The sequence below is a fragment of the Sitophilus oryzae genome, unplaced genomic scaffold, assembly GCF_002938485.1.
Source record: "Sitophilus oryzae breed Bouriz unplaced genomic scaffold, Soryzae_2.0 scaffold_1744_pilon_pilon, whole genome shotgun sequence".
Lineage (NCBI taxonomy): Eukaryota > Metazoa > Arthropoda > Insecta > Coleoptera > Curculionidae > Sitophilus > Sitophilus oryzae.
The window spans coordinates 148,722-220,810 of NW_022146440.1; the positions used below are offsets into that span (position 1 = coordinate 148,722).

General features: G+C 31.7%; 2 protein-coding genes across 4 annotated transcripts; both read right to left on the reverse strand.

The window, feature by feature from the left end:
* Positions 1 to 5,209: 5,209 nt before the first annotated feature.
* Positions 5,210 to 12,132, reverse strand: LOC115881885 (BTB/POZ domain-containing adapter for CUL3-mediated RhoA degradation protein 3). Of its 2 annotated transcripts, XM_030899606.1 has the most exons (5): positions 10,941 to 12,132; positions 10,682 to 10,887; positions 10,367 to 10,621; positions 10,066 to 10,282; positions 5,210 to 5,896 (listed from the first exon to the last, which is right to left on the reverse strand). In XM_030899606.1, exons 1-5 carry the CDS (start codon positions 11,122 to 11,124, stop codon positions 5,886 to 5,888), a joined length of 873 nt encoding a protein of 290 aa, XP_030755466.1. In that variant the 5' UTR covers positions 11,125 to 12,132; the 3' UTR covers positions 5,210 to 5,885. The 2 variants fall into 2 exon arrangements, with proteins under 2 accessions (XP_030755466.1, XP_030755465.1); XM_030899605.1 differs by lacking the exon at positions 5,210 to 5,896 and having other exon boundaries at positions 9,308 to 10,282.
* Positions 12,133 to 17,092: 4,960 nt separating this feature from the next.
* On the reverse strand, positions 17,093 to 27,078 carry LOC115881887 (fibroblast growth factor receptor substrate 2). Of its 2 annotated transcripts, XM_030899609.1 has the most exons (9): positions 26,873 to 27,078; positions 26,560 to 26,716; positions 26,293 to 26,500; positions 26,019 to 26,199; positions 25,926 to 25,967; positions 25,716 to 25,870; positions 25,486 to 25,655; positions 25,044 to 25,431; positions 17,093 to 17,274 (listed from the first exon to the last, which is right to left on the reverse strand). In XM_030899609.1, exons 2-8 carry the CDS (start codon positions 26,665 to 26,667, stop codon positions 25,048 to 25,050), a joined length of 1,248 nt encoding a protein of 415 aa, XP_030755469.1. In that variant the 5' UTR covers positions 26,668 to 26,716; positions 26,873 to 27,078; the 3' UTR covers positions 17,093 to 17,274; positions 25,044 to 25,047. The 2 variants fall into 2 exon arrangements, with proteins under 2 accessions (XP_030755469.1, XP_030755468.1); XM_030899608.1 differs by lacking the exon at positions 17,093 to 17,274 and having other exon boundaries at positions 24,939 to 25,431.
* Positions 27,079 to 72,089: the final 45,011 nt, after the last annotated feature.

Genomic DNA, 72,089 nt, shown 5'->3' on the forward strand with positions numbered 1-72,089 from the left:
GTCTACATACTAACAATAGTAATAATATACAGCTACAACACAAAGATATCAAACAAGCAGAAAACAACTCTTACTTTGCAATACACCCCACTGTTGAGACCAAATTTGTTAACACACTAAACACACTAATACAGTGATGTAAATACATATAACATTATTTGTTATTAAAAATTAGATATTCTTTTATACTTAAAGCGAAAATTAAAAAAAATGTTTTTTTGCTTAAACTTTGAGAACCACTGGACCTTTTTACAAAATCCATATAATGCAAACCTACAGTATCAATCCCAGTCTTCTTTAGAAAAATTTATCGGTAGTAGTACATTAAAGATGGCTGCTACGACTTACTACAATATTTGGCTTTTAAGATTTAACACTAAGATGATAAAGGCCTGTAATAGTTAATAATTGGAACTTGGTTAACGTTGGTTTGTTATTTAACGTCAAAAGTTATTTATTTTGCACTTAGATCATAATAATATATGATCTAGGATTTTGCATAATTTAAGATCTCTTTTTAAAATCTTAACTGCTTAAAGTACTGAAACGAGATACAAGGTGAAAACAAAAAGAAAAAAAAAGAATGTTTAGTCCAGTAACTACAGTGAAAAACATTTATTGTGAAAAAGGTAATTAGAATAAAGTAATTTAATGACATTGAAAATAAAACTATACTAAAAATAATTGTGTGTGCACTATGTGCGCATATTCGATGTGAAACTTTTTACTAAGAGCTTTAAATTGAGGGATTTGAAGGATTGTTTGAAAAAAGGTAGTCTGAAATGTTGAAGAAGTAATAAATTAAACATTAATAAATAATTTGATTCCCTTTCACAAAATTTGTATTGAAATATTAATATTTTTGATAAACACGCGGACTGCCCACAATTGCATGTATGTCGGGTCAAAACGTATTTCTAAGCCGTTGGTTGTCCTTACCATTTTCGTTTCGCGTGTCGTCTCGCTAGCTCGTGTGTCACGGCTTTGAATTTTTACACCCAGCGCGCTTAAAGAAATTTCACTTCAATAATACATACAGTATCTATTAAACACTTCTAAGATTAAAAACTACGTGACAAATCAAAATGTATACTCCCATTACAACATACTAATCACGTAGAAAGAAGAAAAAAGTAAAGATTTCAGTTAACGTCTCCTTTTTCCTGCCAGGGCTAATCTGGACGGGGCCTACTTTGTTTACGCGGAATCCGAACCGCGGCCCTCGGTCATATCATGGTCAATGGCCTACCGACTTGGCAAGTGTCTAAATCAACTCTTACTCACGAGATATCCGATCTCATCCGGCCTCGAACCGGCGTGAAAGAGCAGTGTGTGTCAATAGATTTTACACTTTTGCCTTTATTGGACAACAGCACGATACAGAGTTTCGAACCGGTCACCCGTCCATCCACTAGTATCGCCTTACGTTGCTTAACTTCGGTGTTCTAATGGGAACCGGTGTTTCGACGTAGCTGGGCAGTTGCCCTTACCGCCACTGGAAAGAATAACGTTTTCTGAGTGTGTTAAAAAAATTCTTAAATAGACATGTCTAGAAAGATTAATTGATAACCAGAATGAGCACTAATCTGATTTAACATTATTACGTATTTCGAGAAATTCACTTAAATCCTTGTGAATTCCGATTCCTCTATAATCACGACAGTCGATATTTTCCATTATTATACAATTACAAGGCCTACATTTTATCACTCAAGGTATATTGTTATTGACTTGCGTTTGAATTTTTATCCAAATAAATATAGCGACTCTACTGTAACCAAACCCAATACTCTAGGGTCAGCTGCCTGACACAGTTGCAGCTGAGCCTAGGACTGTAGGTCTCGATCTAAATGAGAAAAGAACGCGGTTCAAAACTGTGTTGACGTGAAACAGAAGAATTAACGTCATATCGCAGCAGCCACCCCCAAAAGTATATTATAATTACATCACCATCATATGGCCCCTTAGATTAAATATAGCAAAGATACAGCAGACTCGGTTGAAACCTAAGAAGGGGTGGCTGCAATAACCAGGCAGCTTCATTTTAATAAATTTGTGGGATATCGAAAAAAAGCTGCTGCGTTCTTGCTGCAAACCCAGAGGAAGGCAGCTCCAATTAACGTCGCCATTTATGTACTGTTATATTGAGATAATTGATTGTTGCAGGAAACGATAGATAAGTTTTTTAAAGGGTAATTCATTAAAAACCTAATTTTCAAAAAAAAGTGGAGCTGCCTGGCTATTGCAGCTACCCCTTCAATTGTTTCGGAGTAACGCACTAAGATATTGGTCATAGAGTGATCCTATGATTCAATAGTACCAGAATTGCAGCTAGGGATTGCAAATTTACCGACTTTTTTTATCAAATTAAAGCAGCATTTTCATATATTTCTTCTAATTCCTTTTCTTGCTGAAAATATTGCATTTCTGCTTTCAAGGTTCGATCAGTAGCTATAGATGTTATTTATTTTGCAGTTGGTTAAGTTTGGTTGGCTTTTACTCTTTTTCTGTCGATGTTGGAGAAGAACCGGAGTATTAGCTCAGTTCAACTTTGACCTTTTTAGAGACTGAGTTAGATTTAACAGTCATCAATATCCATAGCATTGGTGTTCAAATTTTTCATTTTTCACTTTGAGATCTGTCATTTTTAATTCTTCATTTTTAACTTGTTATTTAAGTCAGTTTTGGAATAGGATGGGACTGATTTTGTCATTGTCTTTGACGGCATCGTTTGGGTAAACGGATTAAGAGTCCCAGTATTTCCAATTATCTTCGGAAAACTATACACTATTGTCTTTATTATAGCGGATTTGGTTCTATTTACATTTCATAATTTTTAGAATCGAATTGTTTACCATTATGGTTATGTAAATATTGAAGGAGATCGACATTCGATGCTTAAAAGTTGTGCTTTGATTTGTAGTAATCGTACATTTTAAAGCAAAATATGTTATAAACTGGTTCGAATTTTTGCAACTAACTATTCCACAGCAACTTTCGTAGGTTGCAATGCTGCGATTAAAAATTATATTTTTTCGGTGAAATCTTTGAATACAAAGACAAGGGAGGAGTATAATGCTATTCGTGTATTCATGCATGGTAGACGGACAAAAGGCCCTAGGGTGGGGATCCTTGACAGTTCTGTTTGACGATTCATTTGACACATTTCAATTTGATTTGACACATTTGAAATTTTGTGGATTTGTCAGTCTTTACTGAGCTTATTTTATTTTATGTTATTTATTATCTATTCTACTACTGATAGTTGTTTAAAAGTAGTAAATATAGAAAGAAATCTCGTGGCAGAACTTAAATTAACAGTGAGACTGCGTGTCTGTTTTTTTATTAACCTAACCTAACCGAAAAAGACTGTAAAATAGTTAGTTCTGTAGCGTGCTATAGGTCTCGGTCAAAAATCGAGGGAAATAATGGAATGACTTTTCGCTAGTAAGTTATTATACCGGGTGCGTCTCAAAAGTCATCCCTATAACCTTTTTATTTTTACAGATAAAAAATCGAGATTTGGTAGATGAATATATGACATAAATTAGAATTGATTGACGTATTCAATTGTTTTCTGTCACTTCCTGTTTCACCGGAAATGAGTACAACTTTTGATTTTTAAATGGTACCATCGGTGTTTTGTTGTTTTATTCGATAGATGACACTCTAAATAGAATGACATATCATATGTCAATTTTTGACATTTTCGAATATGGTTTATTTGAAATTGCAACATGCGATTCATAACGACAGTTTGACTTGAAGTACCAAGTGTGTGGTACCAAATTATTCGTAAGAAAATATTAGACGATCAAACCTATTTTTCCAACGCTCCTTGATTAAAAATTAGTGTTTTACACATCCCACACAAATTTAAAATTCAGTTTTGTTTTAAGCAAAAAATGTCAAAAGTTGACATATGAGATGTCATTGTATTCAGAATGACATTTTCAATAGAATAAACTAAAAAAATACAGAGGGTGCCATTTAAAAATCAAAAGTTGTAGTCATTTCCGGTGAAACAGGAAGTGGCCGAGAAGAATTGAATATCGTCCATCAATCCTAATTTATGTCATATACTACCATACCAAATCTCGTTTTTTTATCTGATAAAATAAAAAAGTTATAGGGGTGAGTCACTTTTGAGACGCGCACCCGGTATAATACACATACGTGTAGTATGACTTGTAGCTTGTAGATATATGGATTTTCTATAAAAGAACCAATTACGGCAAAATCAATTTCTTCACTTCCAACGACAGGTTTCATCCTAATAGATTTTTTTAAAAACCACACTACGAAGTAGGACAAGTAGTTTTTCAAAGGAACGCTTATCATGAAGATTTCTATTTGAATATCTTTGAGCTTAATCCCTTGAGGCCAAGAAGCAATTTTCCTCACAAAATAAAATCACTAGTAATTACATTGTATTTGTAACACTGTCTTTGTTACTATACATGTCCATTTGTTCCACTAGCAGATACAGCTTTATTTTTCTTGATAAAATAATGAATACCTACTTATTAAACTATTGCAGGTAAATTTAAGTAAACTGTTATAAATGTAAATAATAATGTCCATAAACTAATGTAGATTTTGAAAATAGTTACTAACTGTCTCTAAAAATGCCATGGCGATACCAGGCGATACCAGGCATCTTGATAGCCATTTTATTGAAAAATCGCTATTTATTCAAAATCTAAGCTAGACAGGTATAGAAAACCCTAATGTTGTTTGAAAGAGCATTTGAATCTGCTTCGATTTGTTTTAAAAAATACAGGGTGTTTTTGAATTAACAAAGTTTTTATATAAAATAAATCCTTAAAATTGATCAGCCGTTTTTGGCACCCCTGTATAAATTTAAGAAAGCAATAACATTTTAGAGTAAAATTTATTTCCCCACCTTTAAATTCAACATTACTAATATACATACGTGTAGTAATTACATATATATTTTTTATTGCATTTTTGCTTTTATTTAATTTCGTCAAAGACTAGATGTCAAAAAATTTAGATACTAGATACGTCAAACTTAGCTGCTTCAGTAGCGTATCGGATGTTTGTGTTAATAAATAAATGTTATAACTTATCTATTTTTCTTAGAATTGTATATTTTTATAACAATTTTAATAACTAGGTACCAATATTTTATTCACAACGTAAAATAAAACAACAAATTATTGAGTCTACTCTACATCATATTTTTACACGCTTTGAACGGCACTGATAAACTAAGATTTTTGATATATGCTCCTTCCTTAATCTTTTTATTCAAAGGGCGCAATTTAACTCCAACTATTATTTTACAGTATTTCTTGAAAACAGTAAGAAAAATTAAGAAATTATAATACCAATATACAATAAATATTGTAATAAATCTATTGAAATCGTAATAAAAGTTCTAAATAAAAGCTTCAAACATTTTTTGAGTTCTGGAAAATTTGGCTTTTGGCTTTTTTTTTCATGACTACCGAAATAAGTGGTATTTGAAGACGATTTACCGGTAATATTTTACCGCGTTTTTAGAACATTTAATCAAGCAACCGATAAATCGATAAACCCATAATGCGATCCCTAATTGCAGCTATATCTGTAAACAAAGACGTTTTTTGTCGGGCAAAATTATGTTTACTATTTTGGCGGACGGTATCTTTTAGTATATTTAAACTAAGGTAAGTCATATAAGTCGTACTACAGGTGTACGTACCATTCTAATCGGATTAATCAGGTTGCGTAGGGTGGGTGGGGGTAAGAGCGCGAGGAAACCAACGCAACACGCAACACAGCAACGGCAAAAAAGCGACAGGTGGCGCGGCGGGCGGACGGGGTGAGTAATGGTGATGGAGGTGGTGGGCGGTGAGCAGACGGTGAGGGGGCCGGGCTCAGTTCACCGCTGAAACATACAGAGTCGCACAGTGATGCAATACACGATCCACCAAAATTAAGGGGTGCTAACAAGGTTGCAAGATCCCATTGCATGCAAAATGTAAATAACTATGGTTGGGTATGGTAATAAATTGAATGGCTAATCTAATCTTACATGTAATATTAGTCCTAAAGCCTCATTCATAACCTCGAAATTAGTGGAATAAATTAATGGTTTCAATTAGCGTACAGGTTTGTAACTCTGATTTCAATGTAAGAATAGAAAACGTCAAAATTAGTGGTGGTAATTTTCAGATAATAGAGAAAGTTAACAAATTCTTAACTTTTTCTACTAATTTTACTTCAAAATTTACGACTAATGTCATTTTGGCCTTTATCAAAGGCCTTTATAATACGTCAAGAGAAATTGTGGTTATAAATATAATTTTATTGTTTTCTAAACTAATTATTGAGCTTGCTCTATGGATAAAACTGATTACTGCAAACCGTTACTATGTATATAGGATATTGTAATATTTTAATTGTATTTTGAATGATCATAAACTCTTAAGTATAAATATGATCCAATTCCAGTAATTCTTTTAGGATAACAAACATTAAAGAGATTTTTTTAATTTAAAATGCTGTATTTGCACGATTGTGAGCATTTCAAGATTCTGAAAGAAGCTTAGAATATATTTTTCCTAATTTACGGTTACGTTGTTAATACTCTTTGACCTGATACTACAAGAATAGGATATTCTATAAATTTTAAATGTATATTTAACTCTTAAGTATAAAGTATAATTAAAACAACCACTAAAATTTTTTGGACTAATTGTCTGAGAAAGATTAGAACTCATCACCATAATAACAAACACTAAAGAGACCTTTTTAATTTAAAATGTTATATTTGCATAATTATGAGTAATTCAGTAGCACATAAAAATTCTAATGTCATTTTTCATAAGAATTAATTATTTATGAGCACAGACATTTGGTCATGTTTTATTATATTGTATAACTGCTACAATTATACAGTCACACTACATGCAACGTTGTCAACAAGAAAGTAAAAATAAAAAGATAAAGTAAACTAAAAATTAATTTGATTCATAAACATTTAAAACAGAATACATACATAACAAAGAAAAGTCAATGAAGATAACCAGTATAATCAAAAGTATTAAGATCAAGCACGCCTTAGATAACAAAAACAAATAATGTCTATAAGATCAGATTTATTAAATTTTAATTGTCTACATATCGAGGTCCAAAACCAGCTTGAACATAAAACAATTTGCTCAAAGGGTATTTCTATTCAGCAGCTATTAGACAGTAATTTTATTCAATTCAAATATCTGTCTCATTCAAATACGCACCGCCTACATATTATTTTCTAACCTCTTAAATTTACAGATATACATTTATGTATATATATATGGCACTTATATGCACCACATATGTTAATATTAATTAGAAACAATGACTAACTGCTTACAACCAATTCTATTGTTTAAATGAAAATAACTTAGATAAATTATAGCAAGAAAATGTTTACAATATTTAACTGTAATGCAACTATATTATACAAATATCTTATGGGACACCAATATACATATTATAGTTAAACTTTTATTACCCTCAGGTAGAGGTGAAGAGTGTCCTCAAATGGCTATAAAATATCTATCGTCCATATATTTATATAAGAGAATTATATATCACTAACTGCCTGAAAATAATCCAAGTACCTTTTTTTTTCCTATTTAAGAAACCAATGTTTGTTTTCGCCTTTAAAAACTGATAAATATTGTAATCTGTTCAATAAAATATTAAAATATATTTCTTTAATTTAAAAACGAAAGTTCCCATCTGTCAACTATACGTGGGAAAACAAAATGTTGATATTTTAGTAAAAGTTTAAAGCAACCTGTGGGATATATTAACAATGCAAGTAATTTAAAAATAATTTTATAATCTAGGTACGTCTTTTCCCGATAGTATTATTTTTGATTCGTCTCAATAGCTTTATTTTTATTGGAGATACTTTTGAACAAGACAGTAACAATTTACAGCAATTTTACCATTGAAAGCATGCCTTTGCTTTTCCTCGCGAACACACTTCTTAAAAAGTGTTTATGATGTTTGTTACTGTCATTGAAAACTCATATTATTATTGCATAGATAAAGGAAATAAATTTAGATTGGAATGCCCGTCAAAATTTTAGGTCGCGAAATTGTTTTGGGTCGCGACCGTTGTAGGCGATCTGGCGCTACTATAGTGGTTGCTATGAACGACCGCAAACAAAAACAGAAAACATTTTCTCTTGTCCCTAATCAAAGTCAGATTCTTCAAAAATTATAAAATCTTTCAAAATCTAAAGCGCTCATCATTGAAAAAATTCCAAAAAGTGTTTAAAGCATCCATTTTCCAAGTAATTATTGCTACCTTGTGAATCTAACGAGGAATCTAATTTAAGTTTTATTTACTCAAATCCGTGATAATTGTGAAAAAGTGGCATTAAAAACTTAAAAAGCTGTGCTGTGAACTGTGAACTGCAAAAACCATTGTGGACCGTGGCGTAAAGTCGGTTTCCAGTGTTTCATAGGTATTTCATACCATGTCCTTATATAAAATAAAGTTCCTTGTATGCAACACATTGTATTTTATTCATAAAATTAAAAGAAAATAATAATGAATAAACATTATTTGGCGATATAATTCCGTAAAAAGCCGAACCGCTCCGAAATTTTCAAAAGCTTTGAGTCGCGACTGTTGCAAGAATAGCGTCAAATAGTGTTTACATTGTCCTAATGGGCACTTTCCAATCTAAACTTGTTTCATTTATCTATGTATTATTGTTTATTGACGTTTACTTTAAAAGAGATGATTTAAAGTTCTGAAGTATCAATTCAATTAATCATAGTAGAGATCAACTTTTGGACTTAGAACATCTCTAGTAGAGTAACTGCCCAACAGACAATAATAAATGATTTTTGAGAGAGTGACATTACATAAGTTATAAACACTATTTTATAGGTCTGTTGACTAGGATCAAAATCAAAGGTGTGGTTTAATGTAAAAAATACTAAAAATGCTAGTCTTTTGTTCAAAAACGAATATCTCCAACAAAAATTAAGCTATTAAGATGAACCAAAAACAAATTATCGAGAAAAAATGATGATAAAATGATTTTTAAATTCCTTGCTTTGTTAACGTACTTCAACAGTGTTTCAAAATGTTACCAAAATATCAACATTTTGTTTTCCCTCGTATAATTGAGAGATGGCAATTTTCATTTTTAATTTTGAAAGAGGTACTAAAAAGTCTAAAGTAAGTTAGCTACAAATTGCTTAAAAAATCATCAAAATTGGTCTAAGTACAACTTAGTAGAGATGGAATTGCTTATTAGGGTTTCATAAAAAGACTAAGACATGATGTTTTTTAAAAGTTATATAAGTTATCATTTATTTTTAGTTTTAATTCACTCTGGTAATGAATAATGTACATAAGCTGAAATTACATTGAGTGCCTGAGACTTTAACACATAGACATGTAGTTTGACTTTAAATAACATATAAATAAAATGTATGACTTGCAACCTTGTTTAACTATTGGCTCACAACTTAAATTTTAGCACAGATATAAAATTGTTTAATATAAATGTAAGATTGTATGTTAAAAGACATTCATTAGACAGAAATCCTATTAAGACATTGAACACACTATATTATAAATTCAAAAAAATATATAATCCATGCATAACTATTGTCGAGGTATTTTTATCTACATTAATAACTAAAATGTTTTTGTTCCCTTACATAATACTGAAACTTAATTTGAATAAGTTAAAAATTAAAATCTTTAAATTTAAGTTTAGAAAGTAGATAAGTATGTACAAAAGATGTTTATCGAATAATCAACTTTAAATAAAATCAAGTTTTTCTTCAAAATAAACGTAATACATATTTTAATTAGCTGGACAATATTTAACTATAAATACTTAAAAAGACAAATTCTGAAAACCTTGAAATTTAAAAACAAAAAATCTTAAGATAGCCATCACAACTACTTCACAACAGCTTTATAGAATATTTTAAAATATGATAATTAGTCTTTAATAGATCTTGTAAGAGATCTGCTCTTTCTAAATCAGCTAGTGTTACTACTCTTATTGGATCTTAACCGTTCAATACCTGATCGTTCCTCTTCTTCATCACTAGTATATGAAGACATTCCACTGACAGCAGCTCTAGTAGAAGTTGCTTGCATTAATTCCTGATTTGGAGCATTCCTATTCTCATATAATAAAATATTTAAAGTTTCTTCATAAATACGAGCTTCAGGACATTCAACTTTAGTATGTTTTTTATCTGTGGCATAAACAATTGATGTACAACAAACTTCAGACACCTAAATATAATAATTCCGACATTACAATATACCATAAATAATACATAAGAATTAATGAGTTGAAAATATAAAGTTTAAATATACCTTCTTTCCATGCCCATAAAATACCCAACAACAAATCTCACTAGTACTGATAACATCTTTCAAAAACATAACCCTGTTACTATACCATAAGGAAAGTTTATCAAAAAGTTCAATATTTTTGAGCAAATTATCATCAGACGTTGAAGTGTACGAGTATTTGTTATTATGACGATTAATTAACAATTTTATAGCAGGTTTAGTAGAATTTGAACTAATTAGTGTTTCTTCTTCTTTAACTGATGTAATCAAAGGAACCTATCAAACAAATTATATAAATAATAATAAATAATAAAAGTAGTCCCTATAAGTATTTACCACACACAAGGGTTCATGCTCCCCTTTTTCTTTTTTCTGTAATGCTTTATTACAACATTCTGCCAATTCAGCAATGCAATAGTATTTAGCTTCTGCTAATAATTCAGCAATATCACGACTAGATTCAGGCAAAGGCACACTCCCATCGCGCAAAAAGTTGAGGATTGTACCAAAATGCTTTCCACATCTATCGATTAAAATCCATCCTAAAATACAGATAGAATCTTAAATAAACTCTTTAATAATTGATCTAACTTACCATCAGAATCTGAGAGAACTTCCATTCTACCGCTAAACATTGCTCTTAACATTGTGTCATGTTTAGTTAGGGTTCCTATAGTAGTATAATGCAAACAGCCTCCAACATTTAATTTTACGTATTGGGATGGGTTACCCTTTATTGTGGTTTTACCCGACATTGTGTTAATTTCGGTTTCAAACATATAACTTGTTTAATAAAGAATATGTTCTTGAAGTAGGTATTTAAATTTATAATAAAATTATAAACTTTCTGTTGTAAAAGATAACATATGAGTCATTAAAAAGTCAATACTTTCTGAAGTTGTCAAAAGTCGGAATAAATTGGGTTAGAAACAAAATCTTCTAGGCATTACTTTAGTTTAACGGCCCGGGCTGCCAGGGCCATTCGACCATAATATAATAGAATATCCAATACAGTACTTTTATTTTGTGCTTTTGTGTTATTAAAATTATAAACATAAGTTATAAACAACCACGGGTTCACTAGTTAGCGAGGATTGTAGTAAACCATAGTAGACTAAACGAATTATGTGTATTTCTACTTTTTTTTCTACTAACGTTTGTATAAAATATATTTCTAATCCACTTTGACTATGGACTTTGACTTAAATTGATACATAAAAATATATCCAAGTATATCTAATTACTAACTGTTACTAATAAGCCATTCTCAAAATGAAAAGGAAAAAAGTTAAAATATTTTCATATACAGGGTGATTCAAATTTTTTTCATTAGTGTACTTTTTTGAAATGCTGTATCTTTTTTATGTAACTACGTATTATACTCTTGATTATGTATATGGATACCAAAGTTTACACAGAAATTTATATTTATTCTGTAAACTTTGTGACTTTCTCAAAATTAATAAAATAGCAAATTGTTTATGGAAATATTTTATAAAAACGTCCATTTCAAAATATATTATTGAAATTCACTATATTGCATGGCATATATTTCAGTGTGTCACATTTTCACTGTCCTTGGCAGACTTTCCATTATATATGTATGTGTATACATTGCGGGTTCAGAAGTCATTATATATTCAGTGTAAGTCAATCACCAATTCCATTGAGATAAGAGGCTCATTATTTCAACGCAAATTAATAGATAACTTACACTAGCTTACTTCGGGTTTTTCTTATGAAGAAGACAACTATACCGGGTGCGTTTCAAAAGTGGCTCAACCTTATACTTTTTTTATTTCTCCAGACCAAAAAAAACGGAGACTTGGTATGTTAGTCTATGACATAAATTAGGATTGACTGACGTATTCAGTTGTTTTCGGTCACTTGCTGTTTCACCGGAAATAAGTACTTGAATTTTTTTCATTTATACCAATAAGGGTGTCATTTAAAAACCAAAAGTTGTATTCATTTCACGTGATTTCAAGTGACCGAAAACAACTGAATATGTCACTCAATCCAAATTTATGTCACATACTAACATATCAAATCTCGTTGTTTTATCTGAAAAAAAAAGTTATCGAGGTGAGCCACTTTTCAAACGCACCCGGTATGTTTAAATATATCCAGTTAAAAGAATCAATAGTAATTAAAAATATGTTAGCTTTGAATGTGTATAAAATTTAATCTCATAGATATTTATATGCATATACAGAGGTACATAAATTATGACATGATGGTACATGGTACCGGGTACCGTATGATAGAAAAAAACGGCGTCAGCGATGGCTATGAAATGAAGATCGCTGTCGTTTTATATGTAAATTTATATGGGAAATGTCATCGATCGTCGTTTCCCAGCCAAATGGACGCCGTTTTTTTCCATCATACAGTATTTTTAGAATGTAGAATGCTACACACAGATATATGCCACCAAATTTGTTGAAGCATCCTGTATACTAAGGAGTAATTTTAAAATTGTGTGTCCTAACACTTCCTAAAACTTGTATAAACTACCTATACCTATCTAAAAAGCAGGCTGAATATTATAAATACTATAATTAATTTTATCTACGTCAGTGAGTTAAGAAGTTCTTAACTCACGCATTTTGAGTGAGTTAAGAGCTTCTTAACTCATGCATTTTCATTGCCGCATTCCTTGTTTAGATGACTACCAAAGAGAAAAAAATATTTTTAAAACATTTAATTTACACTAAATAGGTACGTACTAAATACAAATAAACTGTTCTATTGATAATAATTATAAAAACATGAAAATTTATTTATTATAATTTATTATTAAACTGACATAAAGTGTCAAATTCAACGAGCCCCCGTAACAATAGTTTCTCGATATATAATTACCTACAATGTATTTTTATTTTTTTATTTTAGTTAAAAATATTTTTAAAATCCATTGTGTGTTTTTATAGTTAGACGTAGATAAAATATTGTACAATACACGCGAGTTAACTCCATTAAGATACTTTTGTGGTTACACAACTCGTGCTACGCACTCGATGTGCAACTTTCACACGCGTATCTTAATGAGGCTGTTAACGCACTTGCATCGTAAATATCTATTATAAATATATAATTAACAAAAAATAGTTCATCAGCATATATAGCTACTGAATATATCAGACTGTTGACTATAATGTTACATATTACCCATATTACCTACATCTATTATTATCTATTCCATGATTCCACATTTATTAAAAATCATATATGGTTACATATATGTATATATAATCTTTAACATATCTTATCAAGTAGCAATTTAGCAAGATTATTGTTACCTTCATTAACTATTTTTTTAAGCATATCGATGGAATTATATCTCTTACTCGGAATTAAGCAAAGACTTGTACGGTTCAGCATAGTGTTTAAGAATATTCTTAATTGCAGAAACTTATCTTCAGAAAAGAAATCCTCGCCAGCAGATATGGGAATGTTCGAAGCATTACGAGAAATGTATGCCGCAACTAAATAATCTCTCACAGAACTATGAAGAAAGGTTAATTTATTTTTATTGCAAATTAATAATCCAACTCTCAAATACTCTTCCTGTGTAATCGGATGATATTTCTCTCTGATGCCTGGAATGCATTCTTTCACTGCAATATAGATGTGACCATTTATCAAACCCTCACTATTCTTTGTAGATTTCATTCCCTTGTATGGTACTTTACTGGAGTAATAAAGTTGAACTTTTAGTTGAATAAACTTCTTAAATATAACTGGTAACGGCATAATTTGATGTAAATTGTTACCGACTATTTGTGAAAGTAAATTAACATGCAACGGATTCCCACTAAATGGAATTCCATCGACGATATCAACAGACTTCAAAAAAGGAATATCATGTAGGTCTTTCACATTATTCTTCATATCCAAAAGCCTATTCCAGTACATGTTCGATTCGCTGCATGTTAGGGGATTCAATCGATAAGCTGAGCTGTGTAATTCCTTTTCTAGATAACCTTGCTGGTGAAGTCTACACGTAATCCAAAGAACATTATTTCTAGATGCTAAAGCACGAAACATTCTTATCGCTTTAATCTGATGACTTGGAATTAATTCGTCAAAGGCGTCAAACAAAAGCACCGTGGTAGGATGACGATGCTGATCTTTTACTGAAATTAGTGATAAATACAAAAGTTTCTCTTCACATCGCCATTCTTTAACATCTAATTTGCTCACATATTCTACAATCCATTCTGCAGCGTCTTCAGGATTCAAAATATTGTTTTTTTCAAAACACCTGTATATTAACATTACAGCATTAGTGTCGTTGCTAAAATTTACATGTATAACCCAGATGTAAGGAATGTGTTTTTTAAGCTCAGTAGCAAAATGTTTGAGAAATACTGTTTTACCACTTCCTGGATAATCTGCAATAATATTTATTTTGTATTGAACGTTCCAGTTGGAACATAAATCGGAGATACTTATCTTTTCCGAATATTGTATGTCGTCAAAGATATCTAGAATATCACTGTTATGTTGACTAATTTTTTCTATAAATAACAATCCAGATTTATGGTGCATCCAATAAATATTTATGTCTTCATAATCATGTATTCTTTTTTCACTATATTTAGGGAATAAAAAAATTCCGGGTTTGCAATTTTTGTTCTTACTTTCCCAACGTGTAATTTGAAGATTAAATCCATCAAAATCTTCTTCAGTTGCTTGAAAAACTACAACTGCATTAGATGACCATACACTATTTGCAAGGGTTTGCTTAGATATAAAAGGTCTTCTTAAGGTTCTCGGAATGAAATATGAATCTTCCGTTGGTAACTTATTACCAAATTCTAGCTCGCCCCCGTTGACTAACTTTTCCAAAATTTTCATATCTAATATTTTTTCGACTGTGCTATCTACAATTTCCTTTAAATATACATGGTGTCCCTGAAATGACAATTCAGTATTGCTAAACAAATCCTGTTTAGTTTGTTCATCCATATCAGCTAGCGAGATGTTATCACTGATACATAAGCAATTTGAAATATGCTTTCTACTTTTTAACATATCGTAAAATGATTCTTTATGACTGCAGATGCTCACAATTTTCTTTCGGTTTCCTGCAACAATAGATATATCTCCAGATATGGGTCCACGACGGTGAATTACTCCTTCATATTCTATTAGTAACAAACCATTATCTTTCTTATACAACCACTTAGCAGCTTTCGATGATATTTCAGTGTGTCCTAACTGCTTAGTAGATAGAAACAAAAAATCTCTTTTCTTTGAAAGAAATTGGACGAATCTTAAAGAAGTCAAGAATGTTGATTCAGTAACGACATAAAGTATTTGCTGTTTCGTATCATCGAGAAATTGTATCCATTCTTCAGGATAGTGTGGTCCAAATCCTACTTGGCACTGCTGCAAACAGCTCAAATTCCATTTAGACATATTAACAACGTCAAGGTTACTAAAGTTATTTTCAAAGTTCTTTATCCAACGGTCAACATTTTTTACCAGTAAATGATCTTGCATTTTTCCTATTTTCTCGAGAAACCAATTCGCAGTACTTGACATAAACATAATAGCTGTCTTTTCCAAATTGATGTAGCGTTTATCAATATTTAAATAGAAATAGAGTTGTGTCGTAATTGTTGCTTGAAAATAATTTATAATTCTAAATTTCTCGAGAAAGTTGAAATATAATGTACGATCCAAAGATGTTGGATAATATTTGAGAAAAATCTCTTTTAGTTCTTGTACCGTTTCTTGTGAAAGTGCCCAGCAGGTAAAATGTCCAGAAATTGGTATATCATCTATCTCTAAGCTCTCCTTAAACCAAGGTTTAAATTGAAATAGTAGTGTTGTATACACATCAAATGACTGAACATTCCTAATCTGATTTACTTTAAAGCAATTAAAATATTTTTGTAAAAATGTTACCATATTGAATTCAATGTATTTATCTTGGTAACAAGAATCACTTTCAATGCATGCCCAATAAAATCGTTGTGTTGTCTTAAGCTGATGGATTATAAACACATCAGACCATTTACAGCTGGGGTCCACATACACATAATTAATATTTGTCTTCTCCTTCAATTGTTGTATTATAATAGCAAAATTAAATAGATGATTTCTAACTTTTAATGGAAAATGCCGTAATGGATTGTCTAGAATTTGATTACTCATATTAATCACAAAAATACATACACCAATCTATTTCACAGCAAACACCGTATCAAACTAAATTATAATGTGGTTATTTATGAACGGTTGATATCTGCATGGTTTATATAAAAATGGATTACAAGGACAAATACAAAAATTCAATTTTTGATAAATATTAGTCACATATGAAGTGAGATTAGATACAGCCTGCTGTTGTGTATTAAAAGAAGATATTTGAATTTTCAGTTAAAAGGAAATAATCAAACCATATACCTTGTGAACTAAAAAAAAACGGCGTAAAGTTGGCTTTAAAGCTGCAATTTTCTATAATATGCATAAAAACTCGCCCACCACGGGCGACCTAACCATTATCAATTAAATATTTAAATTTTTAACTAAGCCAATATTTTAAATTCATTTTATATTATTATATATAAATATTATTTTAAAACTTGAGCAGGAATTTCCATTAAAGTATTGCCAGTAGTAATTATTGAATACTAGCCTATAAAAAACTTAACTTACCATGTATGTTCAGTTGTCACAGATAATGTAAAAGTTTTGTTAAATTAGATTATAAATATAGAATATTACCCAAAATATAGGAAAATTATCTTTATTTAAAAGTTAATACAGTATTTATAATTCTTTTTACACTATTTCTAATCTAAATTTTGGCATGGACTTTTTGCTTTGGTAGAATACTTGTAACACATACTGGCACCATTTTTATTTACCAGGCTCTAATCTCCAATTTTAACAAGCTGTATATTGTTCATTTTCTATAATTATACACAATAACATTATCAATATATTTTTACAAAAAAAATCTATACAACTACATCATATACAGTATAAATATAATAGCATAATCACATACTCTTTTAAAACCCTATACTTATTAATAATATCTTTGGTATTCAAACTATGTATATCTTACAGAATAATTATTATACTTCTTATAATATAAAATCTCACATTTTTTAGATAAACGTTATTGTTAAGTGTTCTGCAACATGAAGTTCTAACTTTGGCTAACCTTATATACTAACAAGTCCCATCAAATTATATTATTTCTGAATATCTTTTTTCAAAAAATTATTTACAATATAATTCGATCTCATACATTTAATAACATGTTATATATTTTAATAACATTTAACATCTTACAAATATAGCTACATACCTTCCAACTATTAAGATCAACGCATAAGCACAAAGAAGAGTATAAGTTCGCCCCATCAGGTCTTTCGAATACTCAGACCAATCAGAGATTCCATTTTTTATTATTAAATCTAATGTACAAAAGGATAAACTATACTCTGTTTTTTTTCTCAGGTAAGATTTCGACAGACGACGACAAAAGAAAAGCAGATGACGTCCCATACCAATCTATTTATTTTACTAATAAAAGTTTCTAATATTTTTTAAGTTAACTATGGATGAGTTTAAATATAAATTCGTCATGTGTCGTCTCTTTTGTTTTTAACCAGTTTTATTGGTTTATTTCAAAAATGACAGATCATATTTCAATTTTATTGGTTTGGCGGAACGATGAACGACAAACGGACACAAAAGCTTTTTTCGTTTTCCTGTTATTACCGATTCTGAACCGTCTTAGAACTGTGATGCGTATGCGCAGAAGGAAATATGAAGACATTATTTAATTTGCGCATGCGCTGCAGAGTTCTAGGACGGTTCAGAATCGGTAATAACAGGAAAACGAAAAAAGCTAAAGTCTTGCCAAATTATAGGTTATAATTTTGTGGCAACTTATGTATGTCAGACTTATGTCAAATATCTGTGTTTTGGAAGATGATGCATTTTGATTCGTATTATTACGTGTGTTTTGTGTCTTTTGAAGTCAAGTGGAGGAAAAATCGAGGGAAAATTAACTGTAGACCCAGAGCAGGTTTATAGTTAATACTCGCTGCTCAGACAGAAAGTCTTATACACCCCAATAAAGTTACCATCAATAAAGATTGTATATCATCTCGTCGTAGATAAGCGCATCTTATATATGCTACAAGGATCGTGCTAAACATATACTACTGGAGACTGGAGTAGCTGTAAAAAATCGACATCACACGATAGGTAAATAATGGAGTTTAGTACTGCAGAAAAATAATGTCAAAAGGTACTGGTTTAAAAAAATTAAGATTAAAGTTAATTAATCAACCTTTTTAAGGTATAAAATTTTAAGTGTTATTATTAATAAAATAGTTTGTTCTATTTATTCCTGTGGAATATTACAAATTTGTATTTGTACATAAATTATATTGATAAATATAATACTAAATAATGCGGGAAGTTTCTTGAAGCTTGATAGTAAGAAGGTCTTTTTTATATTTTTTTGGTATGTGGTGTTTTGTTCTTGTTTGTTTTGTATTAACACATACCGTTTTTTTAAATAAAATAACTCGATTACATCTTTTTAGTTTTATACAAGTTTTATACAGTTTTTTTTCACAATATTTTGAAGTAACCACTTATCAGTCAAATTTTAAATATATTAATTTCCTGCTATGCGTTCCAGTTGCACTAACTTATTTCTTTGTAAAATAAAATAAACTACTATGAAATTAAAATGACAGACACATTTATCACTGTCAAGGATCTTGTCGTTGGACAGACTATAGCAGCAAAAAATCGGCTTTAGACCATAAAAAACTTAAATCGTCCAAGAAAGTGTTTAAAATAAGTATTATTGCAGCAAGGGTTGAACGGTTGAACCGTTAATATATCAAAAAATAACTAAATATTAAATATTTTGCTACTTAAAACTTAATAATAATAATAGCTCCCGTATATAGCGTTTAACGCCTTGGGAGTAGCAAGGTACAGCTTGCCATGCTAGAGCCGTTCGGTATACAAGAAAGGTAATGTGGCTAGCACTACGTTTCAACAGCCTATTATTACCTCAGGATTGTGAATCCCAAATACTCGTTTAAGGCTGAGTCGACCTAGGTAGCCAACCTATTTTTATTTTAATGAAAATAGTGGGCTGATGAAATGCCGGGTGTGGGATTCGAACCCACAACCTTGAGATTGGTAGACGAGAGCCAGTACCTCTACGCCACCGGGCACCATTAAAAAAATAACTAAGATAAAAAAAATTATAAGAAAAAACTAAAAAAAAACGAATTCAGATATGATTTTAAATTCTAATAGTCATCCATACACCAGAAGATTTGGCCCGTGTATTTAGTCCTCAGACTTGGCCTGTCACGTACCAAAACTCTCGTATGTTAGCCTGCCGATTAAATCTTTGGCCGATTAAATACACTCGTTTGGGACAAAATTCGACGTTTTATATCAATTTTTATACCGGGTGCTTCTCAAAAGTGGCTCACCCAACTTTTTTATTTCTTCAGATAAAAAATCGCGATTTGGTACGTTAGTATATATGACTAAGTCAATAATACTAATTCTTAATCAAGGAGCCTTTGTAAAAATAAATTTGATATTCTAATGTTTTTAGTGTGTGTCGGTTAAAAAATGCCCAAATCGTATTTTTCAAATGGAACCAAAACAATGGAACAAAAGTAAATGTGTACATAAAATTGCAACTGCTATCTGTTTCAAATTAAAGGAATCAAATATTTCAGCAATATTTAGTAAAAGTAAAATAATAAATACAGAAGACCGTTGTGGGACCGTCTACATTTTGTTGTTTTACAACATATAACACAACGATATAAAAATATCACTGATCTACTACCGTTAGGGAACACACAAACCGTTTAGACAGTGTCATTCAAATTTACAATAAAATTATCATTTTGTTGGACAATGATCAGAATAGTTGGACAATTTGTAACTTTTAAAGATATAATATAAAACAAACAATATAGTAAACTCAGCTGATACAAATACAGAAATATTTTTATTAATATTGATGTTGCTAGTTTCCCTTCTGCATAGCTAAATCACTATATTGTATTGTTAGAATAATGTTTGAACATGTTGAGCATATTCTTTTTACAAATGCATTTTATTCGTCGTTTCCTGAAAGATCTGAACTACACCTGCTTTCCACTGAGACAACTGTAGCAATTAGGGTCACTGTATTAAAATATTTATATAAACTAAACTTGGGTGGTGCATCGTCGTTGGAAAAATAACAAATCCCATGCAAAATGTGAACTGTCCAAATATTGGTTCCCCTGTTGATTTCACAGCGAAGTCATAAATATAGGTTTATTACAGGTCTACGGAAGCTGAATACACATGTCAAATTTGAACAATTATCTTAAACAAGCCGCTTTTAGCTAATTTAAGAAAAACTGCATCTATTTTTAAATTAAAATTGAACAGGTAACAATGCAAATCAAGTAAATGCAGGGGCGGAGACAGAAATTTATTTTAGGGGGGGGTCCAAATAAAAAAGTAATGTAGAATATGCTTATTAGTGCGCCATTCTTAACCCAAAAGGCTAATATTTAACCCAATTTATAGAGCTGGGGGGGGGGGCGGAATATCCATATTGTTCAATTGCCACTAATAAAAAAAGAACTAAAATAGGGAAGAAGTAGTACCTAACCTCAAAAGTTATGTCAAATCATTGAGCTTGAGGGTGCAGCCACACTATCCTAAAAACGGCTTATCGGCGTAACGGCGTAACGACCTTGAATCGATTTCCAGTAATTCTATTGGCTGAAATTTTTGACAGATGAATTTGACAGATAAAATTTCTGACAGATGAATGTTTCAGCCAATAGAATTACTGGAAATCTATTCAAGGTCATTACGCCGTTACGCCGATACGCCGTTTTTAGGATAGTGTGGCTGCACACTGACTCCATAAGCTTGACAATGGCTTGACATTTGAAAAATAATTTTCACATTATTATGTGTCATCACTTCATCAGCAATGACTAAAGAATACAAGGACACGTTAGACGCCATCATTTTGGAGCCTACGGATGAGTCACCACCTCTTTAACAGCAACGTTTAGGAAAAAATCTAAGGTTTAGGAAATATAATAATATGACATTGACTAAATTATAAATTGACAAGTTAAGGTATGTTGGAATTTACCTGGTTTTGCATTGTCACCTGTTCAGTTTGAATTTAAAAATAGATGCAGTTTTTCTTAAATTTGTTAAAAACGACTTGCCCAAAATTATTAAAATTTGGCATGTGTTTTCAGCATACCCAGACCTTTAAAAAATCTATTTACGACTTTGCTGAAAAATCAATGGGGACCGATGCACCACCCGGTAGATTAATCTTCTAAATCGCAAGTATCATCTAAATAGAAAGCAGTTTATATCTATCAATTGTAAATTATTTTAATAATTACAAGCCAAAAAATATTATTATCTCTTTTCTACAGTTACACGTTTCTTTAAATTAGGCCAATCTATATTTAAAATCTCATTTAAAACATAAATATCTCATATACATCAATTTCTAGCATGTAATTTGAAGAAGTAATAAGAAGATTTTTATATATGTATGTATATAAACCCTTAATATAAAGTATTTATTTGTACAAGTTTTGGCATTGGAAATGATTTCCCTTTATTTAGTTTCTCAGTTTAAAACATTTATCATAGGTCAATATATATACATAAAAATAATACAAGGCAATAAAAAATAGTACACGGTATAAATTCTGAAAAATTGCATATCAACTTTTACATACATATATGCAATACAGTTAGGAATAATATCAAAACATCTTAGTAAAATAATAATGTGTTTTTCTAAAATTTATAGTCGGTAAAATATTTTGGCAACTAATAAAAAATATATAAAAATTAGTCAAGATAATATTTTCCATTATTTCGATGTGTATTGTTGAACATAATTTAGCTTTTCATTAAAAATATGTTTGTTGTTAAATCTAAAATGTCCATAGACGAGCATTGTGTATCATCCATTGCATGTATAACAATTGAAATAAGTGACATGCATGCATGTATGACAAATGAAATAAAGTTAAATACATTATGGTGGGTTCATACTTCGAGTATTAGCCCTAACCTTACCCTTAACATTAACCCTAAGAAATTAACCTTGAGAACTTAAGGAAAGGCCGTTCATACTTCTCCTACTTGTCTTAAGAAAATAATCAATATTCTCGTAAGCGCTTGCGCTCATATAAAACATATGTTTTGAACTAACCTAAATTCACAATTATTTTTAAAATTTCTAATACCAGAAAAACTAATTTTTACATTAATAATTTCTAAACAAAAAAATATATAATATATTTACATTTATAAACCGTCAAATTCAACATGTCAGAAATTATTTCGAGAATTCTTAAAACTCCTAGCTTTGAGCAATATATAATATATTTACATTTATAAACCGTCAAATTCAACATGTCAGAAATTATTTCGAGAATTCTTAAAACTCCTAGCTTTGAGCATGCGCGATTCAGTTTTGAATTAGCATTAGCCCTAAGAATATAAAATATCCCAACCTGTTAGGACTAAGGCTAATGTTAGGGCCGATACAACGAGAGCATGAACGCTAGCGTTCGTTAACGTTGATTCATATTCTCGGGGTTAGGACTAATGTTAGTGTTAGGGCTAAGATCGGAAGCATGAACCCACCATAATGGTGGGTTCATGCATAGGCGTGGTGCATTACAGTTGATTTCAAAAAATTCCGACCACAGCGCAGTATACGGCAGAAATCAGAAATTTTCGCTATGTATTTCACGCCGTCCCGGTTACAGTTCATGTTGATCGCATTAAAATATTGAAATCGTGGCTTTGTCATAATATTAAAGTATTTTCGTTTTTTTGCGAGTGCAGTTATTGAAACTATAAAACACTGACGTACGAGGTTTGTGTGATGTAACGCTGTTTCGGGTAGTAAAAAATAAGTGAAAAAGAATCCGAACTAGGCGTCGCCGTCGTGTTATGTTGGGACAATTTCATTTGTACATAAAATTGCCGAAAAAATGTTAACGCGTAAAGGAGGGCGTAATTAGGCCGTTGTTGGATGCAATAACATTCAATAACTCAACTTTCCCGGATATTCAACTCTCCCGAAACAACACTTTGTAGGTTCATAGTTTCTCACACCGATTTGATTAAAAGCTAAAATGGATTCAAGCAGTTGTTACATAATCAAAAAATTAAATAGACATATACTCTGAGAGGATAAAATAATTTGCAATATTAATGATATACTTTTTTAATCAACTAGTGATTAAATGTTTTATAAACATCTTCTAAAATTATAATTATGTACCTTTATTAGTATATAATTATGTACCTTTATTTATTCCATTTAATTTTTTTTTTAGCTGGAATAATAAATTATAATACAAGTTAAGACCTTGTGAAGATATCAAAATATTTCCTTTTTTATTTTTAGAATTTTCACAAATTTTAGTTCTTCACACTTGTAGAATAATTATATAATAAATTTTTCATATACTGCACCAAGCACCAGCGCGGCGCGGCGGAGAATGCACCAAGCCTATACAAATGAACACATCAGACAATTACATAATGTAGCTGTGCAGTGACCAGCATACATGTGCAATATATCATTGTTGAACGTTATGTTATAATTATATTGTCGTACTCTTTCTCTCACGTGAAAATGGTATAAATTATATATTTTGAATAACCTTATGGTTCACAAATCACTGCACTAGTAACTCTCAATTTACTTTTATGCCATTTTTGTTGTTATCATCGTGTTGAAGGATATCACTCAAAATTGAAACACAACCAAAATGAATAAAGACCAGATATATCTACTCCAAATTATTTAAATCGCAACGCCTTCAATTACTAATTTCGGAACGTACTTAAAATTTTCATATGATAATATAATTGTCTTGAAACAAGCAGTATGAAAAAAGAGGCACATATTCTCTTAAAAGATATTATGCCTCAAATTATAGAAGAGATTTATACAGGGTGGCGCCTCTCATACGACGCGGAGGCTCCAACGGGAACGACAGTTTGTATTGAAATTAAATTTTGTGAGCATATATAGGTTAATTCACAGCAGTTTTTAAAAATATAGAGAGTTCTACAGAGTGTCCACAAAAAAAATTACATATCAAAGTTGTGTTTTTTTTTGTAAGGGAACACCATATATATTAATTGATTTTCGGATTCTGGGAGAAAAATAAAGGTGAGTTTTTATAAGAGAAGTATGACTAAAATGTAAGGTTTCAGTGTTTTTCAAAGGTGCTTTGAAAATGTTTTCATCAGAATACAAAATTTTTCATAGCACAAAAGTTACAGCAATTTGTTAAAATGCACATTTTTGAAAAACACCCCGTAACTCCGAAACGGTAACAGATCATGTTTTTGACAAAAATTAAGCTCTACACAGGTATTAGTTTTCATCTATCTCCTATAGAAAAAGATGTTTCCCTTTAAAAGCGTCCAAGTTGGCCCACCCTGTACATATAAACTCAATTTTTATATTTTTTTATATCAAAATACACAAATACTCATACTCAATTCTCTCAGTCAATATATCTTGTAGTTTTTTTTATGTATATGGCTGTAACTTTATATACTAAAAATCTATACTTAACACATTTTTTTACTTAACACCTACCCAGCTAATCACTCAGAGAGTTTATTGTGGAATTGTGTCGTGTTTTACGACTACCTTCTTCCATTTCTGCTTTAGGATTAATGCTTTGGCTAAGAGCAATAGTTTTAGGAAAATCAATGGTAGCATAACTTTTCTTCTTCATGCTAGGACTTTCTTGTAGTCTGGTAACTTTGGTATCTTGTATTTGGTTTTGAGGGTAATCATTTGAGCATGTACCACTATTATTTTTATTAGAATCCAAGTCTAATTCAGCATAATTTACTTCTCGTACCATAACATATTCAGTATCATTGTATATGGTAGGAGTACAAGGTACACTATTGCTTGTGTACATTTGAACTATATCTCCATGATTTGGTAAAATTACATTTGTAACAGTATTTAGTTGCTGTAAAAATATAACAATGTAAAATATATCTTTCTTCAATATAGAGTATTTTACCTGTCGAAAATTTAAATTTTCTACATCTCGATTGTCTATATTTGCATAAGAATGTATTTCTTCAACAAATTCTCTATGACTTTCCCTATTCTCTACAAAATTACTTTGGTTTAAGTTGCTCACTATTGTTTTGGCATCAACATTCATATAGACATGGTTAGTAGTATCAGCTGTGGAACAATAATCAGTTTTTAACATATTTTCAATAAGTACTTTGTACCATAACATACTTATATCACAGGGATTTAAATTGGCATAATTAGGAGGCCCAATGCCATTTTCCACCAACACAGTGTTCCTTTTATTGTTGTTATGTTCTAATGAAGGATTTTCTGTGATAACTGGTGGTGGAGATATTGTTGTAGGACTTAATTGTCCCCCATTACTAAAAATTTACAAATAATAAATAATATTTATGTCGATATCAAGTTCTATCTAACCTCGATACTGAACCAGGGCGACTCAGTATTCCAGTATGGGATCTACAAACATAAACATTATTATTTTAGTGAAGATATTTATTTCATAACCACCTTGAAATTGAATGAGTAGGGTTTAGATGACTAGAATCATTCTGAGTATAAACAGCGTGTCCTTCTGACTGTCGTTGAATTGGTGGTCCTTGTCCTGTTAATACAGCTGGGACGGAAAATTCAGTGTTTTGATTCAATGGATTTGCATGATTAGAATTCTCCATGCTCTCTTGAATTCCTCCTACCAAAAAATAAATAATTTATATCTTTATAACTATATTCTTACTTATGTCTGTATTCCTAACCTAAGCATATTAATAAACTATTTTATTACCTAAAATATATTGCTGTACCATATTAAACAGTTGTTCAGCTTTCTTACATTTAAAAGCATAATAACCTGGCCCTGTTGGACTGCGCCTACCACATTCTATGCTAAATACATCAGTATCAACATCCCATCCATATTTTCGTAATGATCGGAGTGGCCATTTAATAGGATTCTTTCCTTTCTGATGAAAAATTAGTTCACTTTCTGTCACCTAAAATATATGTAATACATAAATACTACAATTTTTTTTCAAAAAATAAATTATCATACCTCCAGTTTTCCTCTACTAACAGGTCTACCTCGATCATTTACATTAATTACATGAAAGAGATTTGGATGTGTATCATTGATATCTGCTTTGCTGTTAACGCAGCCCATTTTTACTGAGATTTTTTATGAAAACTTTTAAAGGCCTTTAATGAAATACCTACAGAAAAAATGACTACTTAAATAATAATGTTCCAAAGTAAATTTATTTCTTCATTTGCACATTTATAAATTATGAAAATAAATCTAACAGTATAATTTGTTTTATTATGTAAATAAACAAAAGGGCCAAGGTTATTCTTTATCTAACCCATACCTTGGAAAGGTTCGATGGTTAGTTTCGTTTTGTTAACTTAAATTGTAATCAATACCATCAATCTGACAAAGACGTTGGATACATCCTTTAATAAACCACATTTTCTTTGGCTTAATTTAGCTAATAAAATATTTTTTCTTTTTAAACTACATAATATAAATATCTACAATAGACGCATAAACGTTTCGAGATGTCATCTTCTTCACTTTGACACTTGATCACTTGACATCTTTGACAATTTATCGCGTTGACGTTCTTGACAATGACAATTGCACTGTTGTCAGCTGTAGCATTAAAAATGAAAACTCGGGAATATGTATAGATCTGTGTAGTTCCGTAGTTCGGTTAAACCGGAAATGCAAAAGATTGGAAAATATTTTAAAAAGAAAGTACACCTACCGACACCTGAAAATAACCTTTAGCTTAAAATATTTAAATTTGTGTCCAAAATAGATCGCAAAAACTTTTAATGATCAAGTTATCTAAAAGACTCCCATAACATCTTTGTTGAAGTCACCAAGTCACTTTCAAAATATTTTCAACATGGAACATGGAACATTTTCTTCATGATTGTCATCCTAAATCGAATAATTTTAAATTAATATTTTATAATTTATTATCCTAATAATATCATTTCTGATTCTGAACTTTTTTTTATATTCATTCAATAAATAATTATGGGGACACCTCTCCAGACCTCTCGGAGATCTACTTCAATTTAGACGTCTTTAGTTTGGCACACTTTGGCAACTACGGATAGCTATTTCAAATAGGGACTTATATTAGAGTGCTCTTTATATGAAGCCGCAAATAAAGCCTTATGCCATTAGTTTAGCTATATCTGTGTAGATGGCGATACTAATCTTAACATAAAATTTTAGCTTCATTTGGGTTTGGGCTGGTTTGGGTTCATAATGTCTGTAAAACCATTTCAGAACCATTTCCATATCTTATAACGGTCAAAACTATTTTAATTTATTTCATAATCGTAAACCTTGAGGTAAGACGTTAGGTTTTTGCATTATTTTTATATTGTCATAATTATTTTTGCAAAATATTGTAGGTACCAAATTACTAACGACTAACGATAACATACTTAAATAATATTAAAATGAAATAAAGTTTTACATACATGATGATTTTCTACAATAGGTAATATTTGTTAAATAACAACTAACAATATTATTATATACCTATATAAATACTTTTAAATACATAAGGAACAAATTACAAACAATCTTTTCATAAAAATCTTTTTCATTTTTATTCTAAAAGCATTTAGGTATTTACGGTAACAAAAATCGCCAATTTTACATAAGAGCAGAGATAAGAGTTTGTCAATCAGTCGCAGCTTTGGTCGCAGCACACTACAAAAAAGCTATAAAGCAGCTATAAAGATTTTGGCGATTTTGAAAGTGGTGAATAAACAGCAGGGCAAGAGTCCTGTCAAAAATATTTTGTTTTTTTTTTCGATATTTTTGTGGAAATACGCGTAGTGATTTTGTTTCATAAAATGATTTTCCTAGGGAGTCTGTTATGTCTATTAAAGGAGTAAGTTTATCGAAATACCTATTTAGGAGCGTCATTTTGATTAATTTGTTGTCGAGTTTTTAATAACATTTACGGTGACGCGTCGGCAACGAATGTCATGTCCATCATCAGCCATCATGTTATGGTTATGATGTTCATGGCAACGCGATAGAATTTTTGCAGACTGCATCGAACAAAAATTTCGACGGAGTGAAAGATGGAATGCAATCATTTCAGCAATTTGTTTCCGTAAAATTGTTGTGAGTTTTTTCGATCATTGCTAAAAATTATCGATTACTCTGATATCTCAACGTTTTATACGGTTTTATGTAATCTCAATGTTTATTTTATTTTTTGCCTTGTAGGGAAGTTACTTCTATGGTTACCTATACAGTAGAAAAATGGTACTTTAGCTGCGATATGGATCTTTTCTTCTAAATATATAAACAAGGATATAAGGTAATAAGCAATATTTCGTGCCATTTTGAGTAACAGCAAAACCCTTGATTATGGATAAACAAGGGTAAAACTTACACACTGGATGTTATTTTAATTTTAATATTTTTTTGTTTTCTTTAGGTTAGTGTAACTTAAATTATGTTATCAAGCTGTGAATCCTGGAAACAAGTGAGTAAGAATTTTGGTAAACTAGTTCTACTCAATTAATTTTGCTAAAGCGGCATGGACAAAGGTAATAACAGTATTATTTGCATATCTTTTTTTAAGCAATAAAAAAACAGTGTATGCACTATGTGCGCATATTTGAAGTAAAACGTCTTACTAACAGCTATTAAATTAAAGAATTTGAAGGACACGTTTGAAAAAGTGTAGTTTAAAATGTTGAAAAGTAATAAATTAAAAAACATATTTTTTAGGCGTTAAAAATAGTTTTTTACGTGTAACAAATAGTTTTTTACACTTAAAAAATAGTTTTTTGCGTGTAAAAATACTCGTATATGTTTCCGTGTAAAACTATTTGTTACACATAAAAAATCTATTTTTTCACGCGTCAAAAACTATTTGCTTCACGCAAAAAACTATTTTTTATAAAACTTATTTTTTTGAAGTTTAATCGGCCTGGAGGGGTGGGGGACTAATTACCCCCATTACCCTCCCCTAAAAGTAGATAGTTAAGAGACTGAAATAATAAATTTGGAAAGGTTTTTGTGCCAAAGGATCAACAGAAATTGTTTCATATTGTTTTCTAGAAAAATGTATGATTAATTAGTAAAAATAAAAATATCTATATATTTTTAACTAAAAAACTTTATTATTTTTAATAATTTATATTTTTCTACTCAAGATTTAACTTCAAATTAGTAAAAAAGCACGTAGGTGGTGCCCATACAAATAGGAGTCATATTGACATCGAAATCAAATTTGTAATGTCTAAAAACACCCAGGTACCAATTTTCATCCAAATTTTGACGTTAGTTTGGTTTGGTTTGGTTGTGAATAATAAATCGAAATACAAATGAAACTTCTACACCCCGTATCTCCCAAACGAAGCATTTTAGGACATAAATTTATTCAAACTTTTTTACTTATTTTTATCTGCAGAATAAATATGTTGTCGAAGTTTCCCGAAAACAACTCGGACCACCCTGTATATAACTACCTTCGTTTTTCGAGAGCGTCTTTTTAGCCCTTCCGGAATTTAGTTATAAAAATCTGGCAACCTTATAGTTATGGTACATTCCACACCTAGCTATATATTTTCTACTAGCTTGTACAAAACTTGTATAACCAAACCGTCAAAGGCATGATATCGTTCAACTCTCATCTTTAGAATGTAGAGAATTCTACAACTCTCATCTGACTAAAGTAGATATGTACAGGGTGGCTCGAATTCGACGCTCATCATTGGGATTTCGGAAACCGTAAGTGATACAGGATCGGTTAAATGGAGGCAAAGTTGCGCAATTTGATGCTCAATAAAATGCCGTATTGCATTTTTATTTTATTTATTTTTTGCATAAAATATTCTGGTGTTGGAATTTTCTGTACGAAACTTCGGCAAATATCAAAGTGACTATATTATATAGTGTTTTAAGAGTGATAAAAGGATTTAATTAAATTGAAAAAAAATCAGGTCCCTATTTAAAAAAATTAAGTTGATGACTGTCGCTAGAAGCCGAAACGTCAGAGTCAATATTTAATCACACAGAGTTATAGAGCAGGAAAAGTGGCCATGAAAATGTGTTTTTCATTTTAAGTGATCTTAACAAATAAAGCCAAGGAACAATAGAAAACAAAATTGAAAATTCCGGTTTTTTTTTTCGAATATATTCGGAAGTGTTCGGAATTTTTCAAAATGCAATACGGCTTTTTATTGAGCATCAAATTGCGCAACTTTGCCTCCATTTAACCGATCCTGTATATCTTACGTTTTCCGAAATCCCAATGATGAGCGTCGAATTCGAGCCACCCTGTACAGGGTGGGTCAAATTCGACGCTTTTAAATGGAAACACCCTTTTCTATAAGAGATAGACAAAAACTAATATCGGTGTCTGGAGCTCAATTTTTGTCAAAAACATAATGGTGAAAACCGCATATCGATATCTGTTACCGTTTTGGACTTACGGGGTGTTTTTCAAAAATATGCATTTTTAACAAATCGCTGTAACTTTTTTGCTATGGAAAATTTTGTATTTTTATGAAAACAATTCCAAAGCTCCTTTTTACGTAGAATTTAATGGTTTAAGTATAATTTTTTTAAAATTAATAATTTAAGAATTATTAACAGAAAATTTGATTTTTTATATGGGACACCCTGTATATTTTTAATTTATTGAAAAGAATTTAAAATTGCCTTTCCAAAAATATAACACACTTGATATGTTGCTCGATTCCTCTTCGAGATATAGAGTATATAAAAATTCGCCCGCTTTAAAAAAGTAGGCTTTGAACGGCACCGGCTGTAGTGCAAAAAAAATCTAGCTGTGAGCATCAATTAAAACGAAAATAATATTTGCTATGAGAGATGCAGAATTTTATAACAATTCAAAATATATTTAAGCAACATCAACACATTTAAACTGTATCTAATAACAATAAAAATAAATATCAAACCAATACATGAGATTCTGCTACAGGTGTTCGACATATCGACCGTCTTGTGTTATGGACAGACGGGGCAGTTTTTGGACATTTCTCGCGGAATTCATTAACTCAGTGAGGGTGAAAGATACCCTCTCATAACTGCTAATTATTTCTAATCCTTGTCTAGGTTATACGGAAAAATAAGGAACCTTTATTCTTCCGCAAATATATCCATAGGATTAGATCCACGGGCACTAAGTCAGGCGGCCTCGACGGTCAACGGCTGGGATCTTGGTTTAGCTATTCAATTATTCTTGAAATTGGCTGCAAAAATTTGCTGATAACTTCAGCGTTCAGAGGCGGTGCGTCGTCTTGCTGGAAAAATATGTTTTCGAGTTCCATTAAGGGCTTATTATCAATAAGGGGTCCAAAGCCTACTAGTTAAAAGTGGCGAACTTTTAAAAATTCTGCATTTCGAAGGGGATTATGACAAAATATCAAGTGTGCTATATTTTTGGAAAGGTAATTTTAAATTCTTTTCAGTTAATTAAAAATATAGAGGGTGTCCCAAATAAAAAATCAATTTTTCTGTTGACAACTCTTAAATTATTAATTTTAAAAAAATTATACTTAAACCATTAAATTCTACGTAAGAAGTTGCTTTGGAAATGTTTTCATAGAAATACAAAATTTTCCATAGTAAAAAAGTTACAGCGATTTGTTAAAAATGCACATTTTTGAAATACACCCCGTAACTCTGAAACAGTAACAGATATTGATGTGCGGTTTTCACCATTATGTTTTTGATGAAAATTGAGCTCCAGACACCGATATTAGTTTTCGTGTATCTCCTATAGAAAAAGGTGTTTCCATTTAAAAGCGTCGAATTTGACCCACCCTGTAAAATATCTAACATATTAACGTACACAAAGTGTTTCATTTTAATCGCTAAAAAACAAAGACAAGCAACAAAATGTTATCGTTTTAAATCAAAAGATTGAAGAACCAGTACCGCTGAGGCGTGGCAGCTACAGATACCGCGGCGGCGTTAAGCAGTACGGTTCCCATCGTAGAAACCCAAATGGGGTCTTTGTTGTTATGTTAATCAGATCACAATGGAATGGATGACTAATTATTCGATCTCTAAATAGTTCAATTCGGAATTAAGCCATTGGTGTTGTGTATATTTTATATTTTCTTTAAGAATACGAGTGTACCTATTTTTCTACTTTCAAATAAAATTATATTATATACTAGCGTGTACCAGCGACTTCGTTCGCGTTGAATTAATCATTTGTAATGGTGATGATAAAGCAAAGCAAGAATTTCCATTAACATACAAACTGGATAAAATTTTCTCACATTTATGTCAGCATGAGAAAAAACAATATGGCGATATTATTATATAACTTGGTAATATTTTTCATCTCGTTGGAATTTGACTTTCGAAAAATCCGTTTGCCAAAAATAATCTTTTTACGTCAAGCAGTTTAAGCAGAATCGTGGTTTAGAAATTATCCAACTTTTTGGAACACCCTGTGTGATTTTTTAAAAAATTTCAAAATACGTAAAAAAACCAAATAAATTATGCTTGTCCAAGCGTTTTCCCGAAAGACTAACCGTTTTTAAATAACAAATATTGTAATATTTGAGGGGCGTTTTCACCCTCTTGAAATTTGAGATTCGAGAAACCTCTCCTTATCGAACCTCTACACTCCACAGTTAATCCGTTTGCTAAAAATCAGCTTTAAACGTCAAGCAGTTTAAGCAGAATCGTGATTACTCAATGGTCATATTTTATGAAACACCCTGTATAAATTTATAACAAATCTTAAAATATGTAAAACAATAATATAAAATATACGTGTTTAAGAGTTTTTTCCGAAAAACTCACCGGTTTTTAAATAAAAAATATTTTAACATTTGAGGGATAGTTTCACCCCCTTAGAATTCGAGTTTCGAAAAATCCCTTCTTATCGAACCTCTACAACCTAAAGTCAATCTGTTTTCCAAAAATCCGCTTTTTACGTCAAGCGCTTTAAGCAGGATCGTGATTAATCAATGACCAGATTTTTCGAAACACCCTGTATACATTTTTAAAAAATCTTAAAATATGTAAAAAACAAAATAAAATATACGTGTTTAAGCGTTTTTTCGGAAACTTGACCGTTTTTTGAATAAAAAATATTGTAATATTTGAGGGGTGATTTCACCCTCTTGGAACTGGAATTTCGAAAAATCCTTTCTTATCGAACCTCTACACCCTAGAATCAACCTGTATGCCAAAATTGAGCTTCTTACGTTGAGTGGTTTGAGCAGGATCGTGATTAATCAGTATGTCTGTCACTTAAGGATTTTATATATAGTAGTATAGATTTCTAGGATATTTGAGGCTACCAGCGCAAAAACGGCCTAACCCCAAAAAGCTTATTTTGAGAAAACTTGAAATAAAGTTTAGTGACAATACGCTACTAGTTTAATTTTCGAACAATATTTTGACAATTTTTTGCGCTGGTAGCCTCATTTGATAGCAATTTTTATATAAAAAAAATAATATAAAAGAAAGTACTCGTACGAGGGTTGCCTTTTATATTTTGCATCTAGAAACATAGTAGGCGCCTGTGGCCATGTATCAAATCTTAAATTTAACTGTCATCTTTAGTTAACTTAACACTTAACGCCAAAGTTTTAGACTGCTTCGTTTAAAGCTGTACCTAACTGAATTTTTGAAGTTAACGAGTGAGTAAAAAAAAATGGAATCAAGCCAAGAAAATTTTCCCGCTATAATTTTTACAATTTTCGAAGACAGTTGTCTCAATAATTAAGCCTTGCCGAGTTGGTTTCTGTTTTCGGTAATTAAGCAGACATTAGTCGACAATTTCTCTTTGGTATGGAGAATTTAAACGTGGACAGATTATCAGGATATATCAGCTTTACAAATTACAAACACAATAATTAAAAAGCATTGAAATTATTATAGATACTGTTTTAATTATAATGAACAATTTATAGTTGAATTATAAATTTTCAAATAACTTTTAATCAGATTTTCACACAACGTGTCCTTCCACGCCAATGACTAAACCCCACCAATCTCAATTTGACTCGAAATAAAAACTATAAAGATCTATTGTCTTTTAAAACTAACCTAGTAGTCGAGAAATTGTATCGCTCCAGGCTACTTAAACTATTGATGTTATCTCCGTTCCAAGGCGGTAGCTACATAAAAGTACCGTATGATCAAAACGTTTTTAATCGATGGAGCTTTGAGCACGCAGAGAGTGGTCCTCTATATTTTCTCAGCGTAGGGTATAAAAAATTAGAAACATATTTATAAAAATACATAAATGAGATCAAAAGCAAAAAATTATCATCGATGTCATTCCCCACCTGTTGTCCTTATCGAAGATTATAATCAAGTGCCAAAATAATACCCAAAAAATTCGTAATCATACCGTATTAGTTAATATCTTTTAATGCACTCGAACTTGATAACTGATTTCTCCAAAACTCTTGCCCGGAGCTATATTGTGTAGATTTTTATGCGGATCATAATGGAAGAATAATATATTTAGTATTAAAAATACTACTGGGATCATTTTTATGGAAAATTAACATTGGCTGTCGCGACCCCCACATAGCAAGTCGACACCGAAACAGCGATATCGCTTGAAGTAACGTAATACCGGTAATACCTTATGAGAAGACCTTAGGATAAGACGTATCTTAGTAGAGAGTGGTTCGCATAATGAAGTAGATTAATTTCTGTGTATTCTTCATGTTTGTCAAATGAATAATTTTGTTGGATGATTAATAATTTCTAACAATCAAGTTAATCAATATTCTAATTGTTTGGCAATTAAATAACTATTTTAATAATTTGTGTATATTCAAATTGTCTGGCAATTGGCAATCCTTACTAATATTATAAACACCAAAGTTTGTTTGGATGTATCGATGTATAGATCTTTGTTACTCTTTTACGCAAAAACTACTTAATAGATTTTAATGAAACTTTACAATAATACCGCTTATACATCAGACTGTAAAAAACACATAGGCTGTAAATTACGGGTAGTTCGGTACTTCGGTAGTTCGTAGTTCGGGAGTTCGGTAATTCGTAGTTTGGTAGTTCGGTACTTCGGTAGTTCGTAGTTTGGTAGTTCGTTAGTTTGCTAGTTCGTAGTTCGTTTGTTTCTAGTTCGGTACTTCGGTAGTTCATTAGTTTGTTAGTTCGTTTTCACTTATTGCTTGGAAACTATTTATTTAAATTTTTTATTTATTTTATTTTTTGAAAGTACCGTTACTATTATTTCCAATATAATTTTATATTTAAAATGGCAACGATCTTCGTTTTGAAATAAACTCTAAAATACCTAATTTATTTTTTTTTTCAATTCGTAAGGTACATCCCTATGTAAGGTTAATTCACTATTGACTTATCTTAGACATAGGAACTAGTAACTACTTATCTTAGATAGGAACTATCGGAATCAAGAAATAGCCATCTTATCCGATAGCTAAGCAGCCTTAAGAGCGATTAACTCAGTAACCATCAATTCGAAGTTGGTCAGCAAAGGAAATAAAATCCTCCTACTCTGGGTACCAGCCCACCAAGGGATGAAGTGTAATAAAAAAGCAAACGGTCTAGCTAGAGGAAGCGAAGGAGCGAACATTCCATTAACTGAACCAGAACCGTTCTGAACCCCCAACTGTTCTGCTAAGAAGCAACTAAAAGCAGAACCTGGAACATTTTATTCGTAACTAGGTATGAGAATCCTCCGACGGTCTAAGGCTAAGCGTAAAAACATAGTAGAGCGACGAGGCTAGAGGCACAGCGACGAGGTAAGCGTCGCGACTTGAATTTGATCGTCTATTGTAATGGAGGCAAACATAGTAAAGAGATTGCCGAAGCGTCAAGCGACGAGACAAGCGAGGACATGCGCGTCGAGATAAAAATATGATTTCTTGTCGCGTTGACGCTGGAATGCGTGTGGCCTTTTTTCAGTTGACTGGTATCATTAAGTAGGAGTACTGCTGGTATAAAGACAGCATTTATCATTCGCAATGGCTGAGAATAATATAATAACATCCGTATTCAACAGGCGTGCGTTATGGAATGCATCTCATCTAGACTACAGAAACCGCTATGCATTAGACGAACTTTGGGCAGAAGTGGCTAGAGAATGTGGAATAACAGGTAACACTGTCGGAGACATAGACTTAAAATAAAATATAGACTGAGCATCTCATTCATAAATAGCTGGAACATGCGGTCAGACAATATCTTGTTATTGTTGTGTTATTGTTTTAGGTTATAACGAGTGCGACACGAGCGATAGATAGGTTGTCTCTATCGTAACGGTCGTTCCCTGACGACTCTGCCGAGAAACACAACGCTGTCTTCGTTTCTCAAGTACACCTGAACTCTCCGTATCATAGCCGGGTAATTTTTTTATTTTAATGAAGCTATAATTAAATTAAAAATATATCGTATTTAAACGTTTTTATATTTTATTAAGATTTAGGACAGGTTTTTTAAATAAAAGTTTAGAAAAAACGTCTTAGAGTCCAAAAAGGATAAAAATAATAAAATACACGTTATAGGAGAAATGTTATAATCGAAATTACGTAATTTTTGAAATTAATAATAAATTATTAATTTTAGTCAAACATTTACAACCCCTAATATTAATCAAAACAGGATCTATTCCACAGATATAATAGAATCGGCGACAGGGAGAGAAAAAAAAATAATCGTTGTAATTTTTTTTCTGGTTAAGTGATGTCTTATTATGTAAATTAGAGAAAACAAAAATCTGTTCCATTAAAGCAAGGAAGGTGATAGGAAGTGGATAAAATGAAAACTACATTTATTTAACTCGGTACTGTCTTTATTATACCGGGTGCGTCCCAAAAGTGGCTCATCCCCATATTTTTTTTATATTTTCAAATAAAAAAACAAAATTTAGTATTGTAGTGTAACAACCCAAATTCGTCAACAAAGTTGAAGAGATAATATTTTGGCCAACTGTATAACAAGAAATTTAAATGAAAGAAAGGAACCTACGTTGTGTTAAATATATTTTTATTGTGATTACCTCGGATGCGCCTCGACAGAAACAATATTTTGGGAAATTTGAGGAGAATAGATTATGTAAATAAAACGCTAAATTTGTAAATAGCCATACTTATTTTATTAAATGAAATGAAAGGAGTGCCGTACTCTGCCTGGAATTCACATGTAAAAGAGCACGGCAGAGAAAACCATGATCACTATTCCAGAGAATCTAACTATGCTGTCCTGAACTTTAATAGAAGAGAAATAATAATATAGAAACTGTCCTCATACCTAGGTTTATAGTTTAATACATTCAAAACATGCCACATTTATATCGTTCAAAACTGAAGAGGTTTTTGTTAGTTTAACGGGTCCCCACCCGTAGGTACGAAGTCCCTTGTTGCGGAATCGACGCTAAAGTTGAAGGTTTGGTGCCAACTTATGATTTAATAAATTGTATGTTATTCTATGAATTATTTTATTTATTGTTTTTGTTTGCCCTTATGCGAGCTAAGATATTCGCCCATGCAAGGTCGAAAATTGTTAGTACACTCAACAAGGCTCTTATTCTCACAAACCACAAACATCGGCACGAAGGAACAGTAAACGATTTTATTTAGATTACTTTTAAACTGAAATTAATTACAGCATAAATAGATTCCATTAAATGCATACACATGTTATATATTGTCTTTGTCAGATCAAATAAATAAGGAAAAGCTTTAGAACAGAATTACAACAAGAAAACAAAATAATATGATTTAGTTAACATTAGATAAGTAATGAGAAAACATTTACTTTACCTTTAATTACATTCTTTGTCACAAAACTCAAGAACCAAAAAAATATCAATGCGTCTCGAATGGTAGTCTAGAAGCTATTATCTAACAAATATCACCTCTGTTCGTCGCCTGATTTCCCTCTCCCTAGTTTGTGAATAATATTTTTAAAAATCAATAATTTTGTTTATGTATACAGAGTGTCTTAAAAATGAATGTTTTGAATTTAAATAAATATGTCTATTTTTAATAGGCGGTTCATCTCAGTATGTTAGTATATGACATAAATTAAGATTGATTGACGCATTCAATTGTTTTTGGTCACTACCTGTTTCACCGGAAATGACTATAACTTTTAATTTTTATACGGCACCCACGGTATATTTCTACTTTATTCGATAGAAAATGACACTCTGAATAGAATGACATTTCATATGTCAACTTTTGACATTTTCGCATATGGTTTAATTGTAATTGTAACACGCGGTTCATAACGACAATTTGGCTCGAAATACCAAGCGTGTGGTATCAATATATTCATAAGAAAATGCTTTTTCCAAATATGCCAATGAGTCACCCTTGTTCCATTTGAGAAAAATGACACATGTATGATTAAAAATACGATTTGTACATCTTTTAACCTGCCTAGACAAGACACGAAACCTATTAGACGATCAAAACTATTTTTCCAAGGCTCCTTGATTAAAACTTAGTGTTTTTAACCACACCATGGCACCCTGTATTGACATTTAAAATACGATTTGTTTTTAAGTGACAATGTCAAAAGTTGACATATGATATGTCATTCTATTCAGAGTGTCATTTTTTATCGAATAAAGTAACAATATACCGAGGGTGCCTTTAAAAATCAAAAGATGTAATCATTTCGGTGAAACAGGAAGAGACCAAAAACAATTGAATACGTCAATAAATCCTAATTTATGTCATATACCTACAAACATACAAATCTGTTTTTGTATCTGAAAAAATAAAAAAGTTATAGGGGTGAGCCACTTTTGAGACGACCCGGTATATTAAAAAATATTGTTTCATAATGTAATATCATTTTAAAATTCTTGTATGTTATTTTAGATTCTGAAGATAATTTTAGAATAAACCGGAATATATTTTTAATAAAAACATTATTAATTATTAACAAGATTATAATTATGATTTTGTTACAAAAACCTTTATATAAATGATTATGTAAGAGAAAAAAATCAGATTTTACATTTTACTAAAATATTATCTAAATAAGCGCCTTTCTACACCAACGCCACTGACTCCCAATGGGTAAATTGAGAGTTGTCTACCGGTCGAAAGTCGTTTCAAGACTTAAATGGATTATTTAAGTCAAATTTCTTGCAAATTTGGCACTGGCGAACCATATTCTATAGTTGTTGAACAGAAAAAGTCAATAAAATAAACACTTAAGGACTACAAGCTAAGAAAATGCGTTAATACAACCGGGGAGACTTATCCTTTTCAAATAGTGTCCGACTTATAATTTAGTAGTATAAGGACTATTTAATACATCTATGGAATATTAAAACCTACTTTATAAAAATGTAGTATTAATATCTCAATATATGTGTATAATAAGAAAAAAAATATTGATAATATTAAAGACGTGACAACATAGGCTGGATGAGGAAGGCTCGGTCGACTGTACCCAGAAGTAAACATGTGTACAAAAAAGATTGTTTGACTGCGTTGAGATGTAAATAGTGTAGTCTATATTTTATTTTAAGTCTATGGTCGGAGAACATTGTACATAGTGGTTTGAATTTGGAAAGTCGAGCAATAAATCGCAACTTTTGTCTCCTTACTATGTACGTGTCTCCTATAGCGTCGCTTATCTTGTCTCTTACCTCGTCGCTGTGCCTCTAGCCTCGTCGCTCCACTATGTTTTTATCCTTAGAACATAGTGGAGCGACGAGGCTAGCGACGAGCAAGCAGCGCGATGTCGCGTCGCGTCCAAAACAAGCCTATGAAGATAAGTACGTGTGAATATAGTAAAGCGATCTGCTCGAGCGGTTAGATCGAGCGGCGAGATAGATTCAAATAATTTTGTTTTCGTCGCGCTGTAGGAAATGATGGATTCCCAAAAATTAATAGATTTTGTATTTGTAAGAGACATTTTATGGGATCAGAAAGATAGTAATCACCACAACCGGTAAATTTTAGATAAGTTATGAGATGAAGTGGCAACAAATTTTCTTAAAGGTGATAAAACTTGCGACACTCTCTCCAGTTTTTGAAAATTTCATGTACACTTCACCTTCTAGTTTATTGGTTTCGAATCAACCAAATGTTTGTAACACTACTGCCCAGAATTTTAGCCACTGTTAACATTTTAAATTATCAATAAGCAAATGAAAATAATAAATTTGTAAGTACCTCGCTATTCCTCGCCGCTCTACTATGTTTCAGCATCTCGGGGCTTGCTCGACGCGTTATCGCGCTGCTTGCTCGCCGCTATCCTCGTCGTTCCACTATGTTCTCAGACTAATTTGCAAACATTTCTCTGGATTTACGACCGAGAAAAATCATAGATTTTCTTTGATTTAAATAAGAACAAAGAACAATCTTCGGATTGTCACATGTTTTTAACAGGACACTGTCTCTTCAATGAATACCTCAGTAGATTGATGCTAAGAAACAAAGCTAATGGAGATTCTGTGGGGAAAATGGATAAACACTAGAACACCTCATCACTGAGAGTGCCGAGTGATAACCATTCGTGCTATAAACTTGGTACGAGTGATATCGGAGATGGAGAACTAACCTCCGTAAAACCGTCTCAGATACTGGTTTTTGTAAAAGTCCAGAGATTGTATGATGAGTTATAACTGACAAAATAAGGGGAACACAACAGAATGTTTAGGAGGGAGTTAATCACCGCGACCGTACAGATCTATAGTTCCCCTTTCTTGGGCTATAACGAGTTATAACTCATCATACAGTTTCAGGGCTTTGACAAAATCCAGTATCTGAGACGGTTCCGCAGAGACCAGCTCTCCATCTTTGACATCAGCCCTATTGACGGCTGTCGTCTCGGCGCACTCAGTGATAATGTGTTTGTGTGTTTCCCCATTTTCCCCACAAAATCTGCATTCGCCGTTGTTTCTCGGCTTCAATCTACTGAGGTGTTAGTTGAAGAGACAGTGTCCTGTTAGAAACCCCGTTTGTTTCTACTTAAATCCAAAAAAATCTTTGATTTTTCTCGGTCGTAAGTTCTGAAGAACTTTTTCGAGTGTCTTAGACCATTGGAAAATTCCCTTTTCAGGTTACGGATGGAGCTTCCAGGTTCTTCAGTTCCGTTTTAAGTTGGTTTCCTCTTGGACAGCAGAACGCTTCTGGTCCAGTTAGTGGAGCTCCTTTTCTAGCTAGACTGTTGCATTGCTTTTTCATTGCCTTCTATCCCTTGGTAAGCGGGCACCCAGAGTAGGAGTTCTTTGCCTAGTTTATTCAGCTTCTCTAGGCATTCTTTGATCAACTTCGAATTGATGGTTACTGAGTTGATCGCTTTTGGTGCTGCTTGATGGTTGACTATCGGATAAGATGGTTATTTCCTGTTGTTCCCGTCGTGGTGATTAACTTCCCATACAATCTACAAGGTCTACACCATGTCTACACTCAATATACATTCTACAATTTACATATGTGGCAAACTTTTATAATTTATTTTTTCTATAGGCCTCTATATGTTCAGAGCTGTGGCCTAATAAACAATTATTAGGTAGTTTTTCAGAAATAAACACTTTAGAAAGACGTCGTCGTGTTAGTTGGCGTAAAGATAACTATCCGTCCTCCAGAAAGATCGAATTGCCCGAGCGACATTCCTAACCAATTAGGGCCTTCGCGCCGATCGGCTTCGGTGCCGATCGATCAAATCCTTCGAAAAAACTAATCAGCGCCTGTCATCCACGAATATGTCACACGGCCGAAATGGTCTCTTATGGATCCCGATATTCACTTTGGTTATCGATGGAACTAGACTTCTCTTGTTAGGGATGTGTCTTGCAAGAAATATATATTTCGATACTTGAGGGAAAGGAAAAACTTTTATATTATTAGCATTCTAAGATTGATTCTTCATAAAAGTGTAGTTTAATTTAAAAGCAATTATTTCAAGTATTTTTTTATTTTTTTTTCTATTGGCTTTTTTCTTTTTTATTACTTAGTCCAGTTCAAAGTGTAATAATATTCTATGTCTGTAATTTTGTAATTGTAAAAAAATAAAACACTAAATCACCACAATACATCAAATCACTTATACTTTTACACTGGATGCGCGTTTCTCTAACCGTGTTAGCATCATCAGCAGATGGTTAAAACCAAAGGTTAAAACTCAAACACAGTTTGAATCATCTGCCGATGATGCTAACATGATTAGCAAATTAGCATAATGCGCGTTCAGTGTAAAAGTAAAAGTGTTTTGGTGTATTGTGGCGATTTAGTGTTTTATTTTGCTGTTGTAACACCAAAGGGTTCCTAACCTAACCCCCAACTGTAATCTGTAATGACTGTTTTTGTTCGTATAGTATTTTTTAAAAATGGTTGGTTGTTGGTCTTATGCATTTTCCTCTATATATGCGGCAACACTGAAATAATAATTCTATCACCGATTCTCCATAAAAGTCTAACAGGCTATCGCCATTGAATCACCCTATATGTATATACATATACAGGGTATCCCAGGCTGAGCGTGCATTAGAAGTTTTTAGAGAACTATAATATCTAGATCGGAGATTTTTTGCACATTACTGTTTTACAACGAGATCTATGGATTAAAAATATTTTCAATATGGCGGCACTTCCGGAAATACCGGAAGTTGACAGCAACTTTCTTATTTTAAATGGGTACCCCCGTTTTTTATTACATAATTAAATTATCTGTAAAATTTTATGAATTTTGATATCAAACACTCTATACCTAAAATTAACCGTTTTTGAGAAAAAAAAAATATTTAAAATTTTTGAATGAAAAAAACTACTTGTCAAAAAAATCCGTATAGCCTAAACTATAAAATTTAGTGATTACCACGAAGACATGTGGCTATCTATTTCAAAAATTAAATTGTTCGAATGTTATATAATATTGACTGTAGCTGTCATGGAATTAAGCGATTAAAAAATTATCATAAATTATTTTTTTCAAATGGAAACCCACTTTTTTTATTTCTATTACTAGTGAAAATGTTTTTTAATTCGTTACTTTTTGATTATACATGTTCCTATACCCAAAATAAATCGTTTTTAAGTTATTTAAGATTTAGTTTTAAAGGGTATATTTTTTTGTTTTTGAACCAGTAGCTTATGACTTTAAACGTCACACTATCTAAAACTATATCTGGCCATGTCATATTGCCATTAGCACTAAAATACGACATATATTTTTATCAATACACTTTATAAAGTTTTACCAGCAGTATTTATAATATACAAAATTCAAATAATTAGTTTTTTAACAGAAGGATATAAATTGTCTGATGCTTTGACATTTAATGTCAACGGAAGCTAGATAAAACCAAGAAAAAATTGTGTGATAATCACTAAATTTGTCGTTTAGGCTGTACAGATTTTTTTGACAGGCAGTTTTTTTGCTCCAAAAATTGTAAATATTTTTTTCCTCAAAAACGGTTAATGTTAGGTATAGAGTGTTTAATATCAAAATTCATAAAATTTTACAGAAAATTTAAGTATGTAATAAAAAATGGGGGTACCCGTTTAAAATAAGAAAGTTGCTGTCAACATCCGGTATTTCCGGAAGGTCCGCCATATTGAACATATTTTTAATCGATAGATCTCATTGTGAAACAGTAATGAGCAAAAATCTCCAATCTAGATATTGTAGTTCTCTAGAAACTTCTAATGCACGTTCAGCCTGGGACACCCTGTATATTATATAATTTTGTGGTAATGAAGAAAAACAGATGATTTTTTTTGTAGCAAAGTCTTCAAAAGTGTAGCATTTGAATATGAAATCCTTAACAACACACACATATAATTTTAATTATTGAATTGAATATGTAAAAGATCAGTGTTGAATATACAGCGTGAGTCTTAAATAAGTGCAAATATTTTCAGGGCTTGTAGATCTCGACAAAAGAAACACATTTTCTGTTTACCGTTTTTCAAATAAGTCCAAACTAACCGAGATATTTTACTTTACTTTGAAAATTAAAAAAAATATAATTTTTCGCTGATATTTTGAGAACCACTGGTTATTTTCTTAGTAGGGCAATAGACGAAGATCTTGGTTGAAGAATCTCAGAGAATGGTATGGAATGACGTTGAATGGATTATTTAGAGCAGCCGCAAATAAAATCAAAATAGCCATGATGATTGCCAACCGCCGTTAGGAGACAGTACTTGGAAGAATAAGGATCTTTTCTGGGTTTTCTTGCTTGTAAATTTAATCTACTACCTATGTTATATTACGAAGGTATTAAAAAATTCATGAAAAAAAAATCCAAATTTTAATTTTTTTTTCGCGATAAAAAGTTTATAGTCGCGTTTCTGAGGTTAAAATATACTACACGTAAACATATTTGCACTTATTTTACGACTCACCTTGTGTAAGAAATGATTATTAAAATATTTTAAATCGATAACTTAACACATCTCTAACTTTATTGAGGTTTTGTATGCTATCGAATTACCAATTATTGACACCGACACCGAACAGAAAATTGGTTTTTGGTTTCTTTGATTAATCGCCATTATTTAGAAATGAATAAGATCAAATTGGTATAGCTAAGTAATAAGAGTATCAATAAAATATCTTTTTTTAAGAATATTATTATTATATTATTATTTGACAAGAGTTGTTATTTTTGCCAAGCGAATTAAATAGAAATTTCTAACGGAGACATAATACAGCTTTCTATTGTGTCGTTTTGTATATTCCATATTATACAAGAATTATCTATAATATACAGTACCTATCCCTAACAGCGCTTTCAGATGGAGCGGACCGTCCGCGACGGACCCTCCATCGTGTTTTTTTCAAGATAGCGGTCGGACGAACTCCGTCGAACGGAGCATACGCGCCCATGTGATATTGTTCATATAAACTCATGGTACTTGCTCGATGTCGCGGACGGTCCGCTCCATCTGAAAGCGCCGTAAAAAGTTTTATTAGTCTTATAAAAATTTAATAATTTCCTATTAAAAACTGTTAGATGTATAGCTAATATTTATAATTATAATAAAGGTATAAACAATTTAAAAGCTTTTCTTTTTAATTTGATATCGATATTTGCAATATTTGATTTTCTTTCGACGATTGGATAATCTTATGGAGGGACTTCGCAGATTAACAATTCTGAAGCAAATCCGTTTTAATATCACTTAGTTCCATGTTCTCTTGGTTTAGTTGGTTTCGTTTGACACATTAGATTATGTGGTTCACAAAATTATAACTGCCTGCAAGACTAACTCATCAGTAAATTAAACTCATTGATGCCCCAGCTTGAGAAAGAGCTCTCTCTCTCTCTCTCTCTCTCTCTCGCCTCTCTATATTTGTAAGAAACATTTGAGAAGATCAAGATAGCCAAGCAGTATAAAATTAAAACTATTATTAAGTCTGGGACTACTTTAAGAAATGTCTTATCAAAAACAAAACCGGAATCATATCAAAAGAATAGAAAGAATGCATTTAAGAGGTACCTTGCGAGTGCAGTGAGCCGTATATCGGAGAGAGAAAACGCCTTCTAGTTTAATTTTGAATCATTGTTTACTACCATGCAAAGAAATTTTATACAATTTTTACCATATTTTATTCAACGACAATTTTGTTATTGTTCTTTTGACGAATTACATAACTTCAGATGCAAATCTAAAACGGCCTGTACACTACTCGCGAAGTAAACCGAAGTTGGCCAAGGTCGAATAGTTAAAAGGAATATTTCGTGTTGCCTCGTCTAACTTTGTACCATCTCGGCTTACTTTCATTAGACGAGTAAACACAAAATAACCCTCTTTACTATTCGACTTCTTCTACTTCGCGAAATAAATCGCGAATAGTGTACCGGGGGTTTACCACCGGTTTACCACCACAATAGAGGCCGTTTACCACCAGATGAAAGTTAAATGTGATGAACGTTTCAGATTCTGTGCATAGAGTTTAGACTCTTGGCCTGTACACTCCTGTATTATACCGTGTGGTGCATCGGAACATCGGAAATCCCATGTAAATTTTGAATAACGTCATCAGGATGATTTTATGCAAAAATTGTATTTGACTTTTTTGAAGAAGCGTTGAATTTGTAGTACTAGTACTTCCGTCTAGAATCCCGTTTTATGTGGAGTAGGCTTCTAAATATTATTTACAAAAATCTACCTTCAAATTGTTAAAAAATTATAATATGGCTCAGAGAAAGTTACAATTAAAATACCAGCAAAAAAATTCACAGTCCTTTACAAAGATGCAACCGGGGGGGCATTGAAAATGATGAATAAAAACGTAAAAATATGATTAGTGTTAATATGAGTGTATTACATACATATGTTTAAATAACGAACTTAACAAAAAACAACAGATTTAAAGATTCACTGAAAAAGTAGTAATGTTAAAATTAAATAAAACATTATCAATAATAATTATGCGATGCCAGATCATGATCAATGACAGATAAAGAATTCTTACGGAAAGTTACACTTTACGATATAATTTTTTAACTGTTAAAGGCAAATCCCATTTAAACACAAAACTTTTTAATACCTACTACTGTATCTAAAAGACTTTTTTTTAAATTACTAAATTCTTAGCCACGCTTCTGTTTTTCTTGGCGTCACGTCACAGATTAACAGGCCCACGTTTGCACCACAAGGCGATGCTGCAGACCACTAGGTAGACCGGTCGTAGAAATTTATGTTATACAAAATCGCAAAACTTAAATTTGATATGAGTTTCTTATTGACTTATTAACTAATATAGTGGCGAATTACAAAAATTCCTTTTCAATGAAAATTAATGAGTTAAATAAAATAATTTAATAAATTACTAGCTTTTTCTCGCGACTACGTTCGCGTTACACCTCGAATCGTTCATGCATTGATTTAAATGATTTTTTACTTCTTTATAGAGAGCTAGTGAGCATAGATGTTTTTTATTTTTCATCTTTTTTTTTATTTATTAAGAGCACTAATACTCTCTTTATAGGTTATTTTTTATTCTTTGAAGGATAATTGAGGAAGATATATTTCGTTATGATGTCACTAAATAAATCCTGTTATAAAATGTTATACTGTCTGATTTAGAATGTTATAGTATTGCATTTTCGTACAGCAAACTTTCATTCCCTATTCTACTCCCTAAGGGTATAAATTTCATAAATTCGCTTTACCTTTGTGCCAATTTTTATGTGTATAATCCAGAGGTCACCAAGTTTTATATAAATTTGTACTAACCTTACCCATTTGGTTGATGAATTCCAAAAATTTCTTCTAATTCTTTTTGTAGGATTTCATTCTTCTAGACCAAATAGTAAGGAATTTTCATACAACAAACTGTTCCGAGATAATTTTACTCTCTAAGAGGATGAATTTCCTAAAATCGCTTTGTGTAGCTAATTCACTAATGTCGTTTAAACGAACCTTTGTGCTAATATTTATGTATCTAAAGCTGGCGGCATGAACTCACTCTAAAATATCTAAAAACGTAATATATAATCTAACTGACACACCACTGACAATGACAAATAATTTATTTCTGGAGGTATTGTGTGTAGGTGTTTTTCAGGTATGTTTTAGTATTTAGTCGTTTTACACAAAGAAATAGCCATTAAGCACTATAAAAATACTTCATAACAAATCTACACATATATACCTTTCATTTAAAAAAAGAATCATCAAGATTGGTAAAGCGGTTTCGGCGGGATGGATGCAACAAAAAAACCCTTTGAGCTTTTATATATGTATGGATTAATTATTTTTCCAACATATTTTACTTTGCAAATTTTTATAAATATTCAGACTCGCCAATATCGTACTCCACCGTGTCCAGCCTGTTTAGCCAAACGTAGGCCGATTCCTCTTCGGCGGCGTCGTGACCCTGGCCGAAGGAAGAGTCTTGAAGACGCTCATCCGCGCATAGGAATAAGTTGACTGCGTAGCGTATTGCGTATTAATCGATTCTGAAACTTTCTATCTCGTGTATAACATGTTACGCAAGTTTATTATTTTAATCTCGATTTTAATAGATAAATGTGTGAAATGCCACCTGAATATCTTCCGCCATGACATGTTTTTACTTTTTTGTTATGGTAAAGTGATTTGTATAAACTTTATTCAATAACGTATATTTTCCTCCATTTGTGATTTTTTAATTTTAAGCGAAAATTAAGTATAACATTTTAGGAAAAAGAAACACTGTAATATTTAAAAGAATAAGAAGAAATTAGTCTTATTTTGAAAGGAAAATATAGAAAAAACTCTTTCTATAGAAAAAGTCTTTATACTAACCAGAATCCGGTGACATATACGCGGTCTCACCGGAAACATTACTTATTACTTCGCATAACTTGAAGAATATCTACTTTTAATAATGAACACTTCAGAAATACACCAGTAAAAACATTTATTATTTGAGATTAAAACTCGAATTAAATTATAAATATTAGTTACCTATGTTGTTATAGCTTTTATAGGCCTGTTTAACGACTTAATAAGTTACCTAGCGAAAAAATCTGTGCGCGTACCTACCACTATTGTTACAGGTTAATTCGTTAAAGAAATATGTTACACAAGTTAAAAACGCTAAAATTTTAATGGTATTACTTGTGCATTATTGGCCTTATAATGTAATTTGTTGGAATTATATCTTCTTTAAATATAATTAGACTTTTTAACGACTTTTAAGTTACCTAGGAAAAAATCTGTGCACGTACCTACCAGTATTGTTACAGGTTAATTCGTGAAACAAATGTGTTACATATTATTCGTGGTATTAGTGGTATTATATTGGAATCAGCTTGGCATTAGTGGGGCATTATATGAGAAATTTTGGTATTTAATTTGTATTTTTGGCATTACTTTGGCATTAGTATACAGACATTTGTCAGCGGTTTACTCCTTGTAGATAATCAAAAAGTTTTTTGATAAAATTTGCTTTTCATGTCAGATCATTTCTATGAAAAATTACATTAGATTTTTATTAAAGACGCTGGGTAATTAAAACATTGACTAATAAACCTTGTCCACTTTAAATACGGGGTCACGAAATATCCTCCTTGGAGTGTTTGGGTTAAGGGGTGTATAATAAATTAATCGTTGTTTTATAATAAAAACCATAAAACATTTATTTGTGAGTAAAATAATGCAATGGTTGGATATCTCTCCTTTATAATTCGGTGACTAAAAATACACTAAAATAATTAGAAAAAAAATCTTGTACTTATTTAGTAATTACGTCAATATTAATTAATTGACTTTCTAGTCTATTTTATTTTATGTACAAATATATTATTAAATTTTAAGCATTAAGTAATAAAACACTTTGTGCCCTCTTATATCGTAAAAGGTTACGAAATATACTCCTGGTTACACCCCTTACAGAAAACAGTGTAAGGGGTGTAAATAAATTGTATAATCACTGTTTTTTATAATAAAAACTATAAAATATTTCTTATTTGTGAGATTAAAAAAACAAAACAATGCATTGGTTAAAATAAGTACATTCAATACTGTTTTCAATTGTTAATTCAATAATGTGTTATAACATAATATAGCCATTACTATTATACTATTATTATTAAAATAATATGTGTGTAACATATTTCTTTAACGAATTAACCTGTAACAGACATTTATATGCCCAGTATATTTTTGTTTAACAAACCAATCAGGAAAAATCCAAAACCTACCGTTATAGGAGGTATAAGACGATTAAACTTATATAATGACAACTACTTATCGGATAACAAATTAATTACTACTGTCAGCTAGTTCAGCTACTGTCTAGGTAGAATTTACCTAGAGTACCTACACCTACCTATGATGATGTAGGTAGATTAAAGCTTATTTTGACGTTACCTCTCACTTCGGTGTCACAAGCTGAATTTTTCAGGGATGGAAGTACAGTACATCACAGTACATGATATGGGGACCCTTATTCCGAAAGTAGTACAAAATTAAACAGGGTAAAAAGGCACTATCATCAAAAATCGATATATTAATACCACCGTATAGAGAAAACAAATACTTATTTTTTGATCCAGTACAGAATAAAGTCTTCGTAGGGAGTAATTTTTTATAATTATTTACAAAAAAACATTTCCATTAGCGCTTATGACCAAAAAAAAACTTTAAACATGAATAATCATTTCAATCATGCGAAAATTTGGTTTAAAAATAGAGATTTTTTTTTAATATAACTTTCATTTAACGAAAAACGAAGGCCTAAATGAAAAAAAGAAACAATTTAAAAGTTTCGCTCATGTCTTGACAAGGTATCAAAGCAAACCCCATATTTTTGCTTTTAAACTAATAAAGATATATCAATAAACAATTAGCGATGTAATGGTTTTTGCGCGCGCTGGCCGACTGCCGCCGCTGCGCCGAGATTTCCTATACCCTTGTATATATGACGTCATGGTGTGGCAAATGTAGCATTTTAATTCGATTTGGGCTCCCTTATATAGGATAACAGAAACATTTTCAATGTTAATATGATTTTGGCATTGTCAAATTCGATGTTACATTTTGTCTATAAGGAAATAAATTTAGATTGGAAAGCCCGCAAAATATATAATCGTTTTGGATGGCGACTGTTGTACGCGATCTGGCGCTGCTATAGCGGTTGCTAAGAACAACCGCCAAACAATAACAGAAATAATTTTTTCTTCTCAAAGCATAGATAAAGAAAATAAATTTAGATTGGAAAGCCCGTCAAAATTTAGGGTCGCGAAATTGTTTTAGGTCGCGACCGTTGTACGGCGATTTGCCGCTACTATAGCCGTTGCTAAGAACAACCGCCAAACAATAACAGAAATAATTTTCTCTTGACAAAGTCAGAATCTTCAAAAATTATAAAATCTTTCAAAATTTAAACCGACCTCATTGAAAAAATACCGAAAAGTATTTAAAGCGTTCATTCTCAAGGTAATTATTGCTATCTTGTGAGTTTAATTTAAATTGTATTTACTCAAACCCGTGATAATTGTGAAAAAGTAGCATTAAAAACTTAAAAAGCTGTGCTGTGCACTGTGAACTGCAAAAGCCATCGTGGATCGTGGCATAACGTCGTTTTCCAATGTTTCATAGATATTTCATACATGTTCTTATATAACATAAAGTTTCTTGTATGCAACACACTGTATTTTATTTATAAAATTAAAAGAAAATAATAATAAGAATAAATAATATTTGGCGACATAATTCCGGAAAAAGCCGAACCGATCAGAAATTATCAAAAGCTTTGGGTCGCGACCGTTGCAAGAATAGCGCCAAATAGTATTTACATTGTCCTTATGGGCACTTTCCAATCTAAGCTTGTTTCATTTATCTATGTCTCAAAGTTAGAATCTTCAAAAATTATAAAATCTTCCAAAATTTAAACCGCCCTCATTGAAAAAATACCGAAAAGTGTTTAAAGCGTCCATTCTCAAAGTAATTATTGCTATCTTGTAAGTTTAATTTAAATTTTACTTACTCAAACCCGTGATAATTGTGAAAAAGTGGGATTAAAAACTAAAAAACTGTGTTGTGACTGTGTGAATTACAAAAAAAAATAGTGGATCGTGGCATAACGTCGCGCGTCGGTTTCCAATATTTCATAGGTATTTCACATACATGTCCTTATATAAAATAAAGTTTCTTGTATGCAACACACTGTATAAAATTAAAAGAAAATAATAATAAATTTGAATAAATAATATTTGGCGACATACCTAATTCCGAAATATTTGTAATTAAAGGAACTTTATTAAATAACTATACACTAATTAATAAAATGTTCTCACAATCCCTCAGTCAAAACAAAACAGTACCCCAAAAATGATTGTAAAATTTACGTCTCACATTACAAAGCTGTTAAAGTAAGAATCTTTAGCATTCCACAGAGATGTCATTTTTGACATCTCTGATTTTTGTATTTAATATGCCCACGAAGACGGTTTTTGAGTGTGCTCCACATGAAGAAGTCGTTCGGTGAAAGATCCTGTGGTCCTTTCTTGCTGTATCTCCTGGTATAGAAGAAGAATATTCAAGTCATTCTTGTTTTCTTCCTGTTTATTATTTTGGTTTTAACACTCCATGTGCTTAATACTGTGCCTTTAGTTTCAAACCTCTGGTTTATTCTTTAAACTGTTGACTTATTCTCTATAGGCTTTCCGGAAACTGGGCTGCGAACATATCTAACACAGCGGGTATGCTATTTCCAGAAAAAAATCCCTTTAGTCATCGTAACTTTTTTGGAATTTTTCAAATTATATTTATTGTATACAAAATTACTCTATTTGGTACCTTCAAATTCTTGTAACGAAATTTGACATCGAATTTGACAATGATAGAATTACATGTTTGCTAATATTTTAATTGTAGCTTTCGCTGGGCCGCCGTATTATAAATTTTGCTAAGGTAGATTTTTGCCAACAACTTTTAAATGACGGTTGCAAATGAACCGAAATTCTAGACAAAAGTAATTTAACGCCTCTCCAAAAAGTATAAAAAATACAATATACTATTAACGTAATTCGTAACGCATTTCGTGTCAGGTAAAAGTATTAGGCAATCCTGAAACATCGAAAAATACAATGCAACTTTTGTAAAAAAATGATCTGGGGAGATAATATTTGACTTTTTCAAAATTTACATGGGATTTCCTATGTCCCGTGTTCCGATGCACCACACGGTATAAAATTTAATATAAACAATATTAATGAATACATCGACTTTGGGAAATACCTATCGAGATTTGTGTTGAATAAAACATTATTAGTTATGGTGCTGGCGAGGTTGAGTGTTCTTATTAAAACAGAACGCGAGATGATCGATTTACGGTCAACGTATTAATTACAGTACCACGGTAGGTACGATTTTTGTCGATATTTTCCAGCATCTCTATTCTAGCGGAAAATGCAAACGTAAATTAATTCTCCCGATGGCCAGGAACCGTCCGATCCATCTTTCCTGCGCTCATTTTAATATTAAAATGAGCTGCTCGGCCGGCGTCGGCCCGTAATGAGCGATCAATCATAAATAATTAATGGACTCATGCATTATTGATTTAGGTCCAGGCACGGTGCGGGACCGCAAAGATGTTAAAAGCGACCAGATTTTTGCCCATTTACTTTTCGATCTTTTACGTAGAGTGCAAACTGATCATATAGCATGCGATCGAAAAAGAAATGGAGTCAGAATTGACGATCGGCCGTGTTTTCAAATACAGGGTTGTTCACCACATACAACACGGAGTGTTGTGGCTAAACGATTAGATTTTTTCAAATTGTAGGTTTTGGGTTCGTTGAAGGACTATTAGAGCTCCAATTTAAAACAATTTTACAAGATACACAGTGTCCCAAATAAGTAAAAAATATCATAGTTGTATTTTTTTAAATGGAACACCCTATATATTATTCTATTTTTAAATTCTACGATTGAAATAAAGGTAAATTTGATTAAGGTTTATCACACTTAAACCTTACCGTTTTTGAAATATTTTCAATTTTGTGAAATTGCAGTAAAAAAATTAACGCTTCATTTCTTCAAGGGTATCAAAGTTTTTAATACTAAATATTTACTGAGGATTGTTTATTGATCAGATATTGTGTTGTAATAATAAAAAATATACTACCTTATACAGAGTGTTCAAAAATTGGTATTAAATAATTACTAGCTTTAAACGGCAATAATGTTAATTTAAATAGAACACCCTGTATATTTTACGTGAATCAGATGCACAATTTAATTGTCTATCAAATTATATTACACCATTTTTTACCTATCTTTTCAAGTTTTCGTAGAAAATGCATTTTCTTATAATTTAGACCTCATTTATCGCTATACTCATGGAATTGAGATAAAAAAAAATAAAAATAAATTGACATTTTAGATTTTTTGAAAGCAACATATGTACAAAATGTACTGGTGGTAAAAATAATAATATTGTAAGCCCATTTGTTTACAAAAAGAAAAGTATTTAAATCTTTGTAAAAGAGTATGCCAATTAAATATACCATTATTATTTCCGACCAAAAATTAGTTAATTACGTACTTAATTGTTTTAATTAATAAATTATTATTAATAAACTATCTAAATAAATGTGGATTTGACTCAAAAATCAATATAAAATGTCTGTTGTTATAAATAAGCCTGCGTCAAAAAATGAAATAAAATTTATAAGGTGTTGCTTTTTACCACACTGCCTAATACACATAAAAAAATCATTTTTTTAGTATTTGGAGCAATTATTATTAATCAACGTAAACAGTCAATTAATGTAGTTTGAATACTGGGTCATATTAATTGGTCTTCTTTAACAAAAGTATTAAAACATTATTTTTATATTTTTTAATGAAATAAGCAAACTATATGGACAATATTAGTATCTGTACTGTTTGAAAATTTGTTACATCTTTAAAAATAATCTAAAGTGTTAATATTCCATGGGTATAGTGATAAATGAGGTCTAAATTATAAGAAAATGCATTTCATGCATCTACGAAAACTTGAAAAGATAGGTAAAAAATGGTACTGAATGTACGATTTATAAAAATCTAGTCGTTTAGCTACAATACTCCGTGTCGTATGTGGTGAACAACCCTGTATATGTAACTGAAACTGAAACATCAGTTATACTCATCTGCTGATGATGCTAACACGGTTACCGAAACGCGTGTCCAGTGTAAAAGTAAAAGTGTTTTGGTATATTGTGGTGATGCAGGGCGGATCGTGAATTTGTGGGGCCCTGGGCTGAAACTACTTAGAGGCCTACATAAGTACTCAGCTAATAGCCATATAAAAAAACTGTTTCTATAATGATATATTATTATTCTTCTTCTTTACGTGCCGTCTCTTTCGTGGAGGTTGGCGATCATATTGGCAAAATCTTCACGATTCTCGGCTTTCCTTATGAGTTCTTCAAAAGTTAGGTGAGTCCAGTTTCTGATGTTTCTCAACCAAGATAGTTTCTTCCTGCCGAGACCTCTCTTTCCTTCAATCTTACCCTTAACTATCAATTGTAAGACGTGGTATTTTTCATTTCTCAATATATGCCCTAAGTATGATGTTTTTCTTATTTTTATTATATTGAGCAATTTTCTTTCTCTACCTATTCTGCTGTAGACTTCGGTATTTGTGATATGTGGATTTAAGTAACATAAATGTTACTTAAATCTACGCAAGTATTAGTTGTACAAAAGTCGACCTTATTGCTATGGTAGCAATCTCTTCCAGGCAAACTTTGGGTGAGAGAGAAACCGAAATAGTGATATTTTGATAAGAATATAAAAAAAAACAATAAAACAATTTTATTTATTTACTTATTATGAATTAGTAAAAGAAATTGATAGGTTGTAGTCACAGAAATTGACAGTTATTTGGTCATCACATTCCAAGTCTTTTGTTAGATCACAATTTATGGAAAGAAGCGATAAGTTATTTAGTCGATGGTTCGACATTGTTGTCCTATATTTATTTTCTACACAGCACATCTTGGAGGAGGAGCGTTCTGCTTCACAGCTAGTGATTGGCAATCTTAAAAAAATCTTTAAAATGGTATAGCAGTTAGGGAACACGTTAATAAGTTTATTTTCATACATGAGCATAAAAATGTCACTGCAAGAGGTGTAAGACTCAGACATAGATTGAAGTAAGTACGATTTTAATTGAATGCACTCATTCACTAAATGCTCGTCTACGTCATCGGGATAGTAATCAATAATATGACGTGCAATTTCCAAATCTATGTTTTCGATATTTTTGTCTTGCAAATCCATTAAAAATTTGAATTTTTTGCTATATGTCTCATAGACTTATCTCCTTTTATTTAAATCCATAATCAGCTTATCCAACGCAACTTTTAACTCTTTCTGCGTTCTCTTTAAATCTTTCTGCGCCGTATACTGAGAATTCACCTGTAGACTTATCTGAAAATTTTGGGATAATGCGTCTCTTGTTTATGTAATTGTAGTCTATTATTACACTAGTACTTAATTTTTTAGCTTTTTCGTCGTATTCCTGTAACATCTGATCTGATTGATGTCGTATGTTGCTCACAAAGTCTTTTAAAGAAACAATTAACTTGTTGCCTTCACAAATGTCTAAACCAGGGCTCTGCATTTTTTTATTAACTAAATGAAATCTCTCCAAAACTTCTTCCCGAAAGATAATGAAAATTGCAGTCTCGAGTTTCGCCATTTTATTGAATAAATTTCGTGCCTCTTTCCGGAAATCAACTTTCTCAACCTCATTTTCGCTGAAACTTTTGAAAATTTTCATAATGTCATCATAATTATTTTTTAAGGCTTTGACAGCATCATAGTGGCAAGGCCATCTTGTCTGGCTTAAACTTTTTAACCAGAATTTTAATTTTATTTCACGATTCAACAGTTTCCACCTATGGGTCTTTTGTTTTTCGCGGGGCCTGGGGGCCCCTTGTAACCTCGGGGCACTGGGCTGCAGCCCAAACAGCCCGTAGGTAGATCTGGCCCTGGGTGATTTAGTGTTTTATTTTGCTATGTCGCACCATAGGCTCCAACCCCCAACTGTAATCACCAAAGTAGTAGTAAAAATATGTTTTTTTCGTATATACTAATGAACCAACCTCGTTTCAATTCCAGCTGAAAAAATTGAGTTATAATTAAAAATACGTTCTTTTAACTGGCTAGGAGTCACGAAGAATATTAGACAATGAAATATATTTTTAACAAAGCCCGTTGATTAAAAATTATTGGTTTTAACCAATGACTAAAGAATAGTAGGGCTAATAACACCCGAGGCCAAATTGTTACCATACTTCCAAACGGTGCCATGGCATATATTTTTTTTAACTTGGCTGCTTGAAGAGATATTTATATTTTTGATAAATGTTTTGACTAGGCCTATGGCGTATGCGGTGGTATCATACTAATTAATTACGAAAAAACGTATTAAAATGTTAACATAAGGTACAAAACTACTATCGACGTGTAGCACATATCAAGTACATATAATATCAGAAAAATAATTATCGAATTCAATAAAAAAAACGCTAAAAAGGAGTGGATTGTTTATTTACCTATGAAACATAACTCCTGGCTCTTTCTTCTCGCTATCGCTTTTACACTTGAAAGCTGAACAATTAATCACCATTGCAATAACGTTTATACAAAGTTCACTACACACAAACTATTAAAAATCGCTAAAATTGTCTCTGATAACCTGCTGATAACAAAACCAAACCTCCAAAACAATGGTGTCTAACAATACAAATTTTGCTGCAGCTCGTATATGGGCATTACGTGTCCTTGTATACTTTAGTCATGACAGCGATGGCATTCTAGATTGAAATTTAAAAAAAAACTAACTTTTTTAAGCGAAGATGTGAAAAGTTGACATGCGAAATGCCCTTGGAAGTGCCATTCTATTCAGAATGTTATTTTCTATCAAATAAAGTAAAAAATATACCAAGGGTGCCAATTAAAAATCAAGAGTCGTAGTTTCTGGTGCAAGAGTAAAACCGATAATAATTGAATATGTCAATCAATCCCGTTGTCAATCAACCCAGTCAATCGATGATGTTGTCAATACAACTTTGTTGACATACCAAATCTATTTTTTCTTATCTGAAAAAATTAAATGGTTATAGTTATATATAACACCCTGTATAGATTATGTTTTTAATTAAATAAACTCTTAGAATCTGTAAACCATTGATATCAGAAGTGGAATTTCAAGGCGATTTTTCTTGATTTGGTCATTTAAAAAAGACCGGATTATATGAATGATACTTTTTGGCAAACTTTCAGTAGTTATAATAATAAAAGAAATAAGCAGATTGTTAGAAAAAATATTGAAAAGTGTGTGAAGGCGAGAAAGGAGACGAGCTAAATAATCTAAGCAAATTAAAAGAACAGAAGAAAAATGTTTTCCCATTTATACGCTCCCTGTATAAAAGATATGCTTTCGAGGTTTATCTTTTACACAAACCTAATTATAGATTAATTTCCCATGTAAAATTACTAGTTTGTAACAGAACCTGTCCTGGATTTATCTAAATCTAACCAGATGATAGATATATTTTAACTATTAACTCTTAACTCATGCTGTTTAAGATTATTTTATTTAAAAATACTTTTGGTACCGAGGATAACATTAAATACCTAGTACTATTAGTGTAAAGTATATTTAATTTTTACTAACAACTGATAAAACTCGTGGAAATTATTTTAATTATTAACTACTACCTACAATATATTGTAGATAGACGTAAGTAACGGAATAGTACCACATAAAATTTATTATAAAATACATTTTAATAGCTTAATTAACTTGATATCTATGGAAGTATATAAATGTAATCAAACGATATTTTAATTTCAGATATTGTTTACCGAACAAGAGTAAATATTTTATGTAATAAAGCTTAGCGTATATGCAGTTGCAATATTAACTATGTCTTGCATCGTTTTACCTGTGTATGTTTACAAGAGAATATATTTCTATGAACAATGGGGCTTTTTACTTTTTACTAACACAGGAATGACTAATTTCCTGTTGGCTTGATTATAAACAGGCAGAAACTAATTAATTTCACTAAAATACAATTTATCTAATGTTTCTTGGTAATACATATTAATAATATGTTCTTTAATTTGTATTCGACATAGTGTGCAGTGTGCATATCTATCATAAATGTTATGAGCTTTTAAGAACAAGTTTGTGATTTTTCAGCCATCCTATTTCAAAATACGTATAGTTTGGAGAATTTATGATTTCTTCAGCCGATATCTAAAGTGGTCCATCCTTCTTAGACATATTGAAAAAATCCGTAATTTTCCTAAACTGTTGAAAACTCCACTGACTGGATCAAGATCTGTTCCCCCAGTGGACCCATTTAAAGCATGGCATAAAAAAGCATCGATATATATATATATGAAATATAAATGTTACGGTTAAAGTCCGATGTCCGGTTAATGTCGACATTAACAGGTTAATGTTTGGGTTTGGTTATGTTTTTGGTTGTTTGGTTGTGTGTTATTCTCTAGATTAACCGGGTAATGTCGACATTAATCGAACATCGGACGTTAACCGTAACATAAATAGTGATGTTAATATTTCAGAAATTTTTGATTGTTGCAGGAAATTTCCGAAACTTTCGGAAATTTATGAAATTTTACATATTTTTTGTTGATACAATAAAGGAATAAATTAGATAGATATTTCATACCAACATGTAAGTGAAATAAAAACAATAAACATAATATTAGTTGTTATATTTTTAATAAACAATACATAATTCATAAAAATCATAAACATAACACATAACAAAAACTATTTGGAAACATTTGTGCTTTGTACATAAACCATGAACTATGACTAAAAACTTAAAAAAAAACAAAAAGCACGAAATATAAATTTAAAAAATGATAAACACAAATAACTGAATTATTCTGTTCCGGAATACTTTCAGGCGCCGAGCTGGTCCCATCTTCATAGGCTATTATGGTAGTAGTAATACTGTCTTCGTCAGCTTCTATTTCCAAATCAGCTATATTTGATATATCATCTGCTTCTGATTCTGAAGGATGGACCCCTACCTCTACAGGTTCTTGTGATTCTGGACGAGTTTCATGTTGTTGAATATCATGCTCCATATCCACTTTTTGTTTTTGTATTAATAATTTATTGTTATGAAGCAGACGAACATTATTTTGCCGGCTCTTTGTGCAGTTAAGCGATTCCTTTTTTTAGTATGGATAAACTGTAAGTACTGAAACTTCTCTCAGTGGCTGGAGATGACGTTGGTAAAGACAGCAGAGCAACAGCTAAATATTTCAACTGAGTATTTTTACACATTGCTTGCCACCAACTTAGACAGTCTACATTTTTAACTGACACCAAACGTAGTCGAGAGCCCATAAACCCGATTTGGCGCAATAATTTGTTACATCTGTAAAAATGACTTTTTTATTATTGACAAACTGAGGATGTTTGTTGGTGATATTGTTGATAAATTCCATAGCGACTATGTATTCTTCATTGTTAAGGTGCTCGATCTCCCAGGAAACAGAGGCGTCCAAGAGATTCGCGGCAAAATGCATCGGTTTAAGAGCCATACGTTTTCTATTTTGTAAGGAGAAGCATTCTTTTTCTTCTTATTTAAGAATAGGCATACTTGATACACTTTCGTTAAATTTTTGCTCAATGTCTTGAACTTTGAAAATAAATTTCTTACAAAATTCGGATTTTTGCGAATATTCGCGATTTTGGGACCGAATATTTCGGAAATTTCTGAAATTTCCTGCAAAATTCGAATGGAAATATTCGCTACCACCATCACTAAACATAAACATCGCCTAAAATCATAGATGTACTTATGTAATTACTACGTATATACTACGTAAATTTTAAATAGTTAGTTCTTTATTTGAATATTAAAACTTATAATGTGACTTTATCCAGAACCAAATAAATTTATTTTATATATCGCATCGGTAGTATTCTAGAAATATAATTTTTACGAATAATCTGTAAATATATATTTTAATAAATATTTTTTTGGTCAGATTAATAATATCATCTGGTGGTCATATTATTAAACCCCAATAGTTAAAATTTCAAAATGTAGTATGATGTATACACTTAAAGTCGAAAATCCAGTAAATGGATTGACAATCGGAAGTTGGTACTAAATAAAAAAAGTTTAAGAACGTCATTGCATTACCTCCATATTTAATTTGATGCACTGATCTTAAAATTACAAGTAAACGATAACAAAACAAAAAAATCAAAATCAAAACATTTGGATTTATAATTAACCTCAAAAAAGCAACAAGCGTCTAGCCGTCACTGGGTAACTGACTATCAATTGCTATGAGGTTGCACAAGTGAGTTTTGATTGCTTTGGTTTCAACCTCTTTTTATGTTTTCTTATTTTTCTTTTAAATTTTAATACGAATTTTATTGCTTTGAATGTCTTGATTTTAAAATTAAATGTCCGATGTCAAATATTCAGTCAGCTGTTGTATCGTAGAATTAGCTAACATTTACGCTTGGCTGACATGGTCAAAGTGTACTTGGATCAAATATACTTGAACGCTGCATGCGTGTCATTTGAACTCTTTTTGGATCGTGTCAACTGATTTAAAGTTCCAAGATCTAAGTGGCCTCCAAGTGAGACGCGCGGAAGGTCTAAGTGTATTTGATCCAAGTGAGGAGCAGACTTTCTAGATGCATTTTCTCCATTTTTTCGAATTTCGACAAACAAAGAAAAACGGCCACGCTTTTCGCAAGAAACCTACCGAAAAACTATCTATATAGTATGAAAAATGGATAAAAAATCATAAAAATAATACACCTACATGTGTAAAATCTAGTTTTGATATCTGAAAAAATTGAAAAAAACTGTTGCCTCTCCTTTAGACGTCAAATTTCTCTTTATTTTTCTGCCACCACAGTCCGTATCCCCATATACATGGTCCTCAGTTGTAGTTCCATTCATTATTTTAAGTAGTATTATTAAAACAATAGAGAAGTTGTAGTACAATTTAGTAGTGACACAATGACAAAAAAACAGCAGTATGTCCACAGTACACAAAGACATACTTCTGTTTGTTTTTCTACTGCCATGCGCCAATGGACATACAACACATATAGAAAGTCTAAGGTGGTTTCGCCATTTAATTCGAATAGGATAAAATGTATTTAACACGTCGCACGGTGGGGTATTAGCATGAAAAAGGTGATCGAAATTCGAAAAAGCAAATGTGTTTAAGATTTCCCAAAAAAAGATAAATGATAAGTTAAATCATCTCTGCCATGAATGGCGTTGCTATGGGTGTGTTTAGTTGCATTCATTTGTTTCAACGAAACGTCAAAGTTGTTACTTCTCACAGATAAGAGGTAAATGGCTAAATTTTATGTTTAAAATTATAAGTTGTTGTTGTTCTTGTGCTCTTTTTACGTTTATATTATTGTTTTGATTGAAAATGGCTCATCAAGCTGCAGGTATGTATTCTACAAAAACGTATTATTTATTTTTGATATGCTCTATACTAAAGATTTTTTTTGCAACTAAAAGTTAGGCGTTCAGAAAATTTGATTAAATTTGTGACATTTTTATTATACTTAGAGATTTAGTTGCGCATTTCGAAGAATTCAGCATATTGTTTCTATACGTTTTACTTAGTAAACATTGGGCTTTCATACAGTAAAATAAAATACTGCGACTTTTTGCGACTTTACTGATAAAATGAGAAAAACAATCTTGGTTTCCTCTAATTTGCCAATCAGTGACACTAATGCGAGGTGTAAACCGCGATGGCATTGTTGTGTACAAAGCGCATTAGTGCCATTAGCAGTATATAACAATTTGGCATTAGTAGCGACTTTAGTGGTATGGGCATTGCTCACGGATCAGTCGTAGCATTAGTAGTATTAGTTGCGATATTACTACTGGCATTAGTGGCATTGACCGTGGAAACACTGGAACAGTGATTTTTCTTTCTTTTTTTAGAATCGACAAATTATCCTTTATTTTGTTCATATTATTTCCTCTTTAATTGAAAATAGCAATATATATATATATATATATATATATATATATATATATATATATATATATATATATATATATATATATATATATATATATATATATATATATATATATATATATATATATATATATATATTTATATATTTCCAACTACAGCCTATTGCTGCCTTCCCGTTACCCTACGCCACACATCTCGATTTAGAGCGTCATCAGCTTCTAGGTTACGAGCTTCCATTGCTTCCGTAACCGTTCCGTTCCAGGATTTTCTAGGTCTACCTCTCTTTCTTCTGCTCTGGGGAGCCCATTGAAAAACTCTTTTTGGCCACCTGTTCTTCGGCATACGCAGAACATGTCCAAACCATTTTAAGCTGGATTTTTCGATTCGATCCAGAACTGTCTCCTCCGATGCATTCATGATACGCCTGACCTCGATGTTTGTCTTTTTTTCCATCCTAGTTATACCTGCACTTCTTCTAAGGTAGTCCATTTCAACAACTTGGATTTTGCGCTTCGCGCCTGCACTCAGAGTCCATAGCTCTGAACCATAGCAAAGAACTGACTCCACCAATGTTCTTCCAAGTCTCTTTTTAGTTGTTGCAGACACGTTTCGGTCCCACCAGAGGCTGTTAAGACATCCAATAACTTGTTTGCTCTTCTGAATTCGGGTTTGTATTTCTACTTTGCCCAAACCCTCGTTGTTGATAGTGGCACCCAGGTATTTAAATTTGTCTACTTGTTGAATTTGGACGTTATCATTAATGAAGACTTCAAAACAAGCATTGGAATTGACAGCTAAGTATTCGGTCTTCTTTAGACTAATCTGAAGTCCCCATTTATTGTATTCTTGATAAAGCCTCTTAGTCATGAACTCTAGATCGTATGAGTCCTGCGCAATCACGACCTGATCGTCTGCAAAGCTCAGGGTAAATAGTGTGTTGTCCCCAATGGGTATTCCCATACCTTGACATTTCGTCTTCCATTCCCTAAGGGCTCTTCGACGTAAGCGTTAAAGATCAGAGGAGATAAGCTGCATCCTTGTTGCAACCCTTTTGTGGTGTTAATTGGATTAGATAGCCTGTGTCCTATCTTAACGTACGATTCATTTTCTTTATATAGCTCTTTTATTATCTTAAGCAAAGGTCTATCTACTTCTAAGATATTCAAGACTTCCCATATCTTGCTGCGGGGAATAGAGTCGTACGCTTTCTCCAAATCAATAAATGCTAGATGGACTTCTTGATCTACTGCTATCTTTTTTTCCATCACCTGCTGCAGGACAAAAAGGTTATCTGTGCAAGATTTCCCCGGTGTGAATCCGCTTTGGTCTTCCTAGATTTTGTCACCAATACTTTCCCCCTGTAGCACCTTTCCAAAAAGTCTGCTGACCGAACTGTTAATGCTTAGGCCTCTATAACAAGTGGGGTCGTTACGTATTATATAAGATCTACATAAAAAAAATTCGATCAACTATCTGTGTCAAATACCCCACTGTGCGTCGCGTCGTGTAGTTTGCAATGCCAATTTTGGTTGAAAATCTTACAAAATGGGCAAAATGCATTTAGTAAGTCTGCTCCTCAAGTATACTTTAACCGTGTCAACTAGGCTTTAGCGTTTACTAGTGAGCTTCAGCGAATGCTGTCAAAATGTTAGTATAAGTACTTAGTACTAGTTACTTTTACGTATCTCTGACTTCTACTATTACTTATAAACTAAATAAAAAAAAATAATGTAACGAACTTAGTAAGTGCTTTTGAACCGGTAAGTGCTTTTGAGGTTTTCCATAATAATCTGTTGTTGGTTTTTATTTTCTTTTCTTTGATATACGTGTGTATTTTGGGTATTTCACTTTTATGTAAAAAATATTTAACATAACATATTTCAGAATTGATTTTACCATTGCTTGTAGGTTTTTATCTATTCAAACAAAACGAAACAACTAACAACTCTAAACCGATGATAAAATATAGTTTTTTTATTATGCTGATTTGGAATGCAACTCCTGTGCAGTTTCCGAGCAAAAAAAAGACTCGATATTGAGAAACATCGTTAAGATAGCTCTCAGCCGCAAATCTCGTCCGTCGCCGTTGTTATATTGCGCAGATCTGGGCTGCATGCACAGCGCTACATAGTTCTAATTGTTTTGCATGCAAATAAACTTGATCTTGAAGTAACCTCGTCCGTTCGTTCATTCGATGCAGTTGTGGTTTATTATTAATTAGACGCAAGGTAGGTACTGTCACTTCCTGTAATTTAGCCGTAATTGCGTTCGGCCAGTGACGGAGAAGATTCTGATAACTAAGCGACAGGTTTTAGGTAGAGATGGCGGTAGTTTTTTTACATTGTGATTATTTTTTAAGATATATAGGTAACTGCAAGAACCGAAAAATTATCTGAATCTGATTTATTGGAGGGGTCACTTGGAAAAAAGTGTTTGAAAGCTAATTATTGGTTTGATCGGTTCGTTTGACGTGAAAGAGAAGTTTCCTAGGCTCGACCGCCGCTCGACCCAGGAGGGCCAAATAATGGTAAAATTCTTGGACTTTTTCAGATTTTCGTCTATAGCTCCGAAATGTTCCGAAACATTGTGTGGGAACTTTACAAAGAGTGGAAGCTGGCAGTGCTTTAGCGCAAAGATTAAATGAGAGGAAGGTTTGGGACAATAATATAGGGGTATTGCAATGGACCTAGGCCCCAAGGCCTTCCAGTGAGGCATCAAACATAATCCCACACCCCAGCAACTTAAACTAACCGAAACGTTGTGTTCTAGCGAATATTTCAGTATTACGTAAATTAAAGAGAATTAAATAATTCTCTGTAGAATGTTGTCGAATGAAGTTGAAGAAGGTGATACCTATTTACCCACTTTGATGAGAAATGAGTCGCCTAATTTCAAAACACGACAAATCCACACAAGTCAAATGTTGAGAAATTGGAAAAAACTGTTTTAGAGTTGTTAAAGAGTAAATATAAAGTCAATATTTTAGTGCCAGGAAATGATAGGATTTGATGTAGTTTGCAAAGTATATATGATGTTAGGTTGTAAAGAACGTCTGGAATATACGTCTTTCTAATTTAAAAAAATACAACCATAATCATAGACTATATTGTGGTTTAACCACCATATTGTGGTTTAACATACTGGGTGCGTCTCAAAAGTGGCTCACCCCTATAAGTTTTTTTTATTTTTTTCAGATAATAAAACGAGATTTGGTGTATTAGCATATGACATTATGACATAAATTAGGATTGATTGACGTAGTCAATTGTTTTACATTCTTGTTTTACCGGAAATTACTACAACTTTTGATTTTTAAATGGCACCCTCGGTATTTTTTTACTTTATTCTATAGAAAACGACACTCTGAATAAAATCACATACCATATGTCTCTAAAATGTGGTTCATAACGCCCATTTGACCCGAAATACCAAGTGTGTGGTGCCAAATTATGCATAAAACCAATGCTTGGTTTTCCAAATATGCTAATGAGCCACCATTGTTTCATTTGAAGAAATTGAGGTATGATTATAAATATGATTTGGGCATTTTTTAAGCGACCAGGATAAGACACTAAGCACATAGGACGATCAAGCCTGTGAGCGTGCCATTTAAAAATCAAAAGTTATAGTTATTTCTGGTGAAAATGGAAGTAACCAAAAACAGTTGAATACGTCAATCAATCCTAATTTATGTCATACACTTCTTCTTCTTCCTGTGCCTTGTGTTTAGCCGCACGTTGGCGATTGTCTGTACTCTTCATACAATGTGTAGACTGCTGTTTTCGGCTCTTCGAAATATGGTGGCTGCGTCGCTGATGTTACACCAATCCCGTATATTTCTTAGCCAGTAATATTGTTTTCTTCCTGGGCCTCGCCGTCCCTCTATTTTTCCTTGTAGAATCAGCTTAGGAATGTAATATTTGTCTCCTCTAAGGATATGACCGAGGTATGAGACTTTCCTTTCTTTAACTATGTTAAGCATTTCTCGTTCATAGCCTGCAGTTCTTAAAACTTCTTCGTTGGTGGTATGTGCGGTCTATGGCACACGTAAGAGTCTCCGGAGAGTCCACATTTCGAAAGCCTCGATGCGGTTCAGGGTTCTAGCCTTGAGAGACCAGGTTTCTGCGCCGTATAGTAAGATAGGCCATATGTAGCATTTTACTACCCGTAGTCTAAGTGTTAGCGGGAGACTGCGTGCTAATAGGAAGTTTTTAAGTTTAAAAACTGTTGATTTTGCATAATTCTTTCTAAATTTAACTTCCTCATCGCCTATACATACATACACTAACATACCAAATTTCGTTTTTTTATCTGAAAAAATAAAAAAGTTATAGGAGGTGAGCCAACCTTTGAGATTGATATACCTATGTTAATAGGATAATATTCCGAAACACTAGCCATATAATGCTCTTCGGTGCCCAAGAAATGTATCTTCCCGTTTCTTGCACCTTTGTATGAAATTACTTAAAGAGTGGTATTATAGATAGTAGAGTAGAGATAGTATCCATTAGTAGTAGAGTAGAGATAGTATCCATTTCGTTATATTATTATATAAAATATCAACAATTTTCAACTTACAATGTACTCATTGGACAGAAAATCTAATTCTCTTTAATTGACATTATACTGAAATATTCGCTAGAACTCAACCTTTCGGAACTATAGATGAAAATCTGAAAAAAGTCCAAGAATTTTACCATCTTTTGGGCCTCTTAAGTCGAGCGGCGCGGCGGTCGAGCAACCGTGCAAACCTAGGAAACTTCTCTTTTACGTCAAATGAGCCATAATAAAATCAATAATTAGCTTTCCAACATTTATTTCCAAGTTACCTCTCTAATTTGATTGGCCTATATACCTTTGTTAATAATACGTTTTTATTTACTTCACTTTTAAGTTTCTATGTAAATGAATATATTTGATTTGGTTTGGTTCTGATCCAGTTTAAAAAATACCTTAACACCATAAAGTATCTTCTTCTTCTTATCACGCCCTCTCCTGCCGAAGGTTGGCGATCCAAATGGCAATTGTGGCTCTGGAAACTGCAGCCCGGAAGATTTCCGCAGACTAGCGTTCAAACCATCTCCTCAAATCTTTTAGCCATAAGTTCTGGCGTCTTCCTACTGATCTTTTCCCTTTCACTTTGCCCTCTATTATGAGGCGCAGTATTTCGTATCTACCACCTCTCATCACATAACCCAGGTATTGCATTTTTCTTTCCTTAAAGTATACTGAGTGGTTTTTGAATTATGACTATTTAAATAACTAACCATTAACCATTTATATACCTACTAAATTTACTTTCTTCTACACACTTAAAATCCTTCTAAATTATGAAATAAATTAATAAATAATATGTATAATAATAAATAATGTAATATTAAGCAATAAAAATAATTGGAAGAGAGAAACGTTTGCTCAGCAGTAAAAAGACCATACTACGAATATTCGGTATGTTTCCTGCTTCCAAAACCAAAGCAGGAACAGGGATAGAAGTATTTAGGCCGAAAACTACTTTTTAAATAATGTTTTTAAAGCATGTCCCATATACAGCTTCATATTTTTCAGGTGTACTTATCTCCATCTATGTTGATTATTTTTTTTATAAATATGCAATTATGAGCTTGGATCATATTTGAGCTATTGATTTCTAGTTATTAATATTTCCTTCTTTTTCTACGTACACGCTACTGAGAAATACCTAAGAAGAATAATGATGTTGTGCAATAACTACTGAACCGGTAAAAAAATGAGATGAATCAGATAAATGCAAAATTAGAATAACACTTTCAAGCTAATTACCTTTTTATGATTGTAAGTTATTACAAACGGCGTGAATATCCAGTATCCCCACAGAAACCACTTTGTCATCTGCATTTAAAAAATAACAAATTAAAGCATTTAATACGATTTAATAAGGTTCGGGAGCAAAAAATAAAAAGGCGAAATAGAAGAAAATTAGTTTATTTTTACAGTAGAAAACGTATTTTTTGTTTTCGATGAAAAAGTAATAAATGGTCAAGGTTTTCAATATAGACGTACAGAATTATTTAATAACAATTATTACATAAATCGCTAAAAATTAAAATAAATTAAAACTTAAAATTAACGAGGTCTTTAAATTTATTTACCTTTAAAAATCAAACATTTAAAATATAGATAATTTTTTACATCAAATAGCACCAAAATCAGCTTAATATAATGTATGTACATTGAATTTCTAAATAAATAGAAATAAAAAAAATAATATTAATTCTTATAATTACAAAAATATACATTTTTACAATTATTGTTATATAGAGAAATATGTTATTTTCAAACCCTGTTCAAAACTATTTATGTAACTTTCGTTGATTGAAAGATTTGGGAAGATACGCAACCTAATGGGCGAATTCGTGGCAAGATTGATTTGATTTCCCCTTACGTCTCAAGTGCTGTACGGGGGTGACACCAATCGTACTGCGGTCAACGCATAAAACAATTATTTTCTCTAATTTGGCTAGCGAAGGCATATCGGAGACGGTGTGGATCTGAAAGCGACAGTGTTGCCATATTAAAATATGTAATATATGTAATACGTTTGACGAAAATATCTTTGGATGAAAAATTCGCGTTTATGTATTGAACATTTATTCGTGTTGAACGTAGATTAAACAACAAAAATAAAAATTATTTTATAGGTACTGAATATGTCGTATAATCGTAAAATGTCTTTTAGTTGGCTTGGAAATGACGATTTGGACCTAACTGTAATATTTTACATATGAAATATCAGCGATATTGATTTCCAAGCCAACTCTGACGCCGTTCTTTGTTTAATCATATAATATTTTATTAAGTTGTTTAATGATAGGAAACCGTATTATTAACGTGCCCAAAATCCGTAAATCTACGGATTAATTAGTAGTTCTGGCAACACTGTCTTCGACAGCCTCTCACTCTGTCGAATAAAAGCAGAACTAGGTACTATACACTAGATACAGTGTTCTGATATAGATACATAAACTAGATACAGTGTTCTTTATTCGCTGCACTGTAAACGACATCAGCGCGCAGCGGCGCAGAGCTAAACCAAATCTCGGAATTCTCGGACAGGCTGACGCTAACGCCAGGTACATCTCGGACAGGTTTTGTGCCACGAAATCGCCCATAAGATTGCGAATCTTCCTATTTCTTCAATCAACGGTATTATAACGTAGCTAAGCACATATTGTTAAAGAAAATCTAATTTTTATCGTGTGATTCAAAAAATTTATGTTTAACTTTGATATTAAAATAAAATTGTGTAATTTCATATATATTTTCTTCTGTTCTTTTATACAAATCATTCTTGGCTATAAACCTTTTTTTATAAAGCTAAATTTCCGAATAATAATATTTATTTTTTTTGTTTTAATTAAATTAATAATTTTTAAATTTAATAATTTTTAAGTTTAGAAATTATGATAAAATTTAAGTTTCTTTTATAATAAAAGTAGGTTTATATAAATAATTAACCACCATAGCGGGGTTTATTTTTATAACACATTTAAATTTGAGTTATAGTTTTAAAAATTAATATGTACCTATAATGTAAAAATAATGCAATTTGGAAAAAATTGGAAATTATTCGAATTTTACATTAAGTTAATTTTTCTACAATTAAATTTTATATTTATTTAAAAGCAATTAATTTTATAATTTAAATAAATGTATAAATATTAAGCAAATATTGTACTCATGATACGTATTTTTTCCGTACAATGATCTAGATTAGTCACCACTGATCCGAAGGAGTATTCGAGATTTAATAGAAATGTTCACAAAAAAATTAAAACTACTTCTGTGTGCCTACTTCTCATAAAATCATTCATTATGACATTAAAACTCAGTATGCAAACATTCCGTAAAAGGCATATGCCTCAAAAATCCGTGCGAAATTATCGTAATGGTTTGAATCCCCTAAACGCTCACCTATTGGCCTGACGTCACTGCTTCGATCGGTATTTCCGCGCGAGTAAACGGTGCTGTGTGCACGCTGTGGAATTTCTAACAGAACAAGCTAGAATACGACATATCGCGTTGTGCTCGGATGTATGTAGTTTGTATATTAAATTTGGTTTATTGTGATTAATATTTGGAGTTTACTACTAGTTTAAAAACAAAGCTACTTAGTGAGATAGAGGACGGGTTTACTTGAAAGCGATAACAAACAACACTTGGTTTTTAACAATACAAAATTCTATTAGAAGAAGCCAAATCTTAAATTTTAATTGTATTGACCTGAAAATTCGCATACGTATACAGGGTGTCCAGTTTAAAATGAGGTATCTACATGGGGAATAATGGGGATCTTGAAGTTAACGGTCTTCAAGATCCCCATTATTCCCCAACATATTTATTACATAAATTACAAGATCGGTTAAACAGAAGAAAAGTTGCATTTTTGTGTGTCCAAAAATAATCTAGGTCAATTTTATTTAATATTCATATACCGTTACGTAAATACAGGGAGAAAAAGAAAAATGTGCATTTTCTAAACGCCACCAGATTTTCTTTATTATTGGAGTTAAAGTCATCAAAATTTTAACACAAAGGATTTTTTAAATGCCAAATTCAAATATGGCGCTCATAAGAAAAATAAAAGCTGACCTCGGCCGTGCGTAACATAGAAGGCCTAGGATTTTTTTGATGTCATTTTTAAAATTGCCATGTTGCCTTGCCCGTATATTGAAATTTTGATTACCTTAGCTCCAATAATAAAGAAAATATGGTGGTTTTTCGAAAATGTTCATTTTTTATTTTTCACCTTTTATCTACGTAACGGTATGGATTTAAAATAAAATAGATATAGATTATTTTTGAGGACACACAAATACGCAACTTTGCTTCCATTTAACTGACTTTGTATCTTCAACGGTTTCCAAGATCCCCATGTAACTCATTTTAAATTGGACACCTTATAGGACCCATATTAAGCGAAAAATTTACAAGTGAAAAAATTGATAAAAAAACTTTTTAAAAACTTAAGCTTAAAATTAAATGCACTTAAAAGTAGAAAATAAAAATTAAAAGCAAGGGGCGCAAAGTAACGATTTAAACTTCTGTGGATTATGTTTTGAA

What these genes read in the sequence shown, in the direction of transcription:
- LOC115881885 (XM_030899605.1), bottom strand. Translation starts at nt 11,124, where the DNA reads ATGTTTGAAACCGAAATTAACACAATGTCGGGTAAAACCACAATAAAG. An exon ending in AGTTCTCTCAGATTCTGATG is followed by an intron (nt 10,888 to 10,940) that starts GTAAGTTAGATC and finishes TCTGTATTTTAG; the next exon opens with GATGGATTTTAATCGATAGA. An exon ending in AGCATGAACCCTTGTGTGTG is followed by an intron (nt 10,622 to 10,681) that starts GTAAATACTTAT and finishes TTTGTTTGATAG; the next exon opens with GTTCCTTTGATTACATCAGT.
- LOC115881887 (XM_030899609.1), bottom strand. Translation starts at nt 26,667, where the DNA reads ATGGGCTGCGTTAACAGCAAAGCAGATATCAATGATACACATCCAAAT. An exon ending in CCTACTCATTCAATTTCAAG is followed by an intron (nt 25,968 to 26,018) that starts GTGGTTATGAAA and finishes TTATGTTTGTAG; the next exon opens with ATCCCATACTGGAATACTGA. An exon ending in TTTAAATCCCTGTGATATAA is followed by an intron (nt 25,656 to 25,715) that starts GTATGTTATGGT and finishes ATTGTTCCACAG; the next exon opens with CTGATACTACTAACCATGTC.